Source organism: Pholis gunnellus (genome assembly GCF_910591455.1).
Source record: "Pholis gunnellus genome assembly, chromosome: 12".
Lineage (NCBI taxonomy): Eukaryota > Metazoa > Chordata > Actinopteri > Perciformes > Pholidae > Pholis > Pholis gunnellus.
The window spans coordinates 922,613-994,701 of record NC_136539.1 but is presented as its reverse complement, the minus strand read 5'-3'; the positions used below and the strand labels follow the sequence as shown (position 1 = coordinate 994,701).

The following is a 72,089-nucleotide window of genomic DNA, read 5'->3' as shown; positions in this document are numbered from 1 at the left end:
TCTATCCTGTTTATTAAATGGTGACTCTATTTGGCCCTCAACGTAGTCCCAATTTTTAGTTTAGTCCCTCTCTGAGATGGAGTTTGACACCATGGCATATATGCTGTATTATGCTAAAAGATGTCATTTTGTAAGGTTTTTGGTTGTTGGTGTGCCGCGGGATCTTTTTAATGTAAAGAGTGCTGCGGCTCAGAAAAGGTTGAAAAACACTGGACTAGTGGACAGAAGTATTTCATGCTGCCAGTATACATGTTTTAGGACATTTCATGCATTTGTCTTTAGATTGCTTGCTGGTATACTTAAAGTTTTTCAGCAAATATCACATAAATATATGTGTATGTGTGGACAATAAATTCTCACCCCAATGTGTCAAATACCGCAGCTTTGTCAATGGCACTATGCTTCAAGCTATGATACACTACGCACCCTTCTAGCATCAGTTTTTGACGTGTCAGGCGTATCAGTATATGCTTGTTAAATACATAGTGTCTTTTCAAAATAGTCTTCTGTCTTCACAGGAAGCGGTGCTACATCCTCATTGGGACATGATCATAGTGGATTGTTGTCCCCTCGTTACTGGCTTTACTGTCTTTGGGTTCTGGAGAACTGTTCCCTGTAGTCTTTTCTTTGATGATCTTTACAGGAGCCCCACGTCAGAATATTAATTCCTGTGGTGACCTGACTGGAATGAAAATTAAACGGAAATGCTTAATTATTATGCTTTTACTCTTATCTGATATCCAGCCTAATCCTGGTCCCTCAATGACATATAACACACTGGCGGATTTTAAGAATATACCTGAGCAAAATATACATATAAACGCTTGCAGTCTGAATCAGAATCAGAACCATTTATTGCCAATGTATGTTTCACATACAAGGAATTTGTTATGGCGGGTGGTGCATAACATTAAACAATAACATCAAACAATCAACAACAATCAACAGTGCAAGAAATAGAAACATATTACAATTTACAATAGAATATAAAATAAAGTGCACAACAAACAGATAACAGTACTTTCACTAACAAGGACCACGGCAATAACAGTATGAGTTTCGAGAGGTTTATTTCATAGTGGAATGATTGTTAGATTTAAGAAGCGGAAGGGGTCGAGGGATGAATAGATATAGGGTAGGAGTAGAGGGTTGTAGGGTAGGGGTAGAGGGATGAAGGAGTAGGGTAGAGGGATGATGGGATGTGGGGTAGGGATGAAGAGATGTGGGGTAGGGGTCGAGGTAGAGGGATGTAGGGTAGGGGTAGAGGGATGTAGGGTAGGGGTAGAGGGATGTAGGGTAGAGGGATGAAGGGATATAGGGTAGGGATTAAGAGATGAAGAGATGTGCAGGGGAGTGACCGGTAGGAAATTGTCCTGGGTATGACAGAGTCAGTCAGTGTGGGACCCGGGCTCTGTTAATGAGCCTGACTGCAGACAGGAAGAAACTGTTCATGTGGCATGAGGTCTTGGTCCTGATGGACCTCAGCCTCCTGCCAGATGGAAGGTGCATGAACAGTTTATGTCCAGGGTGAGAGGGGTCGGCTACAATCTTTCTTGTTCTTGTTTATGTTAATTCCAGTCTTGTTGAACAAGTCGTGCTCTCCAAATCTGTTATTAAGCGGCTTGAAATCTTAACTCTTAAGTATTGATTTGTCTGGTGGTCAGTATTTAACTGTTGCTGTTTGCTATAGGCCCCCATCTGCTACCAAAGACACAATTTCTTGGCTTTCACCAGTGTTTGATTATTTTAAAAATCAATGTATTTAGCTTGACACAAGTCATTAAAAGCCCCAAACATCAACTCCAGAATTCTAGACAAATCAGCGCTTATCGATCTCTTAATTACCAATATGCCGCATAAATACTCTGCTACAGGGGTCTTTGCTAATGACCCAAGCATTCACTGTGTGGTTGGTGCCATTAGACTTCAAAATCCCCCATACTAAGCCTTGCATAGTCAAGAGATTTACTTTTTTGACCTTAGCCAGCAATGGCTTGAGGCTTGCAATGTATAGGCTTTAGCCAGCAGTGGCTAATGGTCAGTAGTGATCTGAATAGCAACAGTTTGAGTTTAGACTACGTGATTAGTCTACTGGAATAACAGGCATGACATTATATAGATTCGGCTCAGCAGTAAGTCGCCATTACCTGCACTTTAAATGAACACATTACCCATAAAACATTGAGTGGATTTAACCAAAAGAGGTCAGCAGTGACCTGAGAATTAGCAATGCGATGGATCTGACACCACTTCGATATACGATGTGTCAGATATCTTAAACGTAGGAGATTATATCAAATCTGGAGTAGAGGGAACCAGAGTTTGAGATCACTGACCGTGATATCCTTCAAAAGCTCACGGATGGACATAAGTCACAACTTCTGAGTCAAAAGAAATACACCTGTACACAATGGAAGAGAGTTGTCGTCATGCCAACTGAGCATGCTTTTTGTGGGTTATGATGAGGTCAGCAATGACCAGGGCACTTTGCTTGAATGAGGCCGGAGTGATCCTGCTTACAGACTTTATGAGCTGCGCTGATGTGGAAAACTTCTGAGCATGTCATGAATGAACGTGCCTTTTGGCATTAAGTACTCCCTTTGATTGATTGACAACTAAAACCTCACAGTGTACTCAATTTAAAAGTCCCAAACAACTGTACTTGTAGTGATGTAACATAAGTGCCTCAGGATGGAGATGGCTACGTTAAGGTACGGATGAGAACCATGCAAGTTGTTCATTTTCACAGATTTTAAAATGTAAGGGTGTTCGGCCCTGAGGCCTGCATGGATAGTTTGCTGGATTTTAGACTGCGTGTGTCACAATTAGGCTTTGCCTCTGTGTTCTGTGTTTGTCTACCCTCCTCACTCTACCTGTCAGTCACTCCCTCAGCCTATTCCCTTCACCTGCCTCTGATCACTAATCAAGCACTTCCCCCTCATCAGCACAACTCCTCTCACCTGCTCTTCCCCCTACATAAACTCCTGCCCCTCAGTCACTCCTTGCCAGATTCTTGTATTGTCTACCCGCCCGTTCGGCTTGTCCTGTTCCCGGTTTTCCCGTCTGTCGTCCCTGTCCTGCTGGAATTTCCTCCCTCGTCTCTTGTCTGTTCTGTGGATCCCCTGCCGATTCCTGTATGGACTGCTATTTGGATTGTTTGTTCATTAAATATACCCTTTACACACTACTCTGCCTGGTCTGTGCTTGAGTCCTCCACCATGCCACGTGACAGAAGAATCTGGCCAAAAGAGGACTCAGCAGACCTTTTTCATACCACTCTCTCGGAATGGTATGAACAGTTAGCAGGAACCCGCCTGACCTATGGAGGGCCCCCGAGTGTCCAGAAGGAGAAGAGTGACCTGATGGACTACCTGCTCGACTCTCGAAAGAGGCCGGAACAGTTTGAGGGTACCCGCTTGGCCTCTGGAGGGCCTCGGAGTTTCCAAAAGGCAAACTGTGACCTGATGGACTGCCCTATCAACCCTTGTAGGAGGCAGAGGAAGGGGCAGACTCCCGCTGGGCCGCAGCGATCCCCCGTTCCCGCTGAGCCGCAGCGACCCCCCCGTTTCCGCTGGGCTGCAGCGATCCCCTGCTCCCGCTAGGCCACAGCTAACTCCAGCTCCCCGTGTCCTGTCGACGGTCCGACCGACTCCAGCTGTCGCCTCGGCGGTGCAACCTCTCCCGGACCCGGCCGCCGCCACCTCGGCGCCGCAGCCTCTCCCGGACCCAGCCGCCGACGTGTCGTCGCCGCAGCCTCTCCCGGACCTGACCGCCGCCGCCTCGGCACCGCAGCCTATCCCGAGCCCGGCCACAGTCGCCTCAGCGACGCAGTCGCTCCCGCACTCGGTCACCGCCGATGAGGTGAGCCTATTCCTAGCAGGCTTTGCCATTTGGCTGAGCCTCGCCGCCTCAGAGCCGGAGCGACCTCCTGTGCCTGCCGCTGCCGCCTCCGTGCCGCAGCGACCTCCTGTGCCTGCCGTTGCTGCCTCCGTGCAGCAGCGACCTCCTGTGCCCGCCGCTTCCGCCTCCGTGCAGCAGCGACCTCCAGTGCCTGCCGCCTCCGTGCAGCAGCGACCTTCAGCTCCTGCCGCCACCGAGGAGCAGCGACCTTCAGGTCCCGCCACCGAGGAGCAGCGACCTTCAGCTCCAGCCGCCGCCGAGGAGCAGCGACCTTCAGCTCCCACCGCCGCCGAGGAGCAGCGACCTTCAGCTCCCACCGCCGCCGAGGAGCAGCGACCTTCAGCTCCCGCCGCCGAGGAGCAGCGACCTTCAGCTCCCGCCGCCGAGGAGCAGCGACCTTCAGCTCCCGCCGCCGCCGAGGAGCAGCGACCTTCAGCTCCTGCCGCCGCCGCCTCCGAGGAGCAGCGACCCTCGGCTCCTGCCTCCGTGGAGCAGCGACCTACAGTCCCTGCCGCCGCCTCCGAGCGGAAATATCTTACTGCCTATATTTTATTGATTTGTCTAAAGCATTTTATACAGTTGACCATGGTGTAGGTTGGTTCTTAAATAACCTCTTCGGAAGCAATGTGTGTCGTTCGGTAGTCTCTCCTCCAGCTTTGTTAATGTCACTAGTGATGTGCCACAAGGTTAAGTTTTAGGACCCACCCTTTTCGCTATTTATGTTAATAATATGAGTCAAAATATTAAGTACTGAATTCAATTCAACTCAACTTTATTTTGTATAACCCAAAATCACAAATTTGCCTCAGAGGGCTTTACAAGTGGATGATGACACACCACCTCAAGCTCAACCTGGACAAAACTGAGCTACTGTTCCTCCCGGGAAAGGGTTGCCCACACCGAGGCCTGTCCATCACCATGGACGATACCGTGGTGACTCCAACTCGGACTGCGAGGAACCTGGGTGTGACCCTGGATGACCAACTGTCGTTCTCAGCAAACATCTCATCGGTTACACACTCCTGTAGATTCCTGCTCTACAACATCAGGAGGATTCGCCCCTTCCTCACTGAGGAGACGGCGCAGGTGCTAATCCAGGCTCTGGTCATCTCCCGCCTGGACTACTGCAACTCTCTACTTGCCGGAGCCCCGGCGTCGGCCATCAGACCGCTGGAGCTTGTCCAGAAAGCTGCAGCTCACCTGGTGTTCGATCGCCCCAAGTTCTCCCACACAACTTCCCTTCTCCGTGCTCTACACTGGCTACCTGTAAGAGCTTGCATCCAGTTTAAGACTCTGGTGCTAGCCTACAGGGCAGTGAAAGGAACAGCTCCTTCCTATCTCCAGGCCATGGTCAAGCCCTACACCCCCGCTCGACCACTTCGCTCTGCTGCATCGGGGCGATTGGTTGCCCCGTCGCTCAGAGGTCCCTGCGGCCGATCGACCCGGTCACGGCTGTTTTCTGTCCTGGCCCCACAGTGGTGGAATGAACTTTCCACTGATGTCAGGACAGCGGAGTCACTGCCCTGAGCCTTCCACTTAGCACTTATTGTATTCATATTAGTTTGTTGCACTTATTGTATTAGTTCGTTGCACTTATTGTATTCGTGTTATCTCGTTGCACTTATTGTATTCGTGTTATCTCGTTGCACTTATTGTATATGTTTGTTTCTGCACTGTATGTTTGCTCTGGTTTATGCTCTTAGATACTTGTTTAGCAAAGGATATGCACTTATGACTTCAATCCATGGAAAGAAAGCGCAAAGACGCTGGGGAATAAGCAAAGTTAGTAATGAGCATTAATGGGACATGAATTCATACAGAAAGAGATGAAGAAGAGGAGAGAGGAGCTCAGTGTATCCTAGGAAGTCCCCCAGCAGTCTAGGCCTATAGCAGCGTGTCTAGGGGAAAGTCCAAAGCAAACATGAACCAGCCCTAGCTATAAACCTGAGCCAGCCCTATCTATAAACCTGGACCAGTAGTTCTCTTGAATACCGATGTTGAATACACTTATTGTAAGTCACTTTGGATAAAAGTGTCTGCTAAATGACTGTAATATAATGTAATGTACAATCTGTACACATGCGACATCCTCTTGTCCCGGAACCCTCACATCAGAACAGGAAAAACTCCCCCAAAAAAACTTTTAATGGGGAGAAAAGAGGGAGAGACCTTAGAGAGCACCAGAGGAGATCCCTCTATCAGGATGGACAGAAGTGTGATAGATGTCATGTGTACAGAATGAACAACATAACAGAGTTACAACACATTCAATGCATATGACATATATGATTCATATAATGTGAGTAGTAAGAATAATGATGGACAAATTATGATTACTAGTAATAACAGCAGCAGTGGATATAATAGAATAATAATGATAATAAAAGCAGCAATAGTATCGGCAATAGCAATGCGACTACTACTAATAATGATAGTAGCAGTGGGTGTCAGGCAGGACCACGGCAAGAGGCAGGGCCAGGGTCCAGATATAACCACGATCCATGGAAACCTGTGAGGCGAGAAAGCACAGAGACTCTGAGGAAGAAGCTAAATCAGTAATGTGCGTTAATGGTATTGGTAATAGAAATAGTAGTGTGACTAATAATAATAATGATGATAGTAGCAGTGGGTGTCAGCAGGGCCATGGCAGGAGGCTGGACCAGGGTCCAGATATAACCACGATCCATGGAAAGAAAGCACAAAGACGCTGGGGAATAAGCAAAGTTAGTAATGAGCATTAATGGGACATGAATTCATACAGAAAGAGTTGAAGAAGAGGAGAGAGGAGCTCAGTGTATCCTAGGAAGTCCCCCGGCAGTCTAGACCTATAGCAGCGTATCTAGGGGAAAGTCCAAAGCAAACATGAGCCAGCCCTAGCTATAAACCTGAGCCAGCCCTATCTATAACCCTGAACCAGCCCTAACTATAAACCTGAGCCAGCCCTAACTATAAACCTGAGCCAGTCCTAACTATAAACCTGAGCCAGCCCTAACTGTAAACCTGAGCCAGCCCTAACTATAAACCTGAGCCAGCCCTAACTGTAAACCTGAGCCAGCCCTAACTATAAACCTGAGCCAGCCCTAACTATTAGCACAAGTCTTAACTACTCTTAAATGTGTTGAGTATGTCTGCCCCCCGGACTGAAACTGAAAGCTGGTTCCACAGAAGAGGAGCTTCATAACTGTAGGCTCTGGCTACCATCCTACTTTTTAAGACACTAGGAACCACAAGTAAACCTGAATTTAGGAAGCGTAGCTCTCTAGTGGGGTAACATGGTACTATAAGCTCCTTAAGATATGATGGTGCTGACCAATTAGGGCTTTGTAGGTAAGGAGAAGGATTTTAAATTATATTCTAGATTTTACAGGGAGCCAGTGCAGAGAAGGTAATACAGCAGTAATATGATCTCTTTTCTTAGTTCTTGCTAGTACACAAGCTGCAGCATTCTGAATAAGCTGGAGAGATTTAAGAGACTTATTAGAGCAGCCTGATAATAAGGAATTGCAGTAATCTAGTCTAGAAGTAACAAATGCATGAACTAATTTCTCTGCATCGCTTTGAGTCAGGATTTGCCTTATTTTTTAAATGTTAGGAAGGTGAGAAAAGGCAGTCCTTGAAGTTTGTTATATCTGAGAGTTAAAAGACAAATCCTGATCAAAGATAACTCAGAGATTCTTTACGGTGCTGTTGGATGCCAGCGCAATGCCATCTAGAGAAACTATATCATCAGTTAATTGATGTCGGAGCTGTTCTGGGCCTAGTAGAAAAACTTTAGTTATTTTTATAACTTCAGTTTAACATCAGGAAGTTGCAGGTCATCCAGGTTTTTATGTCCTTAAGACATGCTTGAAGTTTAGCTGGTTTGATCTGGTTTGATTGATAGATATAATTGAGTATCATCTGCATAACAATGAAAGTTTAAGGAGTGTTTTCTGATAATATTGCCTAAAGGAAGAATATATAAGGTGAATAATATTGGTCCAAGCACAGAACCTTGTGGAACTCCATGACTAACATTGGTCTTCATCGAGGTTTCATCGTTTACAAACTGAGCTCGATCTGATAAATAGGACTTAAACCATCGTAGTGCGGTTCCTTTAATGCCAATCAAATGTTCTAGTCTCTGTAACAGGATGTAATGGTCTATGGTGTTGAACGCAGCACTAAGGTCTAACAAGACAAGAACAGAGACAAGTCCTTTGTCTGATGCAATTAGGTCATTGGTTATTTTCACCAGTGCTGTCTCTATGATGCTCTCTAAATCCTGACTGAAAATCCTCAAATAAATTGTTGTTATGTAGAAAGTCACACAACTGATTAGCGACTGCTTTCTCAAGGATCTTAGAGAGGAAGGGAAGGTTAGAGATCGGTCTATAGTTAGCAACACCTCTGGATCGAGAGTGGGCTTCTTAATTAAGAAGAGGTTTAATTACAGCTACTTTGAAGGACTGTGGTCCACGCCACACTACATTCTAGTCTGTCTACCAAACAGCATCCTCAGCCTCTGTAGAACAAATGTGCTTTGTTTTCTCCTTGGAGGCAGGTCCTATACTCACAGCTGTTGGCCCCCTGATCAAAGTAGACTAGGGCCTGAGCACTGTCAGTCCCAGTGTTCAGTGGCGCCATTCTGTTTGGGATTATCACACCTATGGTTCAGGGATTAATCCCAGCAGAGACATAAGAACCAGGGACAAGGGGGCTCTGAAGGTCCAGTGTAGATAGAGAGGAGGGGCGTAATGTGTAGTGCATCCCAGGACTTTGCCCACATGAACCCAATAGGTGCCTTTTTTTCCACATTATCTTTATTGGTTTTACAACACACACAAAAATGCAACAATTTACAAAAAAATGTAATCTTATAGATGCCAGAACAGCCCAACCTCCCTCCCACCACCACATTACACCATGCATATGTTCTGAGCCTGCTCATATCTAAATTCACATTGGATCTCTGTACTCAATGTGCTTAATGACATCACAGGAATCACCGTCCTCACAGAACCAAGGGTAATCTTACTGGGCTATACATGTGTGATAAAAGTCAGTACAGACAAACTCAAATTTACTGGAAAGTCCTTATCACAGCCGACAAATGTATAGTCATGAGAGATAAACAACCACTTACATTTGCTATATGCACAAATGAATTAACGTCAAATGAAAAATATTGTAAAACCTGAAAGGAAAGCCTGGGGAGTTTAAAATATTTGGGATGGTTTTCTAACATTTCTGTAGACAGTCAACAAAATAGTACCCCCTTTATATTCAAATAAGGACTGAATCCAAATGTCATATTTGACTAGGACATCTCTTTTTCATAGTTTACAATTTGATTGTGTTTCTTTCTTTTTATCCCGCTCTTACAACTAAATTGATAAACAAGGGCTTTTATCTATTGGTTGTCGGCAACTAGGTCTATCTTACCTTTTGTATTGTAGTTTTTTTTATATATCTTGTTTTTAATTAGGCTATTGCTTTTTCTTTGAATGGGTACATACTCTGAAGAGATAAGTGGTTTGACCTAAAGGGGTGTGTGGGTGGTTTGGATCTGTGTAGGTAGTGTACCTATACCAGTTTTACATCCAGCGCAGAACTGGGAATACTGAGCATTTATTCTGTGCAGCCTATCAAGAGTATAATATATTCTATGAATGAGATTATATGGGCCAACTAGCAGCGGTAAAGCTGTGTGTGGAGATCAGCTTGTGTTTAAGCAGTGTGTGTAGGTTGTCTACTGTTAACTAGTGTCCCTTTCTTTTTGTAAGAAAGTGGTTTTCAGTTGTTTCCTTGCAAGCTTTTAATCTTTTGTAAATGAATATCTTTTGTTAACTCATCCATTGCTCATGATACTTTCCCCGGGAATTTTATATTGTTACTCCCCTCATCCCTTAGATACTAAAAAGGGGAACGTAACACTTGTAGTAAAGGATTACATTTTCATAGTCGGGATGAAATGGACCAGGTTTTTTACCCTTCTTCTAGAAATCAAGTTTGTTTAAATGGAGGAATTACATAAAACTTTTGTGAAAGACCACGTTATATTTGTCTGTACCACAAGATCCGTAATTGTAAATTGAAAAATGACGAAAATCCTCCTTAAAAATAAAGCACTTTATTCATAGACTGACATTGAAATATATATTGGTACACAATGCAAAAATTGCCGGAGCCATAACTTGTATGTAAACTGTACAGATCATGTGCTCCATCAGCAAAGAGTTTATTGTAGACTGAATTTGTGTCAGATGCTGATGGAGCTCTCAGGTCAGAGGTCATCCTGACTCGTCTTCTCCTCTGATGGTTTCTCATAATGTGAGGAGAGTCTGCTGGGTTCAGGAGCACCTTATCAGACAGGAGCTTCAGGACTGAGCATCAGGTCACTCAGACCACCTGTAAAACATGGCAGATTCAGTTAACATTAAACTGTCATGTAAGAACATCAAGGCGTGTGACAGGAGGAAAATTATAGTTTACTACAACATCATCATCCACGTGTAGTTATGGCAACAGCTAACAGTGCAAAAATAATAAATACATTTTTTCAAGTATGGTAGAAGAAATTAATTACACATTATAATTATATATCATAATTAATTTAACTAGGATGTCAACTAGACTAGGTGAGGTGGTGAGACCGATGGCTGCTGACAGAATTTCAATATGTCTGTTACACTGGAACTGCTACAGTGTGTCTGTGAATCACAACGATCATAGTAACTTTACACTCTGCTCAGCTGGTCGCTACAGACAGTGGTATTACACTTTTAAGTATTATTTATCCTGAGACGACATAAAACTGAAACAAGTATTCACGTTGTAAAGTCTTTAAATCGTCTCTCTCCGTGGTCGGGAAGCACTAACAATACGTTTACAGACTTTATTAATAATTTCTCCTCCGCTCTGATCAACTCTCAGCTCACCCACTCACTCGTTACATTAATCATAATATAAATTAGGTTATCTTAGCTGGTGTCTCTTTCAAAGGAGCAAAGCGTTCCCTTACCACTGCCCTTAGCATGTTACTGGTTTACACAACCAAGCAAAGGAATAACTGTTTTTTTTAAAATTCCATACAGTGTGACTATTTATTTTACGCATCTGATAGATAGATGTATATTTAATTTGTTGTATGAATATCAATTCATCAAAATCTAGGCTGAACACTGTTTTATACTCATTGTTTTTTTCTTGACTAACGTTATACTGTAATGTGTTATATCTAAAATGGACAGCAGATGTCACCGTCTGACCACTAGGGGGGTTGTCTGTGCATTGTTTTCACGCTTCCTTATCAAGTTTCTCAGAAAAAGAACTACAGACCTTTACCCCTCCTCTTCTCCTCCTACCCACAAGGCAACCAGTTGGATCTTATCTTCACTAGACACTGTTCTACTGCTAACCTCTCCGTCACTTCCCTCCAGCTCTCTGACCACTATTTCATGTCCTTCCCTCTCCCCTCCCCCCCTTACTTCCTCCATCTACCCACATGGTTTCTACCCGTAGTCATCTCTGCTCCCTCTCCCCGGCTGATCTTTCCTCTTCTGTTTCCTCTGCCCTCTCTGACCCTGAATCCTTCTCTCTCTATCCCCTGATAATGCTACTGATCTTCTCATCTCCACCTTTCCTCTTCTTTGGACAACCTCTGTCCCTTCACCTCCAGGCCTGCACGGCCAACTCCACCTGCCCCATGGCTATCGGACTCTGTACATACTGATAGACGGAGCCTAAGAGAGGCTGAGTGTAAATGGAGAAAAGGCAAACTCTTGGAGGACCTTCTTAACTTCCAATCTCTTCTTTCCACTTTTTCATCGTCTCTATCTACTGCTAAAGCTGCTTTCTTTCGCTCTAAAATCCTAACCTCTGCTTCCAATCCTAAAAAACTCTTCGGAACTTTCTCTTCACTCCTCCAACCCCCACCTCCTCCTCCTACTTCCTCCCTTCTCCCTGATGATTTTGCCAACTTCTTTGACAAGAAGGTAAACGATATCAGATCCTCCTTCTCTCAGCCCGTCTACCCTGTTCAGCCCTTCCCCCACAGCTCTCCCTCCCTTCTCCATACCCCATCTAACCCTATCATGCTCCCCTCTCCCCTAACAAGGTCCTCAACCTTGTTATATCTAACTGCCACCATGTGCTCCCTTGATCCGATCCCCTCCCCTCTTCTTCAGTCTATTGCGACTGAACTCCTTCCTTTCCCCACCCACCTTATCAACACATCTCTTGTTTCAGGATGCTTTCCCACAGCTTTCAAGACTGCCAGAGTCACTCCCCTTCTCAAGAAACCGTCACATGACCCCTCTGATGTCAAAAACTTCAGACCAGTTTCTCTTCTACCCTTTCTATCCAAACCACTTGAACGTGCTGTCTTTAACCAACTGTCTTCCTATCTCCATCAGAACAGCCTCTTGGACCCCCACCAGTCCGGGTTCAAGGTGGATCACTCAACAGAGACAGCCCTCCTTGCGGTGATAGAGTCGCTTCACGCCACGAGAGCTAACTCTCTCTCCTCTGTCCTGATTCTCCTGGACCTGTCTGCGGCGTTTGACACTGTGAACCACCAGATCCTCCTCTCCACCCTCGAGGGGATGGGCGTCTCAGGCTCTGCACTCTCCCTGTTTGCATCCTACCTGACAGGTCGATCCTACCAGGTGACACGGAGGGGGGCCATGTCGGAACAACGCATGCTGACTCACCAAGACCTGTCCATCACATCTGTGCCTTTAGGGCAGTCTGTCAAGCAAATCTGCAAACTCAACAGAGCAGCAACATTCACATAAACGGGCATTAATGCTAACAAAGCCTGCATAGCTGCATTGCAGTAGTTTTACAAAAGGCAACAAGGAATGAATCCCTCCTGTCTCACACACACACACGTGCGCATCGTCTCGTTACAGGAACGTGACAATATCAAAATTAGAGCTGTGAAAAATAACGCGTTAACATGTTATGATTAAATTACAGTATTAATTCGGTATTTTTTTTTAACGCATTTAATGTATGCGCAGAATGAGCTTCCAATATACCCACAATTGACCGTTCGTCCCCTTAGTTACTGTTGCTACGTCGACAAAACTCCAAGGACTGTGAACCCTAAAGCATGGCGAGGACGGGGACCAGCGCTATATCTGTCAGTGTCAGTGATACTTTTTGGAGTAATATCTCCGATATTCTCCGGATCAAGGCAAAAGGGACTGCAATATGCAGTGGAAGGATATATCCAAAACATTAAGATCACGAAGGTGACACAACAATAATCGAAGCAAAAGCATACAGGTCTCAATCAAAACATCTCTAATGCAGTCAGACGTTAGCTGCTATCCAAACAAACACATGTAACAGACATGTTTGTCCTTTCTGGTGTTGAAGATATGTCCCATCAGCGTTGCCGTAGAGAGGGGGCAATTCCCGCCTCTAGGAAAAGGGGCGTAAACGTAAACGGGAAGACGTTATCGTTTCACCGTAGCACTACCAGCCTAAAGTACCATCTCAACGCGACGCATGCGTTGGTCGGTGAGGGGAGTTTAAGTGGAATGCGCCAAACCACCCTCACTGAACAACGTAGTTCCCTCACTAAGTCTGCCTGTGACAAGTTGACTAGCACAGTTGCCAAATGGATTGCAAAAAGCTGTAGACCGATTAATATTGTTGAGGACGAGGGGAAGTTTTGCAAGTGGCAACGGGGGACTCGAGCATCAAAGCACCGCAAAGACGTACAATAATGACAAAAATCGGTAATATGTGATTAATCATGATTAATCCACAGAAACCTGTGATTAATTTGATTAAAATTTGTAATCATTTCTCAGCCCTAATCAAAATACATATAGTTGTGTTTTAAATAAACATATAAGCACGTGAGAACAAACTGCTCTTAACTGCAACTTTTTATTAGCATAACTTCCACATGCTCGTGACTGCCACGGTACAGACTACAGGTTCCAGGCTTCACCTACATTCCCCTGGGTCCTAAGTCCCACCATGTACAGCTTCTTATCACCCTCTATGTACCAACGTACATTTATAACAAATACCACACATATTACGGTAATCAGCGTTGCATATGTGTCTGACCAAAATATTATGTTATTATTTGTATTATTTTTCTCCCAGGACTGAACACTCCCCAGTATTACTTGATACCCGTTTATAAAACAGAACACTTCATGCCATTTATGCATCTTTACCATCTATGTACTATTGATTGCACAGAACTGTCCTACAAGCTTTCTGTCAGAAAGTCAGGTGACATAGTGTAAAGAGTGAGAGGAGTTTGTGTAGAGAGGAGGTTGTGGTGGATGAAAAGGTCAACACACAGGACCTCCGTCCGTGATAGGGGTTCATGTCACATGTTAAACCATAAGTCAACAATTTCTTTTCATGAATTCATGCATACAGTTATTTACACGTTTTTTTTTATTTATTAGTCTTTTTTTACATGACGGACATATGCCAAATAGGAAAGTACTCCATTGTTTAACCAATTAATTAAACAATATAATATATATGATATCCATCCATCCATCCATTCTCCTCCGCTTATCCGGGGTCGGGTCGCGGTGGCAGCAGGCCAAGCAGGCTGACCCAGACTTCCCTCTCGCCCGCAACATTTTCCAGCTCATAGTGGGGGATCTCGAGGCGTTCCCAGGCCAGCTGGGAGATATAATCCCTCCAGCGTGTTCTGGGTCTTCCCCGGGGTCTCCTCCCAGTTGGACTTGCCCGGAAAACCTCCAATGGGAGGCGTCCAGGAGGCATCCTAATCAGATGCCCGAACCACCTCAACTGACTCCTTTCGATGCAAAGGAGTAGCGGCTCGACTCCAAGTTCCCTCCTGATGTCCGAGCTCCTTACCCTATCTCTAAGGCTGAGCCCGGCCACCCTACGGTCGAAAGCCTTCTCCAAGTCCACAAAACACATGTAGACTGGTTGGGCAAACTCCCAGAACCCCTCCACGGCCGGGACGGAATCCGCACTGCTCCTCTTGAATCCGAGGTTCGACAAATGGTTGGAGCCTCCTTTCCAGCACCCTGGCATAAGCTTTTCCCGGGAGGCTGAGTCTTGTGACACCCCGATAATTCGAGCACACTCTCCGGTCCCCCTTTTTGAAAATGGGAACCACCACCCCGGTCTGCCAGTCCATGGGCACTGATCCCGACCCCCATGCGACACTGAAGAGGCGTGTCAGCCAAGACAGCCCAACAGTGTCCAGCGCCTTCAGCATCTCAGGGCGGATCTCATCCACCCCCGGCGCCTTGCCACCAAGGAGCTTTTTGACTACCTTAGCGACCTCTGCCAGGGATATGGGTGAACTCAAAGTGCTCTTTCCACCGCCCGACGATGTTCCCCGTCCAGGTCAGCAGTTCTATAGTTATATATGATATGACCTAATAAAACTTAAGACTGTATTGGTGTTCAAATCCTATTCAACTGTGTTTTGCAGTAACGTACAAGTGCCACAAGATGGCATGAGATACCATAAAAATAATTGTGCACATTTTACTCCCTACTAATAAGGAGACAGGCAGAAAGCTTTTAGGAGGAGGATGCAGCAGCTGTACTGTTTGTAGGCAGTGTGACTGTATGATGAAGTACGACGATGAATAATATGGCCTATCTCTAAATTTAAGATTATGGGCAATTATTTTAAGAGTTAACACCCAAAGTCTGCTGCTAGAGTAGAAGCCAGAGAGAGAGAGAAACAGAGAGATTTGTGAATGAATGAGAGTGTAAAGAGTCTTCCTGACTGAACTTGTGCTAATCTTCATTTCTTTTCATTATGTGGATGACAGATCGACCTCCCCCTTGAGACTAACAACATTTGGTTTGTTCCTTTATCAAACACCCCTCAGTAGACCTGGCTTCAGTTACCATCCAGTCATAGCGCCACCTGTGCGCCCCGTTTTTATGTTTTGCACTACTGGTTAGATGCTAAACCGCTTTTAATTTTCTTAGTATTTCCACTCTTGTCAAATCTAATTTAGTACTGTGCTATATACTGTGTGAACACTGATTTAGGAGTTAATTATATTATATTAAGGATATTAAAAAGTATAAAACCTAAACATGGAGAGCACAGCTACTCTGACAATTCTAATTCTCATGTCTCACATATTTCTTCTGCCTATACACTTCAGTGTGTATAACAGACAGCACAAAAATGGAACAGAATAAACAGGACTCGAGGATATCAAAATATAACAAAATGCAATAATACAAGGGGGAAGATAAGAAGGCATGGATGACTTTCACCAGATCAGAAGCACAGATAATTGATCTGAAGTAGGCAGGTCTGCGCGTGCATGTGAAAATGCGCGTGCATGTGAAAACGCGCGTGCATGTGTGTGTGTGGATGGTAGCTCGACAAAGTAAGTATGTCACTCATTTAGGTCCCATTCAACTATGCACCTGTAAAGCTTTTGTGACTGCATCTCACACGGTTGCAACGCTATCACGGTGACAAAATCTGTCCACAGAAATATAAAACTAACATTTTCTACACATTTTGTACATTCCGCCGCAGGCTGTCTAAGTGGTGTCCAGCAAAAGATGTGGGCTTCGTAGATAATTGGAAGACTTTTTGGGGAGACAGCACTCATCCTCTGGTTGGAGCGAATCTCATATCTAGAAACCTGACCCAGTATAGTAGTGCACTATACTCACATTCACATGTTATTACGAATTATACTCACATTCCTCGAGGCAGAGGAGGTCAAGTAGTAGCCTGACTCAAGCCTATTAATCCCCCCTAAAGCTAAACTATACTATAACTCATTTGAAAGCCTGGTTCTTAGTCTTTCACACCCAACCTGGAAAACAATACATCCAGTTCTATGTGTTATAGTGTACATATTGTGAATTGTGAATAACATTGCGTACGCTTGACAAACTGTAAATTTGAATGTATTTTCAACAACAAGACTAGCTAGCTATCCAGTCATGTCATTGTCCCCAAATCAATATCAATATTTTCACAAACAAACCAGATTTAGAGTATACTGTCAGCCGCAGTCTGAGATAGCGAGTTGAATATTGAATGGGATGCTCAAGACGATCACTTATGTGTCAGTAAGTTCAGAGGGCCAGTGTAACTTTCCTCTTGCTTGTGTGTTACAGTCACCATCCTGTGGTGTTAAAACGTTAAGGCACTGAAGTATGTAATGGAAAATGTCTACTTAGTATATATTTCTACTTAGTATAAATTTCTACTTCGTATACATTTCTACTTAGTATATATTTCTACTTAGTATATTGTGTAAATGCTCAAGTACTTGTACTTTTGCTCTGAACTCAGTAGATCTTCATCCTTTGTGTTAACATATGTGCTCAAATGTATCTTGCTGTTGGGTAATGGAAATATTGTATTCTTATCATAGTTATATATTCTTATGTGTATTTTATATTCTTATAAAATACAACTGTTTTATATCTTGTTGTGTAACAGACTATCATAAGCTTGCATCATGTAACTTGTAATCCATGCAGCAGCTGACTGCCTGCACACGTATCTGCTTCTTCTTTGTGTTGGATAACGAGTACCTATTGTATATTCACATGTTTTGTGCCTTAAGGATAAACGTATGCATCTGTGTGTCTGTTGTTACACGGATAAAGCACCTCTTATACTTCTTTAACAGCACGGCCTGCATGGCCTGCACAGGATAAAACAGGATGTTCCAGTACACAGGCCCCCACCCTTGATCACTCTCTTTATAACTCTGTACGAATTTTAATCTGGAGTGCACACTTCTACGAAGTGTAACTGTGCCTCTTCTCTGGCCAGAGAATAAATACTTTTAAAAGACAAGTTCTGTTTGGCGGGTAAAATCATTTTTCCACCACAAGTACTACACTCATTGTTTTTTTCATTTATTGTAGCCAGTGCATTCACTTCGAACAGTGAACAGACAGTTCAGACAAACAACTGGAACTACTTAGTAGGTGTCAGGTATCAGGGGTTAATCAGGACCGAGTGCTCACCCAGACCATGGTATAAGGGGCAGATTTAAGTATCTAGGCAAACTCAAGCTTACAGGGGTCCTGTTTGTTTTCGCCCTTCCTTTGATTGAGAATGTTGTTATTGGCAGTGGCAAAGGAAGAACGTTGATCCTTGACTTCGTAAAAGTATTAATTCCACAGTGTGAAACTCTCTAAAAAGTAAAATTCCTGTAAAAGTATTATCAACTAAATGTACTTACATTAACTGAAGGTTTTTTCAAGGTGGAGATTATTTCAGCTACTCTATATACTGTGGAATAGAAAAAATATATATATCACATTTTACTTGTTGATCATATATTTCTTGCGTAACCTGTAAGTAACATTTCACAAGCTGTGTGATAAATGTAGTAGAATAAGAAGTACAATGTTTCCTCTGACATAGAAAGGAGTGAATCTGCTATGTAAAATTACCAAGTAGCTAATAAACTGTAATTAAGCATAATTTTCTGATTGCCACCACTAGTTACTGTAGTACAAGTGAGTTACTTGTACTGAAGTTGTATTTATACAGTATATTGTATGCTACTTTATATTTCTAATCCACTACATTTCCAAGATTTTATGCACATTCACAAAGATGACAGGAGCCCTTTGAGGGCATTTTGTTGGTTGTCCCAGGATATTTATGAGTGAGAAAAGTAACATAATTGTATATGTTTTATATTCAAACACTATAACAAAACTATGGCCTACTTTGCCGAATGGCAAAGTCCGACCCCTGTGTCTATACATTTTCTTTTGGGCACATTATTAGTCTGTATGTTTGTCTGTCTATATTAAATCTCTTTACTTGTTTTTATAACCTTGTTTTCCCTTTAGGTTATTATACTGTTTTAGTAACCTGGTTATTGATGAGGTCTTGGGACAACGACAATGTTGGTAATGGTTCGAAAAAACAAAAGTGATTAGACAATCAGACAGGTTATCAAACTTTATTGGAAGAGAAACAAAAGTAAACAATAAAACTCCTGCCCAAACTGCCTGTTGTCTGCAGATGACTTCCTGGTTCAACCACACACAGACAGTTTTTCTCACTCATCTATACATTTTCCGTTTCATTTAGAGTTTGTGGTTGACAAAATAAATTCTCAGAAGTAGGAGAAGCACAACACTATTTCCAAGAATTACAGAAAAATTTGTACTAGCACTTCCAAATAACTTTGTCTGACTGGAGCCACAGTGTTGGTGAGTGTGTGTGTGTGTGTGTGTGTGTGTGTGTGTGTGTGTGTGTGTGTGTGTGTGTGTGTGTGTGTGTGTGTGTGTGTGTGTGTGTGTGTGTGTGTGTGTGTGTGTGTGTGCGTGAGTGACAACCTTCAGTGCTAACATATGTTGTCTGTGACGGAAACAGAAACCCCCCAATCGTCTTAACATGACTACTGCTGATGATTTTTTTTAAATCCCATCAACTAAAATGAAGCTTTGGATCCTGCCAGCAGATTGATTGTAAATTGTGCACAGGTTATGGTGATGTTTTTTTACCCCAGGGAAGGTAATATTCAACTTTTATTTCAGACTCATGAGTCCATATAGCAAAAAAACACAAATACAACAACAATATATAAAATACTATACAATACGAGGACACCAAGATACAGGTGTAGTCATTGCAGGTAAAAAAGTCACATTTGTTCCAATGTTTCCAGAAACAAGAAGAACACCGTGTGTCACTTTATGTTGGATCAGTTAAGGCTTTTATAATTACATTTTCTGAGTCATTTAATCAACATTTAAATTTGTAGATAAAACTAGAAAATTTCGCAAGAAATTTTGACAGTGTGGCTTCTACTGCCCGTAGACGTCGCAATATACACACACGCCGATGTTACCGGTAGTGTCGTTCAGGTTCAATTGAGATAGTGCTACTCTCTTTTCTGCATTTTAGATTCATACTCTTGGATTGACAGTCCACAAATGGCTCCCGTCATTTCTGTACTGGACATAGCTAGTGGCTCCCATCATTTCTGTATTTGAGATAAATACATTTGTTTGAGAAGCCTTTGGAAATGATGGGCGCTAACGCGCCCATCATTTCTGTACGAACCTCATTCTGAGCTTCATGTTAAGATACAGTTAATCTATGGGGCTTTTATTTTGAAAGGGTGGGACTGGGTGGGTGAGAGAGGGGGAGAGGAGACATATTCATAATGTTTGACACAAACACAGAGATTATTAAATGGCAGGCTTCTTCACAAGTATTCCAGTTAGGATTCACTCTGTGGGGCTTTTATTTTGAAATGGGAGGGGGGGGCAGAAATATAGAGAGAGACAGAGTGAGTGAGTGAGACACTGTGTAGAGACAGACAGAGAGAGCCTGCGTGCGTGTGTGTGTAACTGGTTGCCATGGTGAGGACGCACCTGGTGTTAGAGGCAGACTGATTGAGAAACGTTTCAGTAAACAGTGATTTTGAACAAAACTCCTGCCTCCTTTTAACAAAAAGCAGGAGTCTGAGTGCCAAAATATGGATACAGTGAGAAAGATAAGACTCTGGCGAACGCGCTGATGTGTTTTTTATGTTTGTGGTGTTAAAAATGTGAGCTGCAGAGCAATATACAAAAGTGGTACCGTCTGCTTTCTTTGAGAAATGAGTGAGATTTAACATGGAGTCTAATGGATCAAAATGTCCATTTGGCTCAATAACGTCCAGCGTTTTGTCTACGTTTTAAACTTTAAATCATTTTTCTACGTTAAAGTATGGCTTGTCAATATGGGTCCAAAGTTCAGTGTTTTTTTTGCTCTCTTCACGCCGAAACCCCATTCAAGTCAATGGGGCGATTTTGCTCCGTTTTTCGAGATTTTCGGGAAAACCGCTGGGCGAATCTCTTATAAAAGTCATAGCACACTATTCCCAATCGGGCCACACGTTTGGATATACTTTTCGCGTCGCTGTTGGCAACGCTATGTGAGGAGAAGCGTGCCAAAATAAAGATTATTATTATTATTATTATTATTATTAAGCCCAGAGGATTACAGTCAGTGTGCTTTGGCACAGGCAGTTTTACTGCCTTTGTGCCACAAAGCCACACTGAATTCCTCAACACAGCATGGAAGGTGGGAACATTACGACTCACAAACATATGACTTGGACTTGTCCATCTTGGAAGCTTGAGCAAGATTCTGAAAGCATCATTAAATGCCACCTGTATCTTTTTCATTTTGGCTTTACTATAGCTGCACCACAGGTGGGCTGTATACAGTGGAGTACAGTAGGCTCTGAAGAGAGCTGTTTTAACGTCATCTGTACACATGTGAAATTTACGTGCCAGCATATTAGCTCGTGCATTGTAGCATGAACGGATCCCGCCCCGTTGAAAAGCGGGACAGGCGTGCGCACCTAACACGGTGGTTACTCCTTCGGCTGTTCCACCTGTGAGGATATATGTTCCCCTTAGAGGTCTCAGAACAATACCGTAGGCCTTTTATCTCACCCCGTAGCTGAATCGTTAGGATTTTCGGAATTAATTGTCTTCCTGAGAGTCTTGTATGGCTACGCCCTAGGCGCTCTCAGTAGGCTGTAACACCCAGTATGAATAGTTATGTAGAACGTCTGTACTGTACTATTGTGAACATTCTCACCATTTATGACTAACACTGCCAAGTCTTCACCCAGGGAACTTACCTTAAGTTCCTCTGGTAGAGTTGGTCTTCACCTCTGTATCACACGGATGAGGGACAGGGAAGAGGGTCAAACTGTTCTAAAAAACCAGAGTCTCTAGTTTGGGTCCAGTCACTTACAAATGGTAAGGCTGTGGTTTTATTAAAGTTTTTCCAAAGCAATCACATAGATCAATTTAAACTCACTGAAACACTCAGTTCTGTTAAAACTAATGCTGGCAATCCCTGCTTGTTTTCAGGGTCTCTCACTCAGCTCTTGCTGTGTGGTTTTTTCTTTTTTATGCTGTCTTCTCTCCTATCTCTGAATGGGACAGCAAAAGGCTGTTCTACTCCCGCTCGGGAGGCAAGACGCCGAAGGGTCTATTAAGGAAATCTCTCCCTTTAAACCGGGGTTTCTAACTTCTTATGAAGAAATCTGTCCCGTCTCTAGAGATGGGGGAAAAGCAACAAAGGAAGGGAGCACGTATCTTACAGTTTTTCTGTTTCTTTTATACTATTATGATTCTAGTACCTCCCCTAATCACATGCGTCACACATACAGGAGGCATCTGGTACCAGAGTTAACAACAGAATGTAACTGGTTGTAACTGGATTGGTCCGGATAGAACCGAAGCACTATTCAAGGCTAAAGTGACTGTTACATAAAGTGTCGAAGCAGTTTATGTTTCTATCACTTCTATCATGAAATAAAACAGTTTATATTCTAAATAACTTATCATGAGATAAAACAGTTTATATTACATCAGTTATAACTAGAAAATGCATTTCCTGCTGAAAATGCGTTGGAATGCTGAAAGCTGAAATTAATTGCGAAAACATTGCTGAAAATAGATATCCAATGAAAAAAAAATTGCAAAAAGCTTAATAATTCAAAAGATTTAAAGATTACAAATGTGAAAAGTTCTATCAGCCCACTCCTGAAAGAGTTGAACATTTTGATAGTCGAACGGTTTCTGTAGCTTAAAAAAGGGAAAAGTCCTCTCAAAATCTCTAAGACCTGAATGACTGTATGAGAGAGAGACACAGAAAACAGAGAGAGAGAGAGATAGACTGAGTGAATGAGTGTGAGAGAGTGAGAAAAAGACAGGCAGACAGACAGTTAGATGGACTGAGTGAGTGTGAGAGAGAGACAGGCAGACAGGCAGACAGACAGTTAGATGGACTGAGTGAGTGTGAGAGAGAGACAGGCAGGCAGACAGACAGATGGACTGAGTGAGTGCGAGAGAGAGACAGACAGGCAGACAGACAGTTAGATGGACTGAGTGAGTGGGAGAGAGAGACAGACAGACAGAAAGGAGGTCTAACAATCCCTCCAAGTCGTGTGCATAGAGAGACAGACAGAGAGAGAGTGAGACACAGACAGACAGAGGGAGAGAGTGACAGACTGGGAGAGATAACCAGACAGAGAGAGACAGACAGACACTCTGATTTCTCTGGCAATCATTCTCATTTGGAGATTGTCCTATGTTTTAACATTTACAGCTAAAGTAACTATTGTCCTGCTCTGCCAGGTCTTTCCTCGTCTCGCCCACTTGTGTCATGGTGTGTGTACATCTCACTGGAATCAGGAAACTTGTCAGAATACCCATATTTGATTGGCTGAGCAGCATCACGCATATCTCCAAGCTGTGTGTGCGTGTGTGTCTGTGCCTCTGTATGTTTATAAACATCACTAATGAGCTCATAGAAACACCTGTGTGCTTGGGTGCACTGGTTGGTGATTGCAGCACCTGTGTGAGAGATTAGAGTGAACAGCGATTTTCAACAAAACTACCTGTCGAACATATGCCCCTTATACCAAAACCATGAGACTAATCAATAAAATTTGGATACCGTGAGAAAGATAAGACTCTGCCGAACGCAATGATGTGTTTTTTATGTTTGTGGTGTTACAAATGTGAGCTCCAGCGCAATATACAAAACTGGTACCGTCTGCTTTCTTTGAGAAATGAGTGGTCAGATTTAACATTGAGCTCTATGGAGCAGAAAGTTGGTTTTTCCTCTCAATTAAGTGATTTTCTGCAAATGTGTAAATCTGTGGAATCCACAGTCACTTGTGTACGACAACGACATGATTAGCTACTTCAAGATCATTAAAATATATATGAAGAGTGAAAATTGTGGAGGCAAAGGCAAAAGACAAATATTTTTTTCATAAGAATCTGAAGCTGCTCTTCACTCTAGCGGTGACATCACGCACTCTAAGCTGCGCAATACACACCCATTATAAAGGCAGAAAAGGACTGAAAAAATCATAAAAGTTAAAATGGGACAGTTCAAAAAGTATAAAAGATATCAAAAAGATTATAACATACAATAATAGCTTAAGATGTTCTCAGTATTTTAAAGTTGAAATGGTGTCTGTAGCTGAAAGTATGAGGAAGTAGAAGGATTTGAAAGTTGAAGAATTATTTGAAATATTTGAAAATATTCTCCATAGAAACCCATTCAAAAAAAAGTTGCAAAAAGCTTAATAATTCAAAAAGTTTAAAGATTAGAAATATAAAAGGCATAGCGGAAATAAGCTGAAAAAGCTGAACATTTTGATATTTGAAAAGTTTCTGTAGCTTAAAAAATGTTGGAGATAAGTGCCAAAAAAGGGGGACGGAAGAAATAGTGGAATAAAGAGAAACAGGATAATGTAAACACATTAAGAATAAGCTTAAACAAATAGGCTACATATTTGTAAACACTGCTATATAGTTGTAAACACTGCTATATATTTGTAAACACTGCTATGTATTCGTAAACACATTTAGTGAAGCTTAAACCATATGCTATGTGCAGTAATCATAATATGTCTTTAAGTGTAAGTCACAGAGTGAGGCTGCAGTGATTCTCACCCACGCAGAGGCCCATCGTTAACTGACCAATAGCAGAAACCAGGTACTCCCGGTCTTGCCACTGCTTGGTACAAAATAACAGTTTCAACAAAGAAGCAGTTAAGCGACCTTGGCCTCAGAACGCACTCTCAAACACACACACACACACACACACACACACACACACTGATCTGACTCATCGCTGGAGCGGCTATCCGGGTGCCGGTAGGGACGGACGTCCTGTGCACCAATGAGGCTCTCAGAAAGTTTAAACCAAGAGCCGCCTCCAACAATAGTCAACCAATCACAAAAACGCCCTTATGGACTATATAGTTTTGAGCCCCCCCTTGGGGAGCACCTTTTTCTTTGCTGTCACAGATAGTTTTGATTTAGGTCCGAGCTCGTATCGATCTGCTGCGTCAGAATACTCCTGTTATGAATAAACACTTTGTTTGATTTTAGGTATTTTGAGTTCAGTCTTGTCTGTGTCCTCTTTCACTAACAATAACAATCGTTGAAATACTTAACAGCATTCCAACAATAAAGAGAAACAGGATAACAATACTTGGAATGCTTAAAAGCATTCCAACAATTAAGCCCGCAGGATTACAGTCAGTGTGCTTTGGCACAAAGCCAGTTTTACTGCCTTTGTGCCACAAAGCCACAGTGAATTAATTGTTTGGAGCTGGTTGACATGAATTTGTGATAAGAATTATTTGATAAAAGACATATAATAATATGATAAAACATTATAGTAAGTCAGGCAGTGATTTTAATGTATTTATAATGACTAGATGAACTGAGTCAGTACAGTACTGTAGTCTACCTGATCCATTAGCCAGTGTATATCATTGCAGTAAAAAACAGCATCTTCTACAATGTTTATAATGATGATATGAATCATATTTATGATGATATGAATTAGTTTTATTAGTTTTTTGTTTCAGTGAGGGAGTGTTCAAGGCAGAACCGATAGAAGTTTAGCTAGCTTAAAAGAACTTATTTTAAGCTAGCTAAACGTTATCTTAGCTAGCTCAAAACATTAGCTTTAGCTAAACGTCTCGACGCTAAAACACATAAAAACCACTCAAAGTGTTTAAATCTCACGTTTCCCACAGTGTCAGTTGTGTTTCTTCCTTCAGTCTCTGTGAGTCTGTAGTTGTTGATGTACCAAATCGTCTGTAGATGCGAAACTGCAACAAATCGTCAGGAGAAAGTTGAGAAAACACTGTTCTTGACCATCTGAGGCGTTGTTTACGTTTAAATTATCATCGTATATTAATGATGCACTCAGATGTAACCTAGCAATGATGGAATCTTTCACGTCCATTTTGTTTTCAGTCACATCTATATATAATTAATTGTTTGGAGCTGGTTGACATGAATTTGTGATAAGAATTATTTGATAAAAGACATATAATAATATGATAAAACATTATAGTAAGTCAGGCAGTGATTTTAATGTATTTATAATGACTAGATGAACTGAGTCAGTACAGTACTGTAGTCTACCTGATCCATTAGCCAGTGTGTATCATTACAGTAAAAAACAGCATCTTCTACAATGTTTATAATGATGATATTGTAAACACTGCTATATATTTGTAAACACTGCTATGTATTCGTAAACACATTTAGTGAAGCTTAAACCATATGCTATGTGCAGTAATCATAATATGTCTCTAAGTGTAAGTCACAGAGTGAGGCTGCAGTGATTCTCACCCACGCAGAGGCCCATCGTTAACTGACCAATAACAGAAACCAGGTACTCCCGGTCTTGCCACTGCTTGGTACAAAATAACAGTTTCAACTAAGAAGCAGTTAAGCGACCTTGGCCTCAGAACGCACTCTCAAACACACACACACACACACACACACACACTGATCTGACTCATCGCTGGAGCGGCTATCCGGGTGCCGGTAGGGACGGACGTCCTGTGCACCAATGAGGCTCTCAGAAAGTTTAAACCAAGAGCCGCCTCCAACAATAGTCAACCAATCACAAAAATGCCCTTAAGGACTATATAGTTTTGTGCCCCCCGTTGGGGAGTGCCTTTTTCTTTGCTGTCACAGATAGTTTTGATTTAGGTCCGAGCTTGTATCGATCTGCTGCGTCAGAATACTCCTGTTAAGAATAAATACTTTGTTTGATTTTAAGTCTATTGAGTTCAGTCTAGTCTGTGTCCTCTTTCACTAACACATTTGGTAGCAGAGGTCGATGGTTTTGTAAATTTCGTGAGTAGATTAGTGAAACGACAACAGACTCCGGACTTCAGCCGAATCTCCAGACCGGAGGAGGCGCTGCCCTGCCCGCCGTCGAGCCATTCTTCTCACCTTACGGACCTGATCAAACAGCGCTGTACTCAATAAAAGGTAAGCAGGTGAGGAGAAGCGCAACAAACTTTTGAAGGATTTGAAAGTTGAAGAATTATTTGAAGTATTTGAAAATATTCTCCATAGAAACCCATTAAAAAAAAAAGTTGCAAAAAGCTTAATAATTCAAAAAGTTTAAAGATTAGAAATATGAAAAGTCATATCACTCCTCTCCTGAAAGAGCTGAACATTTTAACCTTTTGGACCCTAAGCCTTTTTTTAGGCCTTTTCTCGAAAATTGTAACCCATACAAAAGAGACTACAATTCTGTAACTAGAAGGTCTATTTTAAAAATGTTTAAATATTGTGTATATGTTACTGGTTAATAGTAGCTGAACACAGCAAACAGGGAAAATTCCCAAGTTCGTCTGAAGAAAAAGCACTACTAAATTAATTGCAAAAACATTGCTGAAAATAGATATCCAATTCAAAAAAAATTGCAAAAAGCTTAATAATTCAAAAAGTTTAAAGATTACAAATTGCTGAAAATACAGAAATGGGAGACTACCTGTCTGAAAAATGTTGTAGCCTGAAAGCATTTAAACTGCACTGCTGAAAACCCTTCTAGTTGAAATGTTTAACTATGGTGTCTGTAGCTGAAAGTATGAGAAAGAAGAAGGCTTTGAAAGTTGAAGAAGTTTAAGAGGATTTGAAGATTTTCTCCATAGATATCCAATTAAAAAAAGGTTGCAAAAAGCTGAATAATTCAAAGTTTAAAGCTTACAAATATGAAAAGTCATATCACTCCTCTCCTGAAAGAGCTGAACATTTTAATATTTGAATGGTTTCTGTGGCTTAAACAATGTCAGCAGTAGCGATATTTGTTGTAGTAGTAGTAGAAGTTGTAGTTGTAGTAGAAGTATTATAAGTCGTATAAGTATTAGTAGCATTAGAATAAGTGTGTGTGGGGGGGGTCCTCTAAAAGTATCCAAGACCTGAATGACTGAATGAGAGACACAGAGAGACAGAGAAAGAGAGAAGTGTATGTGCGCGTGTGTCTGTGAGTCTGTGTTTATCAACATTGCTGATTACCTTAATCACGAACACCTGTGTGCCAGCAGCCTGTTCATGGAGAACAGACAGGCAGACAGACAGTTAGATGGACTGAGTGAGTGTGAGAGAGAGACAGGCAGGCAGACAGACAGTTAGATGGACTGAGTGAGTGTGAGAGAGAGACAGGCAGGCAGACAGACAGTAATATGGACTGAATGAGTGTGAGAGAGACAGACAGGCAGATGGACTGAGTGAGTGGGAGAAGGAGACAGACAGGCAGGCAGACAGATAGTTAAATGGACTGAGTGAGTGGGAGAGAGACACAAACAGGCAGACAGATAGGAGGTCTAACAATCCCTCCATGTCAGACAGACAGAGAGACAGTGAGACACAGACAGACGGAGGGAGAGAGTGACAGACAGAGATAACCAGACAGAGAGAGACAGACAGACACTCTGATCTCTCTGGCAATCATTCTCATTTGGAGATTGTCCTATGTTTTAACATTTACAGCTAAAGTAACTATTGTCCTGCTCTGCCAGGTCTTTCCTCGTCTCGCCCACTTGTGTCATGGTGTGTGTACATCTCACTGGAATCAGGAAACTTGTCAGAATACCCATATTTGATTGGCTGAGCAGCATCACGCATATCTCCAAGTCATGTGTGCGTGTGTGTCTCAGTGCCTCTGTATGTTTATAAACATCACTAACGAGCTCATAGAAACACCTGTGTGCTTGGGTGCACTGGTTGGTGATTGCAGCACCTGTGTGAGAGATTAGAGTGAACAGCGATTTTCAACAAAACTACCTGTCGAACATATGCCCCTTATACCAAAACCATGAGACTAATCAATAAAATATGGATACCGTGAGAAAGATAAGACTCTGCCGAACGCAATGATGTGTTTTTTATGTTTGTGGTGTTAAAAATGTGAGCTCCAGCGCAATATACAAAACTGGTACCGTCTGCTTTCTTTGAGAAATGAGTGGTCAGATTTAACATTGAGCTCTATGGAGCAGAACGTTGGTTTTTCCTCTCAATTAAGTGATTTTCTGCAAATGTGTAAATCTGTGGGATTCCACAGTCACTTGTGTACGACAACGACACGATTAGCTACTTCAAGATCATTAAAATATATATGAAGAGTGAAAATTGTGGAGGCAGAGGCAAAAGACAAATATTTTTTTCACAAGAATCTGAAGCTGCTCTTCACTCTAGCGGTGACATCATGCACTCTAAGCTGCGCAATACACACCCATTATAAAGGCAGAAAAGGACTGAAAAAATCATAAAAGTTCAAATGGGACAGTTCAAAAAGTATAAAAGATATAAAAAAGATTATAACATACAATAATAGCTAAATATTTTCTCAGTATTTTAAAGTTGAAATGGTGTCTGTAGCTGAAAGTATGAGGAAGAAGAAGGATTTGAAAGTTGAAGAATTATTTGAAATATTTGAAAATATTCTCCATAAAAACCCATTCAAAAAAAAGTTGCAAAAAGCTTAATAATTCAAAAAGTTTAAAGATTAGAAATATGAAAAGTCATAGCACCCCTCTGCTGAAAGAGCTGAACATTTTGGTAGTTGAACAGTTTCTGTAGCTTAGAAAATGAAGGAGCAGAAGCGTTTCAAAAAAAGGGGGACGGAAGAAATAGTGGAATAAAGAAACAGGATAACAATTGTTATAACAGTAGTTGTTGGAATGCTTGACAGCATTCCAACAATAAGTATAAACAAGTTATATATTGTGCTGATTATAAAAAGTTAACAAACTATATGTTTGTGACAGTTATAAAAAGTGAACAAATTATAACATACTTTTTTACGATCTCTCAACAGCATACAATTTGCAACACTGCCGCTGCACATCGTCATCATCACTTTGGTCATTCCTGATGATGTGACCCAAATATTTCATTTTGTGCACCACATTTAGCTCTTGGCCTCCCATAAAAAACGAGGGAAAATGTAGCTTCTGATCCTCCTTGGTTCTAGCAATCACGATAACACTCTTTTTAGAGTTGAATTTGATGTCATACTGCACGCCATACCGCGAGCAGACTCTGAGCAATTGCTGTAAACCAGCGCTATAAGGAGACAGGACCACTAAGTCATCAGCGTACATCAGATGGTTAATAAGACTTTCCCCCACCATACATCCTGTGTTACAGTCTTTTAACTTTTTAGAAAGATCATCTATATACAGATTAAAAAGAGCAGGTGACAGTATTCCACCTTGTCGGACGCCATTGGTCAGTAGGAAGGGTGCAGATACACTCTTACCCCATCTAGCTCGCATGGTTTGATGTGAATACCAAAAGTGCAGAATCCTAATCAAGTATGGAGGGAGCCCTCGCTCTTGTAGTTTGATAAAAAATGTACCATGTTTAATGCGGTCAAAAGCTTTAGATGCATCCAGGAAACCCATAAATACTGTAGTGTTATGTCTCCTGTACTTACTAACAACTTCCTTCAGTGCATATATACATAAGTCTGTGCTATGTTTACTTTTAAAACCAAATTGATTATCAGTGGTTATTATGTATTCTTGAAGCCTATCTAAGAGAATTTGTTCTAATACTTTAAAATGTTCACTAGCCAGAGCAATTGGTCGGTAATTTTCAATGCCGGATATTTTACCGGTAAGAAAGGTTGCTCCCTGTTTTCACATTACAGGGGTTAATGCTCAATTGGCTCTTTGCTAAGTCCCGCACCTCTTGGTTACTGTTGCTGTCTGGCTACTGTCAGGCTTTTGCACATGGCCTGTCAAAAATGTCATTTTCTAGAATATTGGTGAGAGATAAACCAAAAGAAATGATTGCAAATTTCTGGAATAGTTGTTTTAAAATATCTGAAACAATAATACATATAGAGGAACAAATGTGTTTTTGCACAGATATTGCGTCAATATATTGTTATATTTTATGCTAATGTTTAGTTATGACTAGCTATAGTTTTCATTATCCAGCGTCAAGGTTTCAGCATTGCTAGCAAAACTAAATAATCCCACTTTTCCATTTGATTAAAGTGCTACAGGATATTGCTTGCACAATGTGGGCTTGATCCTGCACCAATGGCACAAACCAAAGGATGGTCAAATAAAATAAAGGCTGTGCCCATATCAGTGGTGGTGGTTGAGAAGACAAGACATGATCGCAAGCATTTGAAGATTACAAAGAACAATGTACTTGGAATGTTGATTCTCAGAACATTGTTTTTCTTACGTTTTCATAACTTCCCTAATGTTCTTCTAATGTTCTGGGAACATCGTATCCAGAACGTTAGGAATACAACGTTCTGGGAACGTTGTTTTCCTAACTTTCTCCTTACATTTTTGGAATGTTGTTTTTGTTACGTTCTTGAGACGTTTTTGCAGAACGTTGTATTCCTAACATTCTCGAAAAAGTAATTTCTTCTTTCTGTGGTTATCTTTGCTTGACGTTTTTGAAACTTGTTTTTTTGAAGTTTCTGGGAAAGTTGTTTTACTTATGTACTTGGAACCTAGTTTTCAGAACGTTCTCTGAACATTGTTTTCCTAACATCTCAGAATGATGTTTTTCTAATGTACCAACCCTAATGTAAAGTGTGTTTTGCTTTAATCACAAAGTTGGCGATTCAATCCGCGGCTCCTGCTTTCCGCATGTCGAAGTGTCCTTGAGCAAGACACTGAACCCCAAGTTGACCCCCGGGTGTTTTACAGCAGCCCATTGCTCCTACAAATGCTTAGGATGGGTTAAATGCAGAGGTCAAATTGTACCTGTATGTATTGTAAAAAAGTTTAAGTTTTTGTCAAAAAATAAATAACTAAATGTCTGACTATTGGTGTTTTGGAATAATGAGCTGTCGGAAGAATGGGCAGTCCATACTCCCATTTTTATTCACGTGTTGTTATCATTTGCTAAGGGCTGATGAGTGTCCAGTCAACAGACTACCTGGTAGGATAATAGTAATATATTATTAAAGCATAATACTAAAAACAAAAAAATAGACTTAGACAATTAAACAGTTTTATGTGGTGACTGATTGTTGGGACCTGACAATTAGTTTGAAAAGCGGAACCTCGGTAGAATATACAGTATATTTATGTAAATGAAGACTGGAAACAGAGATAGAAGGAAACACACTCCTCCAAACGAAATGTGGTTATGGAAACATACTATTAACATCCTCTATTGGTCTCGTAACATCTGCATTACATATCAAATTACTTACTTACTACAAAATGCAGAAACGGGGCCCCATTACTGAGATGCACAAAACAACATTGTAAATATGTTAGAATTACGTTCTAAAAAAGTTACATTTGACAACATAATATAATTACCCAACATTGTGATTACGTCAGCAGACGGTCATTAAACAACGTTGTATGTCCGTCCATCGTAACGTTATAGATTTACGTTGCTGACGAATTGTTTTCAAGTCTTTATCACATTATTGACCTTTCCACAACGTTGCTGATTGGTTTCATGTTTACCAAACCCGAACAACAATCAGCTCCTTGGCTTTACTGACATTGAGCAGTAGGCTGTTCTCTGAGCTCCACTCTGCAGGTTTCTCTCTTCATAAAATCTCATCATTGCTTTTAAATTCAGCTAATGACGGTAGTGTCATCTGCAAACTTGTTGGGTTTTCCTCACATCTTCTGTGGATCCTGACATTGGCCGCTGACTCTAGGTTGAGGAGATCAAAGCGATCATAAAAGATGATAAGGGCCCGCTTGCTGTTGTAGCCTCAGACATTCTGGATCACCTGCCTCATATCTTTAGTGCAACGTTGGCACATTACGTAATACGTTTGTAGGAACCGGCGTCATATTATTACCTTGTTCTTCCCAGAAAAAAACTATAGTCTGACTTATATTATGTTAATATGTCGGAAAGTAACCAGCTGCCCGCCTCCACCCAGCATCATGGTTCTGGGAGTACTAGGTGTTCTGGTGTCTTGTCTGTCCTCGCCAACACAGGAACCCAACAGGAAGTGACCTCACTGCCTTAGAGAAACAAGAGCCAGTTTTTCATCTGCTCTGCTCACCCTCTCTTTGGGATCTGGTGGTTACATTTTTCTGTTCAGTTTCAGTTCCTATCAGCAACAGCTGTTGCGGTGCAAATCTGAACAGGCTATGCAATATGACCATAGCGCACAACTCCAAATGTCCGAAACAGACAATATCCTGCTCTGTCAAGTATGGAACACACATATACATTCAAAGCTGTACACTTTATTGGATGTGTTATCTTTTCTCCTGCATAATAACTAAAATGAATATACACATGAAATGTGTTATGCTGATAACCTAGCTTTAGTATCAACACTTGTCATACACATTAACTAATAACCTGTCTTCTCTTTATGTTTCTTGAAATGTAACATGGTCTGCATTACGTTTCCCTCAAAAAAATATTTTCTGCTGTAAATTAGTTGTATATAATCATAGTTTCTGGGAGACAAGGTTGTGTAGGCACATTCACGTGTGCACACAAGTCTTAAACTTGTGTGCATTCTTTGACTAATTTAATGCATTTTCATCGATGGTTCATTCAGAACAAAATTCCACTCAGAGACAGTTTACAGTAAATGTTGCAGCGAAACAGCGTTCTACCAACATCCCTCAACTCTGATCATCTGACGGGCCAAATCTTTAAGTCATAAGGCCTTAACCCTCCTGTTATGTTGCGGGTCAAATTGACCCGTTTCAAAGTTTGAAAATCTAGAAAAAATATTTACAATTTTTTTTTCTGTATGAAACTTCTTCTGCTTGCCTTAATTAGGGTAATCTACGTGAAAAAAAAAAAATAAAAAATATCATGTATTTGCAACCCCCCCCTGCAGGTTTATATAACAGAGATGATGTTCGGGGTCAATTTGACCCGGCAGTGAAGTGGAGGCTATAAGGGATCAGAGGGGTCAAGTTTAGACCATTTCTTTCTTTGAAAATGTGAGACAAAGTATCTCTTACTCCTCCCAACATGTTTCACCCGATTTCACACACACACACACACACACACACACACACACACACACACACACACCGCACCTGTGCGAGAAAGGAAAGGGAAACCTTTTTTTTTCTCGCGGGAAAACTCCACCCACACTTAGCAGGAGAGGGGAGAAACATACGAAAGGGTTGCTTGGGAGTCCTACCCAATCATGTATTTGCAACCCCCCCCTGCATGTTTATATAACAGAGATGATGTTCGGGGTCAATTTGACCCGGCAGTGAAGTGGAGGCTATAAGGGATCAAAGGGGTCAAGTTTAGACCATTTCTTTCTTTGAAAATGTGAGACAAAGTATCTCTTACTCCTCCCAACATGTTTCACCCCATTTCACACACACACACACACACACACACACACACACACACACACACACACACACACACACACACACACACACACACACACCTCGTTCATTGTGTTGATATCTTGTTCATTTTTGTAAATGTGTGTTTCTTAACACTATAAATAAACATAAATACAGTTTACTTTCAATACAAATCCTTATGACTCATTTGGCTTGATTTTGAGTGAGCGGGTCAATATGACCCTGAACAGCAGAGGTGTCTCTTCTCCATTTATCTACATCACCCCATGAAAAAAAGAAAGTTTCAAAATGTAAAAAAAATTTAGAAGAAAATACATGTTATGGTAGACTAATGCAATTTACATCTAGGTTTTTCCAATGTACCTAAAAAATTGTTTTAACATGTATTTTTCATTAAAACGAGTGAGTTACCCTCATTGAACTATGATCTATGGAGGGGGGAATAACTCCATTCCACTAAAAACTGATTGAATTGTTAGTAAGGGTGTTGGTGATGAGGTACAAACTATATTTATTAGGATTTTTTGGTTTCTGACAACTTTTGGATGATTAAACCTGCACCGGGTCATATTGACCCGCGAACATCATGGCTGTACCTAAAAAACGAACATAACAGGAGGGTTAAAGTCAAAGATATAACCATGTCCACATGTTAATCATTTTCATTTATTTTACACAAAGCCAGTATTTCCGTCATGTCAGTAAGCAAGAATAACTGTTCACCTTGGTCAACCTTTGTCCTTTAAATCCGCCAAAAGACCACAAGATTTTGAGAAGAATAGATGTCCGTCACAAACCTTGCTCTGACCATGCCCATCTTTGAATTACACCTTCATTTTGATTTCAACTACACACCTGCAAAATTTCATGACTGCATCTTACAAATTGCAGTGACAAAATCTGTCCACAGACAAAAATGTAAACACCTGGCAAAGTACCCAAAACCTCTGCTGTGGTAATTCCCCAGGACCACATTGTGCCATGATGACGCACACACATACTCAGAAGGCTTTCGTGGCTGGTAGTAAATCACACCCAAACTCACTGTCACTGTGACAACTGGTATTCAGGCTGCAAATACACACAAGCAACTCCCAACAATAATAGCTACTGAAAATTGAAATCTGGTTCATGTTGCTGTGATAACAGCAATCACTGGTGATAATAATTTAGGCCACAAGATGGCAGGAGACACAGCCATTCTACGGGGAAAAAATTGCTGCCCTGGAAAATGAGAGGCGGGTCCTAAAATAGGAAGAGAGTGGGATTGAGGAGTAAGAGAATGAGAAGAAAGATGACAAGAAAGCAGAGAAAATTGAGTGTTTGAGTCTGTCATTCTGTCACATCTGAAGCAAAATGTATCTATCAAGTCATTAAGAAAGTAGAAGTTATCTCTGTTTTTCTCTCCCTCCCCTCTTCTCTCTCTCTCCCTCCATCCTGATATCCTCCCTCTCTCTTCTGTTGTTAGACAGATAGGTTTTCCGGTCAACCTGCAGACAGATGTGGAAGCTGCAGCTGCTCTAAACGAAGCTGGATAGGTCAGCCTGGAGCCAGACGGCAACAGCATGCCACCTTAACCAGCTGTCCACGTAAGTACGCTACACTCACATGTCATTTTTACACAGACCATATGTGCTGCTGATGGCTCACCGTCACACGTTGTAAAAGATGTTTGTGCTTTGAAGTTCAATCTAAATTTAGTGACCCCAAACTAACTTTCAATGGCAGCTATACATTTGGTGTGGAAAATGAATGTAACCTGACCTCACACAAATTGCAACAAGCTATTTTTACTTGTTTCGTAACCCTAAAGGTATCCTCTTTGACATTCAAAAAGGGAATAATCTGAAGGGAAAATCCTGATAACCAGGATATATGGCCACCATCTGCCCAAGTGACAATAATTACTTCATATTTGAAAGGGTTACAATCAAAGATGGGCAGTATTTATGTTGCTTGCATTTGAAGTACAATTTCTAGTTTTTTGTAATTGGTATTTGACAGGGTCAGACCATGGCCAAAAAGGCATTTGTGGTAGGATTATATGTTGGAGATTTTTTTAAATGTGACAAATGTCATGAACTTTTTTTTCATTCAGGACAGATTTTGAAAACAAAATCCATTCAATTTGTTTTTTTGTTGCAGTTTTTGTGAGGTTGACCCACATTTTATGTAAAATGCTTGGCCTAAACTAGAAACATATGGCCACTGAAATCACAGAGAAATCTACAGACAGCTAAATTGTGATGTAATCTATCCAAACTACACATTCTGCTTCCACTGCCTGATCGGAAAATGAGCAGTGCTGTGAATCCATTGTCTGCTTTACTTTGGATTTTTTTTAAAGTAGATATTTATTTTTCGGTCACTTCACCCAATTTACCAAAAAACATATTTTACCATTTACCCCTTTCCGGTTTGTGCTGTTTTTTGGAAAAATGGAAATATGTTACTGCATACGAAAATATAAAGTAATGGAAGATATTAATATACCAATGACTCTGAACAAAAAAGGAAATAGTGTGACCTGTTATAACAAAGCGTGCATTCGTAAATGGTGACTCCGAGAGTTGGAGCGCACTCTGGCACAAACTGGGCTGTTCATGAATTCAGAGTGCTGCTGGAATATACCGTTCGGTTATTATTAAGAGCACCACTAGGACTGTCTGAGGAGACAGCAGCAGAGCAAGCAAGGACAGTCAATGTGTGACAGTTACTTGTTTGCCATACTGTTGAGGGTGTGTTCATATATCCAATCTGACGATCTATATAAACAAACTAAAATGAAAGCGCTGTTGTTCAAAGAAATAGAGCATTTATTTCTCTATGAATTAACAAACGGGTGAGATAGAATGGATGTAAGAAAAACAGTCCCATCGATATATAGATCATAAAATAACATCTCTTTGGCAAGAGCTTGTTGCCAGTGAGGATGACGTTGATTATGATGAGACATGAGACTGTTACAATATGCTTAGGAGTTAATGAAAATGTTGCCTAGTTAGCTTAGCTAAAAATGTTCATGAATAGTATGGCAGAAATTTGTAATACGTTTTCAGGCAAGAAAGTAACCATTTAGACATGTGGGCAGTTTTCCCAAATAATGCTTGACTGGAAATTTTTCAGAGCGGACCCACTGGCAGGAGGCTTTCAGACAGCTGTCGCTTGAGCATACTTCAGTGCATACAGTCTGCTGGTAAAATCCTACTTTATTGTAGAAGGCAGGAGGCAGTACATACTGAATAAGTAAGTAGTATGAAGTATGTAGTATGTAGTATAAAGTACGTAGTATGCAGTATGTAGTATGAAGTATGTAGTACAAAGTATGTAGTATTAAAACCTCTTGGACCCCATTTGGGGTTCAGAGCGAGACATTTAATCGAAAAAAGTCTCAGCAACTTAATCATGTAAACCATTTTACACACTGCAAACACCATTATAAACTATTATACTAACTAACTAAGAAGATCCGCCACAATATCATGTATTTTACGCAGCCACCGGCAATCTAAGTAATCAGAAAATGCTTCCAAAATGGTGCCATTGCGTCCCCCTGGGCAAATCACACATCAGGAAGCACGAGCATTCCACAAAGATTCCAGCGATAACATCCAAATTTCTCTCTGTGAAAGCATTCAAAAGTTACATCCAAGAAGCCACACAAAGTACAACGCCACACTGCCAAACATTAGAACCGCATCATACCTTGAGATGGTTTTTAGGGCGAAAACAGAGAAAACCGAAATTAATCCAAATTAGAAATGTGTTCGCTAGCTCACTGTGAGTGTCTGAAACTTAAAATGGCGATTTTCCATTCATCTGAGACAAAATGGTGGAGATTATGCTGGACGACGAATCACATAGGGGCTTGTGATATAGTGAAATATATAGTTATATAGTACATAAAAGTACAATGGAACAGCTGCAACTCCTGCTTCCAAAATGAGAATTTGGCGTGTTTTTTCGTACATAAACTTCTATAACTGGGGTTTGCTTCACTTTATTTACACCAACTCTTTTTGTGAGGCACCTGCATCGTTTTTGCTATGAATTGGGAATGTTTTTAGGCTAGCCAGGGCTTCATTAAAAAAATTAAAGTGCTTTTTCTTCAGGTAAACCTGGGAATTTTCCCTGTTTGCGGTGTTCTGTCTTCAGCTACTATTAACCAGTAACATATACACAATATTTACTCATCTCAGCAAATCTCGCAATTCGTAGTGTTATTGAACCATCGACATTATTAAAATATACCTTGTAGTTACAGAATTAGTCTCTTTAGTATGGGTTACAATTTTCGATCAGAGGCCTTAAAATAGGCCTAGAGTTCAAGAGGTTATTAAGTACAGTATGTAGTATGTAGTATGTAGGATGAATTATGTAGTACAAAGTATGTAGTATAAAGTATGTAGTATGAAGTGTGTAGTACAAATTATGTAGTATTCAGTATGCAGTATGCAGTATGCAGCAGTACGGTAGTATGCAGTACGGTAGTATGCAGTATGCAGTATGTAGTATGTAGTATGCAGTACGGTAGTATGCAGTATGCACAGAGATGGGCAGTATTTCTATTACTTGTATTTGAAATACGTATTTCAATTACTTTTGAGTATTTTGTAATTTGTATTTGATAGGGCCGATTAAAAATCTAACGTAATTTGTAACAAAATACTTTAGAGTGGAGTAATTTTGTATTTAAAATACTCAAAATACTTTCTCCACGAATCAAAAAACAGTTCAGAGTTCAGTCTTCAGATCTTCAAGTTCAACGGATTATCTGTCAAGTTAAATATTTTATCTGAGTGTGACAGATGTCAACTAGCTTGATGTATAACTTATGCTGGGTCTGGCTACATAGCCTATTGTTTATACATGGTGATGGTTATAATATCAAGCTAGCGATCGATGCTAACATGCTAATGACGCTAGCATGCTATCTAGGCTAGTGCATACATAGCCAGTGTTTAGCAAGTTAACTTATCAGTCGAGTAGCTAGCTATAGGAAGAGGGAGATTGGGAGCTTGTATGTCATATGTGATGAATATTTTCTTGTTGATACAAAGCCAAAGTTTATGGGCTGTTAAGTCCCATTAATACAAATATATATATACATAATCGATCAAGTTGTTGTCTTTTAATAGCTTTGCTTAGTTACACTAACATTCTGTGACTGTTCTTCAGTTTTGTGGGGTTCACCAGAGCTTTGTGTACATTATAGCCCAAACCTGAATGCTCTGCTATACCAACTTGTGAGAAAACAGAAAATCCAGAAAAAGGTATTTCCTATATTTTAAATACAAAATACATGTATTTTGTTACATTTTCTGGCACCAGTATTTTGTATTTTGTATTTTGTTGTAATGCATTTATTTGGGGGTATTTTGTATCAAAATACATTTTGATGTATTTTTGCCCATCTCTGAGTATGCAGTATGTAGTATGCAGTACGGTAGTATGCGATTTCGAACACAGCAAGACTGCTCAGAGTATTGTCTGCCGCTCTGAGAGTCTGGTGCTCTGAATAACCAAGCGGTACATTTTAACAGTGCTCAATATTTACAAACAGGCCACTTACTACCAGAACGCGCTCCCATGCTCGGAGTAACTATTTATGAACTCATCATGAACAAAACCTTTAGATAAGCTAACTAGGTTCAATTTTCACTTACTCCTAACTTTAGCTGGTAGACTATTATTTTATAACTTATTTTCATGGGCATATTTGTACAGACTATATCATGTCTCATCATCATCATCTCTTGAACATTTTCAATTTTAACCCATTCACTAATTTACTGTATTCGCTCTGTTTCTTCCATCAATAGGACCCTCATTTTAGTGGAGAGCATCAGTTTGGATTGATTCATTATTTACTTCTACAACATTAAATTCTCAAACAACTTAACTTAATCCTCAACTATGTTTTGAGGGAAAAGCTTTTTCCTTCCGGTCGCAGTCTAAATTGAAACAAAACAAAAACACAACAAAGTTACTTGGTTATGTTTAGGCAGCAAAACTACTTGATCAGGTTTAGTAAAAACATGGTGTGGCTTAAAATAAGTACGTTTGTTATGTTATTTAAGCTACGGACGTAAAGTAAAATAAGCCATCGTTGAGTTAGAGTTTCACACGGGACAAGTACAGCAGTGTCCTGGGTGAAAATCCTCTCTTTTAACATATTCCGATATGTCAAAACAAATTCCTGCAGAGCAATCAAAAGCGTGATTTGAGTTTAAGATAACACCAAGCACCAGGAGATGCTAAGTCGCACCTAAGTGTGACTTTTCATCTAAACTCAACACTGGGGTCTCATTGGACGAGAGCCACAGACGCCCCAGGGCTGCAGCCCTGCTGTCCCTGAAACTATAAAACTCTGCGTCACCTCCAACTTTCTGCCATCCCACGCGATTCGATTTGCTTACAAGAAGGTGAAACAACGCTTCTTTTAAGAAAACCCTAGGACATAGTCTTAACTTCACTGGATGAACAATAGACTGTCTTGTTTTTTTGGGATCCTGAAGGAGAGAATGGATAACTTCTATTAACATTGTCATTTTGCTGGTCATAAGGAAGAAGAATTCTCTTAATTTCTGAGGAAAACTTTCTGCCACACAGAGAGGTTATCACCGTGCAGCTTGAAGCTCCGGATCCCGAGTTTAACCAAGAAACTCAGAAGAACCACATTGACCATGACAAAGTCATCTCACAGTAAGAGGCTTAGTGTCTGGGCATAGTTAGGTCATAGTGTGTTTATTACCTTGTTTGTTTTGTTCTAAGTTACTGTATTGTTGTAACGTGTTATTGTGTATGTTCACGGACCGCCGAGTTTCATTAGTGCTGTGAAGAAACTACTGTTGTGTTCCATACTGCTGCAATAGTGTTGTGTTAGATCATCACTGCGAGTGATGCTGGGAACTGTACCTATGGGTTTAAAAGACCAGAACCGCGGCTGGCCGCATCAGGGTTCGCCAGTCGGGTTTCTGTGTGATAGAGAAGAAGTTCCTGTATTTTAGGGCGGCGGTGAGGATCTGCCATGTTTTGAGTGCCCCCCCCCCCCCCCCCCCACACACACACACACACACACACACTTAGCCATCCACACATACCGGTTTAGCTAACTATCTTAGACACGTGTATGTAAACGCGGCCTCTATTGTAGTCTTTCGCCATTTTGAAGTCTTGCGTGGCGTGGTCACGTACGAGACTACCCCCTCCATTTTGATTGTCCTATCTACCCCCGCTATATTGTTTGTAGTCCCACAGGGCGTGGCCACGTTTTAGATTACATCCACCATTGTCTGGATAGTTTTTTCGCTTCTTCCTCACACACACACAGACACACAACAACATGCATGCACATAAACACACACACTCTCACCACAGATTGTTTGTTGATTTTAGATAGTAGGCTCATAATTGTATAATAGTTGTTGTTAGTTTTCGATATTATTTGACTTGATCAATGTTATTAGAACTTAATAAACTCTGTTATACTTTAAAGAGCAGCTGTCTGTGATTACTTTGTGCATGTGCATTGTGATAATAACTGGATATGTGGCCTGCGCTCAAACTCAAACCTTCACTGTTCACTCTGAATGTGTAATAGTACTTTGACTATTGACATTGAGAGTGAATACTAATTATGAGACTTAGTTTATAGTTTGGTTAATGGTCACTGTTCTCAGGGTGGTGCCCCATTAGTATTAATAATTGTTAATAATCTTATTGACACTAATAATTCTATTGATGTAAATAATTGAGTTCTTCATATTTGCTGATAACCAAACACGCTCCTGATAGATCCCAACATGAGTAAGTATTGTGGGTGTATCCAAAGCCTGATCTTATTTCTCTGTGCCATAGAGCTTCATATACTGCCAAGGACTGTAAATACTCAGCAGAGCACCAAATGTGTATTGATCTGCCGATGAAAATACTCCCCAACAAATGCACCATAACTCCTATTTGAGTTACTTCTGCTAAAAACTATGTGATCAGCTGTTTCAAGATATTACATAAAAGGCTTTTTAAAAATGTATTTTATCATATATTTTTGAGGAGTTTTGAAGCAATTATTTAATATTTAAAGCAGCAATAATCAGTATTTTCATAATAAGTGTATGAAATTACAATGTGAAAACAGTGACAATGTGAGAGGGGTTGCTCGTATGAACCTAGGAGAGAATTATCACCTGACCTGTATCTCCCCTCGACTGAAAGCCGGATAAACAGCAGCCTGTTTATCTCCGAGGTTAGAAACATTAGCATCCTCTAAAGGACACATTGAAATGACGTGTTGTACCCGCTACACATACAATTACAATTTGTGATTTTCGGGGCAGTCCCATAGCCGTGGGAAAATGTTGTCAGTTAAGGATGAGAGAGTGCTGCGTTCCCCATCCAACCTGTTACATATTACAGAAAGCCCAGGAATTCTGTGGAGCATCTCAGGCTTTGAGCTATTTTACAGTGATGACAAGACTCCAGGAAGTCACTGCTCAACAAGGAATAGTTCCAGCAAGTAACGCAGTCTAAAACCACATTGTTGTCTTCACATTTCTGTTAAACAAATGAGTTACAACATTAACAACTAACTAACTAACTAACTAACTAACATTTATTTCAATTTGGTTTGTATTTCAAATCAATTAAATTTAAAATGTAAATGCGTCATTCACAGTGTTCTGAAGACAATATAATCACTCCATGGTCGTGTGTGGAGATACAGCTGCTGAGGGAGAGGTGGTGGAGTTGGATGGCTGACATAGAGGAAGAGAGGGACTGTAAGTGAGAGGTGTAGAGAGAGGAAGGGAGGATTAGGGTGGGTGCCTGCGGTGGAGCATGATGTCAGAGGAATGCGTTGAGCCTCTCCTTCAACAAGCTGGAGCCATGTGGAGCGCCGGCCACCTCCCGCTCTTTCTCACACACAGAGTCATTTTACCCCGCTTTAACTCTCTTTCTGTCTGCGGCATGCATACACACTCCTGCTTTCACAAACACACAGGATCAGAATCAGAAAGGTTTGACAGCATGACTCTAACTATTTGATTCAACTTCCAGCAAGTTTATGTGGAACATTTCTATGATATATACTAACGGATTTAGATTGACATTAAAATGTGAAATCAAAATGTAATATCAGATTCACATTGTCATTTAAGTGGAATGTGTTTTCACTGGTCGATTTTCCTCTTTGTTCAGCCCTCCCTCCCAGCATCCGTTCCTGCAGCTGGAGCTTGTTGCAGGGATTACAGAGATGGAGATGGAGGAAAGGAAAGCAAAAGAGAAAAAAAGAGGAGAGAGGAGAGACTGGATGAGAGAGCAAGGACAGACAAATGGAAAAAGAGAGAAAGTGACTTATATAATGTGTTGGTAAGCCAGACGCTAGGAACAGCTGGAAAGATGATGACAGATATTAGCCGTGAGGTAAGACAGTGGAGGAGGGAGAGGACAGGCTGTGTGTATGGAGGGCAGCTGCTTCTATAAACCAACCACAGTGAAGTAAAGTGTATTTATAGCAGCACTGTCATGATACCAGAAATGAGAGTAACTTTGTTCCGCAGCTCCTCCCCCCCTTAAGTACCTTTATGAGTCAAATCTAACTATAACTGTATCTGCATGCCTAAATAAAAACAAATTAAAGGGAGGTAGCCATAAATGATGCCTCAATAGCAATTAAATCACCATGTTTTAAGCACATTAAGCACGACTTAGTGAATAAATCATGTCTATTCCTCGTTGATACGGTTGACGAGATGGATTAAACACAGAGACATGATGTTAGCTGCTGCCTTAATAGGCAAGCTGGTAGTGACCGTTGGGTAGGCCTTCTGTTTTTGGAGGGTCTGGCAGCAGAGGGGTCTGAGATGGGATAATAATAATAATAATACTTTAATTTTATGTCACAGCAGTTGGCAAACAGCGGTGGGGTGTGGCCTGATAGCGTTGACCGTCATGCAGGTGCTGGGGGTCATGGCGGCTGCCCATCCGGTGGTGCTGCTGGGGCTTCTGCAGAAGAGATACGGGGAAAGCATGTGAAGATGAAGACCGACAACTGCATCATGGTGGCCTTTAACAACAGGCAAGGCGGAGGTCGGTCTGAGGCCCTGTTTAGGAGAGAGTTAGGCAGAAGCAGTTATATGGCATCCTAGTAGCCCCAGGTTGCTGTTCGGCGCCCTGCAGAAATGCCTCAGGTAATTGCAACCCATCTCTGGACCATGCCCCTCTGTCTCAGGAGGCTGATAGCCGCGTTGTCCACTCTGGGCCGTCCTCTCCAGGCCTGGCTCCAGATATGGACAGGCTGAGGAGGACTGGACTGTTTGTACAGGTTGTGCAGATCATCCAGGGGCCAGGATCCATCATGCCTATTAAAGGGCAAAGTGGTCAGGGTTACAACTCTGGTGCAAGGAAAGGAGACTAGGTCCCTTGTTCTGTGCAGTCGGATCTAGTCTCTTCTTTTGCAGTGTTTGATGGATAGAGGGGTGTTTAATGCCACTGTTAAAGTGTATGCAGAAATCATTTCTTCCTGTCAAGCGGTTCTTGCTCAGGAGACAATGCCTGGTGGTGCGTGCCTCCTTCCCGCAGTAGGAGTGGTGCCATCGGTCTGGAGCGTTGCTCTCTGAAGGTTTTTTTCAAGACTTTAAGCTTTCACTGAACTCCGCTAAGAGAGTGTTTGAATTAACCACCCTCTCAGTGCTTCCCAGTTGCTTTCTGTTTCGGGTTGACTGCAGTGAGTCTACCCTCAGACCAAATTTCTTCTTTACTCCCAAGAACTTGAGAGTTCATCAGACTACTTGACCATCACTTGGACATGGCAGTGTATGTAATGAAAAAAAAGCAGGTAGTACAACAAATTCTCTCTCCAACTAACCTTGGTTAATATCACCTATTATATAATAATCAGTGAGCTGTTATAGGCTTTACACCTTATTGTACATGCAGTTGATTCAGATCAAGATGTGTGTGTATAAATTAATATTGATGTTAATGCCTGCCACCTGTCCTGTAAAATGCATTCATCAGCAGATTTTGATTGATATTAGATTTGTCCCGTAGGCTAGGCCTGTATTTATTGATTTATTGATATATGATTTCACTTTAAACTGTAATGTTCATTTAACATTATATTTCTTAGTGAAAAGAGAAAATACCCCGCATTTAATTCACACAGAGCAGTGAGTATACAAAAATAGATTTTATAAATTTTATAAATATATAGTCTATATGAAATAATCAAAAAGTAAAGCTACTTTTTGATTATTTCATATAGACTATATATTTATAAAATTACCGGAAAATGTGGAATATAACGTCATATATAGTTATTGAGACATGACCTATATCGAGATAGAAGATTTTGATCATATCACTCAGCCCTTAGAGTCACTTACTGTTTATTTCAATGCTCCCAACGCTTAATATTTGCTTAACAGTAATGGACAGCAACGAGCATTCATTTACATTTTCTTTCGTTGATTTTCTGGAAATTTACGCTTCATTTGGAAAGAAAATTCAATATTGTTGTACTGTATGTATTTCCTTTCTACGTATGTGTTACTTCGCACCAGACCAAGGGGCAATCTGGACCAGCAGCAAGCGATACACAGGTCATGGATATGATGATATGATGTACCTCATATTTGTACAGAGACTGGACGAAACTCTATATCTATAAATGTATATAATGTCAATGGTATAAACAACAAAATTGCTGCTGTATTTATGTAAAGAAGACGTTATTTTGAGTATTGGAGCAGTTACAATGTTAGCATAGCCTAGCATCAATTGATCCGAACTCCATCAATAATCAATCATTTTAAAAGTTGTTTGCTTGTCATCTTGGACAGACCTGACAAAGCATGAATTCTGATTACTATTTATTTCTGCATCGTGTTTATCAGTCAATTTAATATCGCCGTAGTAAAGCCCAAATGTGGCTTGCTAGATACAGTGAAATTTACTGCGTGCCCGTGGATGATGTTATGACAACAGACATAATGATGTTTGGTTTTCCAATGTATCTGGACTTCCACAACATGTAAAAAGTAGCAATAGTGGTTGATGAAACATGGTTGGTATCTACATGAAGGTACCCCCCCCCCCCCCCATCTCCAGTGCGTCTAGCTAGCAGGTGTGACGAGAATACACAGGAACTTGTGCAAGTTATGTGTTCGAGACATCTCTTCGTCTTTCACAGCATAAGATGTTGCAACAACACCAACATTCATAAGTTACATTTCCCACTAATACACAAAGTAAACCCGGACAATGCAGATTTCCCTTTTACTCCAACAGTTACTTTATTAACATATTCTTATTTCACGCATTTGTCTTCAGCTTACCACACTAATACCACCTTCCTAAAAAGAACTCAAACAATGGCAGCAGATATCCAAGTGTGTTCCTTAACACAAAAACAGTCCAGCGACTGTTACCTAGGTTATTCACGGGTACTAATGTTTATACCTCCTGCAGCAATGAAAATTGCAATGGAACGGCGCAGGGTGAAGGTATGTGCTGATGTATATAACCTTGGTGACGACATAGCCGTGTCACAGGGACACCCTGGGGTTCCCGTGGGTTTCGTCCAGTGAGGCACCAGTGTTGTGGTTTGAACCAAACACTCGGGTGAGATTTCTAACGCCTGATAGGAGGTTGGCGGGGCAGTTCCACAGTTTAGGCTTTACATGTAAAGTGCAAGCAGCCAGTGCCAATATAATGACTTCAATGTGAAAAATTGTGTCTTTGGTACCAAACGCATCACATTGATTTTGGATGAACGGGGCTCAAACCTGTTTTTCAACAATCAAGTAGACTTTGTCAAACCTTAACACTGGAAATTCTTCTCCTCTTTCATAGAAAGAGAAGAGTGGGGAAAAGTGTACTCTGGAAGTCAAGACTGATAATTCAGTCCACTTTTCCTAAATGGGGAAATAAAGAGGCCAGTGTTTCATTATTCCTAAACATTTAATATGACTGGCCGCTGCCTATTTTACCACAGCACAGCATGACGCAGGGACTTTTATAAGCAGCTGTACGCCATTCAGAGTTGCCTGGGGCCTGGAAGGAGATCAAGAAATAAGTGTCTCAATTATGTGCGTGCGTGCGTGCGTGCGTGCGTGCGTGCGTGCGTGAGGGAGAGAGAGAGAGAGAGACGGGCTGAACTGGAAATAAAGGGCTGAATTCAGTTCAGTCTCAAGCTGGCCTCCACATGTTGTAAAAATACGGGGCAGAAGCAGGTTACTATAGAGCACAGACAGAGAAAGAGTTTATTTGTGAGTCATTTGCTTTTAGTGAAGTTAGGTACTGGAATGAGTCAGAGTGCTGAATTCGAAGTACTGAGAAGTAATGTATTGCTGTCTCTACTTGTATACATGCTAACTTTACTTTTTCTATCTGTTTACAGCTTTGCCCATCTTTCTACAATCAGCTCTCTCCACTTGGTGAAGATGTAGTCCGTTTGATCTCTATGGAGATGTCTCCAAACACCGTCTCCTCTATCTTGTTGCCATGGTCACTGTGGTTGCTTTTCTTCCTGACCCAAGTCACCCAGACAACAAACTCTGCCCCCCTATCTGAAACTTCTCTGTCGGTCAATACCACGCTGTTGTTCAACAGTGACGCCCCGGGCTACAACCTGCGGAACTGCAGCTGCTCCACACCCATCCTGGAATGCGATGAGGCTCTGGCCAACTCGTTATGCAGATGCCACACCGTTTTGCGCTCTGCTCTGCCCCCTGCTGGGCTCAGAGAACCTGGACGACTCACTGTGTGGGTGAAGGAGCTCTGGGCTCTGGAGGAGTTGCTGAACCGAAGTATGGTTGGCCATTTGCTGTTGTCTTTTTGTGGAATAAAACCAATGGACAGTCAGTACCTGGCTCTGTTAGGTCTACGGACCCTCAGGATCTATAGTGCAGCCCCAGAAGCTCCCTACCCCGACCAGGAAATTACAATCTCCCCAGCAGCAGGGGTGGCCGCGGAGCTAGAGGCCCTCTACTTTGACTTCTCCTCTTCCTACCATGTGACCTTTCTGGATGTAGCAGTTCTCAACGGGCTCTCTGTCCTAAAGGCATACAGTGTTCTGGGACCACCTGCTCAAAGACTCTCTCAACAGTTCCCACACCTGGCCCTGCCCCTTTCTCTGCCATACTCTACTACTCCTGATGACCCTACGGACCCCAATGAGCAGGCTGCAGAGCCTCTGCAGAACCTGCTTATTACGTTTGTCTACTAACTAACTACAACAAGTTGTCATTCACAGGCATGGTTAGGTTTGGAGTACAAGTGACTAATGATGCGCAGGAATTATGTGTTGTACAGAAATTCTGCGCATCATTTGTCACTCGCTAGATGGGTTTTGTTCTCTTTTTGCACAGGAAAAGTTGCATATGTGTAATATAATAATTTTTAGTATGACTGTCAGTCAGGCCCAAAGGTGGCTTTGAACAGTGTCTCAAGAGAGGCTGATATATTTTTCACCCTGATGCATTTCATTGACTTCAGCACTGTCACATGTGTGCTTGTGCTGCTGTTTTTCTCTCCCTGAAAGGCATTGCCTCAAAATGTCTGCACTCAACAAGCTGGGAACGTTAACACCAGCTACATTTTTAGGTCTTACTACAGCATATTTTGGGTATCATCCCATAACATAAGTAGTGTTGATTTGCTAACCAGGAGGCTGTAATGACCCTGATTCTTATATCACATATGATCTGCTCCAGTCAGAGATGATGCTTTGCTTGTGCTAATCTTCTGGATCTGGAACACATACTTCAACACCACGGGTACACTGTGTATTTACATGCATAACTATTATCTCATAGCCTTGTAATGGCTTTATTCAGCAGTCTATTATATACTTTACACATCCTGATTGGTACCACTTAAGGTACCCAACAATTTAATTCAATAAAGCACTCTTTATAAGGGGATTGAAAGCTGTACCCAATGGCTATTTAAATAGTTCACAAATCATTTGCTCATGCTTTATAGATCACAGGGCTGTAAACTGTGGCACTGTTGTGCTTTTAGGCTATGCATTTATTTCCTAACCATGTTCCAACAACAGTTTGAATCTCAAATAGAAATTGACAACCCTAGAGCAGGTAGAAGTCTTAAATAAGAGCAAATTGGGTTGCCAGATCGGTGCTTATCTTTTGTGTTTGTTAATAATGCAGTTGTAAATGTTGATAAACCATTAATAAATACTCATTGATATCTTACTTTCTAATAAGCCATATAAAGCATTGGTAAATGCTTTATTAACAATTAATAAGTTACATTTCATAAACTCTTTACAAGGGAAGTTTTATCAAGTAGCAAAGAATAAATGCCGGCATTCTCCTACCTATTATATATAATTACTTTTAAGTGATCTATAAAGCATTGGTAAATGATTTATGAACCATTAACAAAGTAATTAATTACTAAGTTTCAACTATTTAAAAAAATGCCTTATATCAATGTGATACCCAAATATCTTTGTAAGTATGAATGACTCAATAGAAAAGGAGCTTATACAGGTAAAGTAAAAGCAAGCTGTTAACGCGGCTCAGTATCAAGCTAATGTTGGAACATTCCAGCTATCGCATCAAACTTTCTAATAGTCTGGATGAGAGCTAATACCTACACAACTTATACCTAACTCTTACATGGAGAACTCAGAGGCTGTGGTTACACCTGACATTTCAACATAGGTTATGGACATCACACCATGAGTCCACATCTGGCCCTGTAAAATGTTGTTTTTGCATAACATCTTTCGATCTGCCACCTTTCACGTTTGATCCAGCAGATCTGACAGCAGTGTGAGCACTAGCTGGTTCTTGCATACCCAACCTGTCACCCAAAACGCCCTACCATGATCAGATGACACACAGCGACTGATCGTGTGAAGAGTAACTGTAGCCACAACCTGCTAGAACAATATCCGAGTCAAACCACATGCCTGCTCCAAGAGAGGGATGAGATGTTCCAGATTCCTGCCAAGTGGGTGTTAGCTCTTTATCATCCACTCCGATCTAGGTGTTGTCAGACATCCGAGAAGCAGGATAGCATGGTCAGAAGGGAGAAAGCTTCTTTTGCACGCTGAACAGTTGCAGGTTATACCCAGAACCATTTGCTTCTGAAGAACCCTTTTTTGAGGAAAGGGTTTTTCAAAGGTTCTTTGTAACAATTTTCATCGAAGAACCCTTTTGGGAAGAAGTTCTTCAATAATTGTTGCAAGTGTGGGTGTTAAAAGATCCTCGTTGCACATACCCCCAAAAACTGTTATTGTTAACCATGACTTTTGTGGGTTGTGAGGAACTAGGTTCTAGATGAAACCCTTGGAATGTAAAATGAATTCTATGTAGAACCCACTGGGTGGGTTCTTGTTAGCACCTTTCGATGGTGGAAAGGTTCTGGATATAACCTCCAGGGAGGCTTCTTGCTTAAACAATTACACCAGAGAAGGATTCTAGGTGGAACCTTCAGAAAGGGTACCAGGTGGAACCTTTAAAAAGGTTCTACTAATAACCAAAAGGGTTCTTCTATGTGGACAAGCCAAAAAAACCTTCATTGAAAGAATAAAAACTAGAATAAACGACTGGAGAACCAGCGGCATCCCATCCCTGGATTAATGGGTGAAATGATGTCTACCTTCTTAAAAACAGGACACATTTGGCAAAATCTAAAAGATTTTTAGATATGTGGGTTACGCAATCTGCATTTCTATGGGTGGATTGCAACACGTGGCAGTTCCCTTACATGTTGAAATACTGCATGGTGCGTTACAATGAATGAAGTACTTTAGGGGTAAAAGCTAAATGACAAATTCCTGCTTCAGGGATCAATAGAGCATCATAAAAAACAAGATGTGCTGTGGCAGCTGACTGCAGTGAACACTGGCTGGAACCAATCCAAAAAAATTCAGTCAGAGTCTGCACCAGAGCTGGATGATAATATTATGCCTGGGTGGGATCTTTGACTGTTATACTACTTTAAAAAAAGTGAATTATGGTTAAAGTTTTCCGTTTTCAATATAAGGACAGCTACCCCTGGCAAAAACCTACAAGAATGTATGGGGAAACAAAAAATGGAAGACAAGGACCATGTTAGTCTGCTGTGGTATGAGCTGACAGAGAGGCACAGTAGGCTCAGTATTATGAAGGCTGCAGTATGCTGCTGCGTTTTTCCAGCTGCTCTTATTGAGTACAGATGGCCTAATAAAACAAAGTGTTTTAAAACAGGTTAAAATGGACGCCCGATGAACAAAAGTTCCAGGGTTAGAATCCTCTCACCAGCCAACAAATCTCACTGTGGATCAGAACAATGACTTTGTCTCTCGGTTGAGTTAGATGAGTTGTGCAGTCTTTAACACCCACTTATAGTCAAGTTGGCAGGGCTCTGTGAAGGAACAGGAAGTGAAAGAGAAATTTGCTCAGGACCTGATTCAGTTCCTCTACGGCTGTTTCTCAGAAGTCCATGTTAATTCTTCTGAATTTGTTAACCAATAGAGAGAGGCGTTAGAGGACAGTGAAAAAAACTGAAAAAAGAAGTCAGTGTTGAATATCTAACAACTCTTTCTCTCTGGTTACATCCTGTTTTTCTCTTTTTCATGCTTCATGCTGATCATGGAAGAGACTTTGTTAAAGCTGCTCTCACGAACCAAATCCAGGGCCAACACTTCTGTTCCACAGATCATTCAATGATGGGTGTGTCTTTGTGGCTGTATCTGTGCATGTGTTTTGATTTATCTCACTTTAGCCAACATCAAAGTAAATTAGTCACTCTTAGTTCATTTATCACAGTTGCACCAGTTGTATTGAAACAAAGTTGCAAAGGAATACTAATCTAGAACTCTATATTTTTCCTCTACTATGCATTTTTGAATTCATCTATATCTTGTTTTTAAAACTGTTTTATGAATCCCAAAAGGTTGGAAAGGTACCTCTACTTTTTAAAGAGAAAGAGAGCAGAAGTCATACTTGCAGGACTCTGTAACATGCTCAGTTACTTCCAACCAAAAGAAACAAGTTTATGTATTGTTAAGTAAAATTCATTATCAAAATGTGGTTTGCGTAATTAATCAGACAAATGCCACTTTATTGTTGAAAAACATATTTAGCATATTTGAAATCACCCATAAGTATCTGAAGGATGATTGTGAAGTCCCTATTCGTCTCCTCCGGGCCAGCCACTGCTCTGCTTGCTCCTATGACTCAATGGATTCTCTCATTCTCTCGTGTCTTTCATTGCCATCTACTGCAGCACTTGATATTAAAATTTGTTTTTTTATCAAAGTTGAACCTGCGATTCTAGTTTTATATATTCTCTGTCAACATGGCAAATGTAAGTCCTATATTCAGATCTGGTTTGGCCTCAACCAACTCTTAAAGAGAAATATGTCTTTAGCTGCTAAATGCTCCACTATGTTCACCAGCTAGCCTTTAACTGTCAGCTGTTTGCTGCTGGGCGGGTACTGGGTTGGGTTAAACAGAGTCTTTCTACTGAACAGCTGCTAGCTGTTGACAAAAACTACATTATGAAAGCAGTAAGAGAGTCAAAACAGTCTCCTGGTCTGAAAGTTGTGTGTTTGAGACATCCACCACCCCACCACCACCCACACTTTCTCGCTTGTTATACTCTTTATTATGCCACTTAACTTTTAATAACGTCATTATACCATGAAACTTTCAGTAACGGTTGCTCAATATACAACGTTACGTGCTCTGTTTTACATCACTTGCTCTGACCAACTGGTGTGCTGCATCCTGGCACTGAATGTACTTTCCTACTGTGTTTTCAACACATGGATATGGAAACAGGATGATGACTATAGTGCCTGGGCGTGGGAGTTTTTAAGAACACCCATACCCCTTTCTGAATCAATACTTAACGGTGGCTCTTTCTTTGTTGAATTGTGCAACAGGGTGTATTGTTATTAACTGTAAAGATCATGCTGAGTTAGTTTGCTCTGTATATATAAAAGTGTTTGTACTGAATCGCCTTCCGCACACCTTTTGGTTGCCTTTAAGCCAACATCCACACTCAGAATTCAGCACAGGAATAGACTGGGTTCACCCAACCAGAACATCGGTGCTCTCACCGAGCGTTTTGTGCAAACAGAAATTCACCTTTTCGTCACTCCCATCTGGTACACACCTCCACCCAAGCGATAGTTCGGGTGTTATGAAATGGTGTTGTATGAGGTAGTTAGCCATAGTCAGTGTAATACCTACTGTAGATGGCAGTCGGCACGCCCCCAGTTTGGAGAAAAAGGTAGGAGTACAGACACTAGAGCTTAGCAATACACTGCTGTGGACAGGGAGAGCAGCAAAACGTAAAGAAAGTCAAGAAAGAAATATCCGTTTACGCTATCTATATTTTTACTGCTTTATCTTGCTGTCAAACCATCCTTTCTGAAGGGGAACTGAACTGATGCCGGAAAATATTTTGTATATAATATACACTTAAACTGATATTGATTTTTTTAGCTGGGTCTTACTTTTAGGTGGTTAAAATAAATGTTGCTGCTGCCCCCTTCCACAGCAGACGTTACATTGCTCCCATAGTGGTTGCATGCCGACCTCAGTCTACTGTAGGTAGTACACAGACTATGTCTTTTAATGCTTTTCAGACAGGATGGCAACAGCAGGCTATGAGACTTTGTGCTAATCACACAGGCTTAAAACGCCTGGAACATTCTGCAAAAGAATGGGTTGAAATGAGGTCACTGGGTTTTGTGGGTTTGACATCATTCTCTTGTGTTAGAACTTCAACTTCCCTTTCCTTCTTTTGTTCTCCCTGGATCTTCATAACAGCACCTTAAGTACTTGCATTAGGGAATGCACTTAATCAAATGTAAATGTGACTTTAGATGATCTGTACACATTGCAGCAGATCTGCATTTTTACAGCCTTTGACATTTTTGGTAGTTCATTGTTGAATCATGTAGTGTTCAAGAAAAAGTATTTGGAAATTGCTGCAAAGGTTTGATTTGTATATAATTTGGATTATTATGAAAAGATGATGTGGAGTGTTTCTTTTGTCCACTAACTTTGACCTTGTGTATAGTCTGAGATAATAAAAATGTTTTTATAAACTGGTTTTGTGGTTGTATTGTGTTGAAATCGTATTTCTCAAAATCTTTCCATTATGGTAGAGGTGAGATTCTCCTTTCTTTTTTTGGCTTGTCGCCATCTTCGTTGCCAAAGCTCATGTTGCTAAGAATCCCACAGTGCTGCAAAGTAATTCTTCAACACATTTTCATTCCAAACTCTTCAAATACGCTTGGTCAGTGGCTCTTGGCATCGGAGATCAACAGTAGGTACCTCTCTAGTTTTCAAGGTGTGGTCGGTGTGTGAATATGCGCTCGTTTCATGCGTAGTGTCCTTTCAAAATAAATTCCCATATTCACAGGAAGTTAGACTTAGACAACAAAACCACTAAGTTAGGTCTAGGAAAAGATTGATTTAAAGATTGCGTATACCTTTACACTAACTGACTCACATCACATCACTAGTGTCTGTCAAACGAGTCACGTGACTACCAACTCAAGTGAGTCACATGAATATTAACACTAATGACTCGTGACTCGTGACTGTTGTGACAAAATGTTAACATATGCTTAGTTAATTAGTTAGTTAGTTAGTTGGTTTTGCATGGGAAACCAAGCCCACACAGGGGGGAAGGGAGAGGCGGTGGATGGGTCCAACAAACATCGACCTTTCAGCCAGGACAGTGCTGTTAAACGAGAAGTCAACATTGATTTAATTGTCACGTAACCTCCGTTTGTCAGAAACAGCAATTCCATTGTTATTTTAACCCAAAGGACGACCTATTCCAAAACTTAACCAAGTAGTTTGGTTGCCTAAACCTAACTTAGTTGTTTTGTGTAAAGTCAGAAGTTTATTTTGTAAAAGACTGTATGAATATAACGCGTGGAAATTAACAAGTGTTGCTAGCTACGTAAACACACAACAATGAGGAGTAACTTTTCGTAAGATATCATACATATCTTTGTGAAGGATAAATCCAGTTTATTGCAACTTATGCCTTTATTTTGGGCCATCATTTCTATCAGCTATGATGACACCGTACTCACCAAAGTACTTGTATATGTCACAACATCAGACTGACAAAGTAAATGGTAAATGGACTGTACTTGTATAGTTCTTTTCTAGTCTTTTGACCACTCAAAGCTCTTTAACACTACATGTCATCATTCACCCATTCACACCCATTCATACACTGATGACGGAGCTATCATGCAAGGTGCTACCTGCCCATCAGGACTATTTAACATTCATGCCACATTCACACACAGTAGGCACAGCTACAGGAGCAATTTGGGGTTAAGTGTCTTGCCCTAACCCTGCTCTACCACAGTCTACTAGCAGTGAGACTATTAAACAGGTTCTAGTCTTTTTGCCCGAGACTGTCCAGACTAGAGAAACAACAGTGTTAGCGGTTAAGAATGCACCAACAGAGGGTATGTCTTTGACACAGGAGACTTCTGATTACAACTGGTGAACCAACCCTAACCCTAGTTTACTTGCCATGACCACAATCTTTTTCCCTAACCATAACAATGTCGTAGCTGCTGTGTACAGACATGGTAGGAGGCAAGAGCTTAAAAAAATTTGGAAGTAACACAAAATAATTTCAGTCAATGCATTCCCGGGTTGCATGTTGTGATTTTCATCAACCGGATCCCCAGGCTATGTGTTTCTGTTAGCTTCATCAGACAGGGACCTCCTGCAGTTTGCTCCACTAGTCACATGTCCATGTGTCCTTGGGCAAGACACTTAACTCCAAATTGCTCCCGTAGCTATGCCTACGGTGTGTGAATGTTAGTCCTGAAGTACAGTCTATTTTACCATTTACTGGCAAGTGTGAACGGTCGGGATGAGAGTAAGTATCCAAATCTGATGCCATGGTTCTCTGCCTGGAAAATGGTGGATTGCTACCTCCGGGTTGGAAGTGAGTCATAGCCCCAAACGAGGGAGTTCAACTATTTTGGGGTCATCTTACATCACGTTGTTACTGTGAAATGGCAGCAATTAAGGTTTAGGCAACAAAACCACTGAGTTGGTCTCAAGATAAGTACGTAAATTAAGTCAAACTTAAACAGCGTAACATGAGTACGGAAAACACATGACACACATCACTAATGTAATTCTAAAATAACTCAACGACACTTTAGATAACAATGTTCTCGAAAACCGGTCTGCTGGTTAAAAGCCCTATGTTGTTTGACCCATCCTCCTACTTGCCCATCCACCATTAGTAGTCTCTCTCTTTTTATAGTACGTCACTTGCTCTGAGCATAGCATATTCACACATTCACATTACAGTCAGTAAAGATGGCATAAAATGATATATGAAAAGCAAGACTGGCGTTGTTAATAAATGCTAAATTACTTGCACATTTTTGGGCTGTAAGATGCTATTAAGTCTTCGTGGATTTTTGTTATCCCAGAAGAAAGAGGATGTCAATGTATCCATTGATTTCTCATAGACTTTGTACGTGAATAGCTCATGTAATGGCTTTGCAGAAAGCCACGGAGAATTGTTATGAGTTTTTACCTTTACTTTGAACGCCCTCTAGTGGCCTCTGAACCAATTAAAGATTAAAATGCACACTGGCTCAGCCTGGAAAACACCGAGTGACATTTGGTAAGTGCACTCATGCAGTAGAACCACGTTTGCGAAATGTATTGCCATCGAATAAAATCATTTTCGATTTTGTTAAATGACAACTATACTGACCTGCTGAGGGATAATATAAGATAACTAGAAAAGCATTTCTGAAGATTTATAGGAAGAAGAAACACAAAGAGGAACATATCTATGAAATAGGGGAATGGAAAGATTGAAACGTATATTTGTCACACCTCATGCACAACAAATAGAACATTTGGCAGCATTTGATAATAATAGAAATACAGTAGGCAGATTGTAATGAAAGGTTTTCAGTCATGACCATGCAGATACCCACTATAGGGGAAACCCTGTGTGGGTTTCCCCTATAGTGGGTATCTCATATTTAATTTCCAATGACAACTACCCTTATTATTGCTTTTGACCTTCATGAATTAAAATGTAAGCATTCATTGAAACATGACAGAGTTTGTATCATGGAAAACATTCATGGTTAAGTTAGCCTTTGTGATTTTAGGATGGGGGAAAAGACCGTCTTAAACTTAAGAGTTTGAGAAGATAATATGGGTGCGTTTAAAATCTCATTCATAATAATTTGTAATTTTTTGGATCTAGTTACAATTTGATTCATGTGTAGCAAACCTTCTCTTCTTTATTCCCACTTTAAATATCTTCAATAATAAATCACGTACAATCAGCACCTGATAATAATAACAAGCTACGGAAAAAGTGACTGTGTGGACATAAAGTGGAAAAAAGGGGTTCTGAAACATCCAACTCAGTAGGATGCGGTAGCTGTGTCATTGTCATCAGGGTATGTGCTTTGTGAAAAATATGTGCAAATATCCCCACTGTGGGACTAATACAGTTGTTCTAAAAGCTCTCGGCTCTCTTCTGTAAATTAGATAATTCATATTTAAATAATAGGCCTTTTAATTTGAATCTGAATTTAGAGGGAAGAAATGTGGTTTTCCTATGGAAGGCAGCAGCACATGTCAGCTTCGTGTTAAACTTCCTATCTTCACAGGAAACCACTTCTTTAGGTTTAGGCAAAAGATATGAACTCGGTTAAGTTTAGGACAAAATCTTTGTTTGGGTTTAAATAACTACGGAAGTGCTGTTACTGAAGTACACAAGTTACGTTACAAATAACTCAACATTGACTTCTCCAGTCTCCTGTTGGACATATGAAATGATTTTTATAGCTACAAATGCAGGATGAGAACAGCCTGGTCACTGACACTCTGAAGTGGTCTGCCACAAGTGAAATTAGTTTGTGACAATAGGCTGTTTCTTTTTCATTCTAATCAGAATCTAGAGCTGAAGGGCTTCAACATTGAAATCCCACATTGGAATGTTCTGTTGCGGTTACTTTCTCTCAGGTTCAGCTAAGACTCAGGCGCAGATGCAGACACAGGAGACAAGGTGAAGTGGAGAACTAGGTAGCTTTACTGGGCTCCAAGTCATCAAACATGGCAACAGAAAACAACTCCAACAGGGAGAGGGCAAAAATCCAAACTGAGTAAAAAAAGGCAAAGTCACAAAAAGGCAAAGTCACGAACGAGGACCAAACGCTGGAGCACGGAGCATAGACACGGAAGACACAATGCTGGGACATGTAGGAGACGAACAAAGACGATCTGACAACCAGAACAGGGAAAGCAGGGGAGTATGAGTGGGGTGATGAGAAGATTGAAGGCAGCTGAGTGGACTGGGCAGGTGAGTTGGATGAGTGCAATCAGGGGAAACACAGACAGACACACAGAAACACAGGAACACAGGAACAAAGGGGGCAAAGCCTAAACCGTGACAGTTGCTGTCTGAGGAGTGACAATCTTTACTTTCAATCCCAAGTGAAATGAATCAATGGAAACATGTTTCTGTTTCTGAATCTCAGGAGGTCATTTTGATTCCAGTTTGGTCTTTGGAAATGTATTCTTTCTTATTGAGTCTTACTAATTCTATGTCTAGGTTATACATGTGCCGCAAACAACATGGGGGCTGGCCTGACCATGTCTTTCGATGTGGAGGCTGACTCGAAAGTATCCAGTTTTACAGTCTTAACTTTTTAGAAAGATCATTATTCAGCAGTAAGACTTTTACTTTGAAGGTGACACATGAAATAGCAGAGTCTTTATCTTTTTTGATGTCAGTATGGGCAGTCAGACTACAGTCAGAAGGTCTTTCTCATGTCCTTATGTGCCTCCTCGAGTCCTCACTCTTCAAGGAGGCTTGATGGAGGCACATTAAGAAAGGAAACACCAGTGTATCCTTTGCGGAAATGTGTTTGGCCCTCTTAAGCAAATGGAAGAGGCGTTACACATAGTTGGAATGATCTCAAACCAAATATAATAATCTCAAATCACTCTACAAGTGGAACTGTTCCTTTCGTATTCCTTGATGACATTTCACCTTGACAATACTTTTGTTTTTATATTGGTTAGGTTACAATCAATTCTACTGCTACAATCGTTACATGGTGTCTATTAGTGCAAAGAGCAGCTGACTTCAAATTATTATATCAATAACAACATTCTCTTGCTTTCAGCACTGATTTGCTGTATTTCATGATGTCATAGCCAGGATTGTGTTTGTGTGTATATAATATCACTCAATCATATGTCACAATTGGTATGGTACATTTCATTCAAACATGTATTTGTGTTTCACACCAAAAAATATATTAAGGCTGTAATACAAAGACCTATACTTCTATATGTCCATACATTCTTTTCACATTTCGCCACGTTGTGAATTGAATTAATGGTACATATATAAACTGCCATGGATACTGTTATGCTCATCTGACAGAGACAATCAAATACAGCAGTACAACAAAACAATGGACAGCTGATGCAGAGTGCCATACGTCATATTTAATTGATGTCGCTTTAAAATGACGGCTCCGGAGCGAGGAGATCTGTTAACTGCCTGTTGCCTCGAGGAGGTACAACATCGGGAAATGAGAAAGACACAGAGACAGTTCAATGTAGAGACGCCCCACTGAGAGTCAGTGGCCTGTATCTGTGTCACGTGAGGAGACTGTTGGCAGGTACGGAGTCTATAACTCACATGGGAGTTTGAAGTGAACGTGAACACAGTTTATGACCGATTCTTGCGTTCCATAGTCATCAAAGTAAACACCAGACCCACCTTTCACAAGCCACGTATCTTCCAAACATTCTGACAATCAAATGGTATTTTTCAGACCGACTAATCTGGAGGAAAATAACCTTCGGGACCTTTCGCTGTCTCATTAACAAACTCGCGAGAACTGGCAGCTTAACATGTCTACTAGTAGCTAAAGTAAATATAAATACACTCTGGAAATATAACCCAGTCTTTATTTATTCATCCACATTATGTTCGCAACACTCTCAAACGAGATGCGGCCTCATGGCCACGCCCCCTCAGGAGACAGCCCGTAGCCCTTTGGCGGAGCTGCTGAAGCGTTATCTCCGCTCTGGAGTGTCCCTGGTGCAGCTTGTCGAAGCAGACGGAAACAAGCCGCTACTGTACGGGCTGCTCACCGAGTCTATCGCTTTTGCTAATCGGACATTGAAACGACTCTCACAAGCGGTGTGTGTTGGTAAGTCACTGAACAGTCAATATCATGACATGTTTGTTATGCTAGTTAATTAACTTACACTTAGTTAACTAACACTACTGTAACTTTACAAGTTAAACATTCAGATCCGCTCGAGGCTATATCCTTACTGTAACGTTAAATGTAGCTGTAACATCATTATTAATAGTAGAAAATCAGCTGTTGAGCAACAAGCAATGAACTCTGTCAGAATAGTGCTCATCTGTGTTCGGTATTTTGTATCACTTTAATACTTCTTAGTTGTGAAATATTGGTTTATCAGTTATGGCAGGTCTCCATTAGAAAAATGACGGTAAATAAGTAGCTACATTAGCTCTGAATTGGAACAGTTCGCGTACTATTATTCATATGAACCTTTGTAATGACTCCAATGCGCGCGCTTTAACAGAACGTTCATAAAGTCTGTTGTATAATAAGTAAAATATCAGACAGTGAAGAGAGAGAAATGTAGGTATTATTTCAATAAAGAACGTCCAGCAGTATGTGTGAGTGCTTCATAGCGAACTTAAGGAACATGTTGTCTGGATTGAAACAGTACCGATCACCATGCGCGGAGGACACACCGCAGTCTGCTGCTGTATGAGCCAGGATGGACGGGTTGCCTCTCGTGCTTTATCTCACATTACTTCTTGATGCCGGTGAGTAAACCAAGTTCACTCAGATAAGTGAATTACATTTTACAGCAATGTGATTGAATACCTGAGATACCATTCTCCCTCTCGGGCGTGTCTTTGCACCTTGTGCTGTCATCAGCTGTGTGTGAGTCACACTGCATCACGTGTTCACCTGTTCACACAGTGCTCAGCTCCATTCCTGCTCCGGTCAATCTCAATGTCAGCTCTGTCAACTTCCGGCATGTCCTGCACTGGGATCCTGGCCCTGGCACCCCAGCAGGAACACAGTACCGGATCAGCTGGAGGTAATGTTCACCATCCTGCTGCCTGCTCTCATTTCCTACCAAATGCCCCGATGCCATTTTCTCTTTGGGTAGGAGGAAACATCTCCTATCAGACTGTATTCTATACTTATCTTATACTCACTTGTTTGATTGGGGTGGTTATCGAACCTCAACACTTTTCTTTGGTGATATTGGCATGGACGGTCTGTTCAAATTCAAATTTTACTCACAAACAAGACTACGCTGCAAATGTAGTCTGCTTGTTCTTTTATTCAGGCAAAGTCTTTGTACAGTTGCTTGTGTGTAAAGTTTGGCTTCTTTTTTTTATTGAAACATATTTTTATTGTCAACAATGAAATAAATAATAGATGCTAATTAACTAACACAAAATAATAATATCAATAATACAATAAATAAACATAACATACAGCTGTAAAGATGGAGAATATGAAGGTGCAGCGCAGCTTAAAATACACAAATGTATCACCCAGGTCCTTCTAGATCAGGGGTGTCAAACTCATTGTTGCTCTGGGGCCGCATCGGCATCATGGTTGCCCCCAAAGGGCCGGTTGTCGGCGGGGGGGGTGTGCTGCTGCTGCTGCTCCGTCGTCGTCGTCGGCGGGGGGGGGGGGGGGGGGGGGGGGTGCTGCTGCTCCGTCGTCGTCGTCGGGGGGGGGGGGGCTGCTGCTGCCACATGCGCTGGTGGAGGTGTGTGCGCGCGGATCGGGGAGGAGCTCCGCCGTGCGCGATTTCCATTTTTTTTTTTTTTGCTGGTAGATTCGCGGGCCACATAAAATGACGTGGCGGGCCGGATCCGGCCCGCGGGCCGTATGTTTGACACCCCTGTTCTAGATTGTCAGATAATCTGTGTACGTTCAGTACATCATAGTTCTCCAGAAAATGGTCAAACGTGTGCCTTTCAGCCACTGGGAAATTCCACTGCATTCTTCTTTAACCCATTAACAGGCTGTACATAGTTTTGCTTTTAAGAGGTAAAAGTTAATTGATTGGATAATTTACTCCCTTGGGTCATCTTGGGGCGACTTTGGCTAAGTGGACAGCAGAGCCGTCCTTCAATCAGATGAATCAGCGGTTCGAACCCCGGCTCCGCTAGTCACATGTCGATGTGTCCTTGAGCGACACTTAACCCCAAAATGTCTCCCGTAGCTGTGCCTACGGTGTGATAGAATCTGAATTGTAAGTCGCTTTGGATAAAAGCGTCAGCTAAATGACTGTAATGTAATATCATACGGAAATTCATTTTGTTCAGTGAAAAACATGTTTTATGGAATTAAAGCAAAAGCCTTGTTGTGGTATCAGTTTAGAAAGTGTGTTGACACTATTGTTGAATAATTACAAAGAAACCTAGACCTAGCAGTTTTTTGATTTTCCAAAAAGCTGCTATTATTTTCCTACTTTACGATCGGTTCACAGTATATTCTCCAACTACTTATCTGTTTCATCAAAGCTGTATTGTGGTCCAACTGAGAAAGGGAGATACAGTTTTATTGTGTGTGCATCATAACTTCAGATCTTTACAAGTTTTTTGCATATTTTCAGACTAAATCTAAGACATTACATGATGTTTGGGATTACTTCCACCAAGGAGGTTTTGGTGCGTGCTCTGTGCATTTGCTTGTTAGTTATCAGGGTATCTCTTAGAAGGGTTTGAAAGGGTTGTGTAGGAAAAATTGATGGAAAGTTAAGCTATGGGCCAAGCAAGAACATTTTAGTTTTTAGTGTGGTTAATGCCACTATGTGGCCAACTTGATTGTTTTGGCTCATTACTTTAGAACTATTGAGAGGGGTCTGCCTGCAGGTTTCCTTGTTGGAGCTATGAGCTGTTAAAAAAAAAAGGAATGTGGTGATATCAATAAAACTGTAAGTGGACAGTAAAATGATTACCTAAACCTAAATTACCAAGTAAATTAGCGTTCCCTCTGCTATGAGAGATTATTACATTACATCACAGTCATTTAGCAGACGCTTTTATCCAAAGCGACTTACAATAAGTGTATTCAACATCGGTATTCAAGAGAACTACTAGTCACCAGAAGTCATAAGTGCATCTCCTTTGTTAAACAAGCATCTAAGAGCATAAACCAGAGCAACAGTGCAGTGCAGAAACAAACTAATACAATAAGTGCAACAAACTAATATGAATACGATTATTAGCAACATTTCAGGTGCACTCACCTTCAGTGTTGCCTCTTAATAAAGTAGAAGCTAGTCTCTGGCTAAACTCCAGGCTTGTTTACAAGTTATCTGATTGTCTGACTGTCCTTGTTTCTTGCTCCGTTGGATTTCTTTTGGCAATGTTTTGGTGCTCTCAGACCTCAGTGGACTTCTCTCAATCTGTTCAAAAGGGTCCTTGGGCAAGCTACTGAACTCCAAATTGCTCCTATTGGTGTATGAATTAGTTTAGGGTCCCGATGGGCAGGTGGTGTGCTAAAGGGTGAATGATATGACATGTAATGGTCGGAGTGATCAGAGGACTAGAGAGGTGCTATACAAATGCAAGTCCATTTACCATCCAAAGTCACACACGGTATTCCTCAAGATTACATACTCAGCCCACTCCCCTTCATCATCTACATCCCCCCTCTCAGTCAGATTATCTGCTATTTCAATCTAAATGACACCCAGATATACCTCAGCACAACCCCCCCCCCCCCCCTATACCTTACAGACCTGCTCATTCCCTACTAACCCTCTCTGCCCCTCAGATCCACCTCAGCCTGTCTTCTCTCCACCCCCAAGTCAATCATTCACATCTTCAGGTCCATAGCGTTCTACAGGGTCTATATATAGACAGTAGAGAGACAACAGGAAATGAAAGCTAAGAGAGATGGAGCCAACATGCATCAAATGTTCTTAGTAAACTTGAGGACGTTGTGGCTAATGGTTAGAACTTTAAACCACTAGGGCTAGGCCATGGGTCTCAAACTGCCGGCTCCCTCCCCTCCTTTTTCTAGTTGTTTCATATTAATTTAATCTACCTCTTAACATACAATTTAAATAAAAACGAAATTCTATTAAAAGATCAAAGGTGTCCGCACATGACCGGTCAGTTTTGGATAAGAAGAGATCAGGTTACGCGGGGCTTTATTAGTTGTTTGGCTGCAAACAACTAATATGTCTCTTTCCAAACCGAAAAGGACAGTGGATGATGAACACATTTTCAAGATAAATGGACATTGCAGTATTTGTTTGTGGAGTTTAATGGCAAGAGGTTTCACTGCATACTCTGTGGTGCTTGACGAAAGCACAGACAAAAGCGACACTGCTCAGCTAGCCATTTTCATCAGGGGTGTTTATGACCAATTCAAGTGACGAAAGAGTTGTTTGTCTCAAATGCACGGTCGCACCACAGCCAAGGATATTTTCCAGAAGCTGTGCGATGTGATTGAGCGCGCGGGTTTACCGTGGAACAGACTGGTGGGCATTACCACTGGCGGAGGCGCTGTGTCACAGTGGGGTTTGTTTCCAAGGCCTCTCGTGTGGGTGCAGTGGAGCTGTGACCACAGAGAGGCCGGCTGATGGTTTTTAAGGAACTGATAATTCAAGCACTCTTATAAAAAGATATTGTGACGGGATGTGAGTGTTTCTTTGTTTGTGTATTTCAGTTTCAGATGATCTGATCTTTGCTTCTGACAGTCACTGTGAAGTTTGACATTTCAATTGATTGTATTTGCCTGCAGTGACAGAACTGAATTACAAGTTAAAGGAGCAGTGTGATTTAGTGGCATCTATAGTGAGCTTTCAGATTGCATCACACTAAATAACCCCGTGCTCAGCCTTGTGTTGACGCATTTTTGGGAGGATTATCACAGTCTGGAATATCATGAGCAGTAACATTGATTTTGATGCATTGTTACTTTTTTGGGCAGTGTAAGATTCAACTACTAAAACTGCTATAAAAGAAAAAACAATTGAAGGTTGAGAAAAAAAAATAAAAAGATTTGTGAACATGCAAAAAGCAAATAACTTGAGGTCAGTTTGGTACCATTACCACAGCAATGGAGCGCACATACCAGTGGGTGAGATTCATATTATTTTGAGATTGTTCTCAATTAAAAATACATATAAATACTGTATTTCAATTAAACACTGTAGTTGAAGCGGAAAAGTCAGTGGGCCCAAATCAGTCTGTGTCAATCTATAAATGACTGTGGGTGATTCTTAGTATCCGTTTCCACAGCTGCTTCTTAAAGCGTACATATTTTAATAAATCTGTGAGAGGTGACGCATGTTTAATTTCATTAAATTGCCTGAAAACGACAAGAGGCTGTTTCAGTATAGGCTCTTAAAATCTGCAACGAGACGTCCAGTGACCAGGGTGCGTCAGAGCCTCTGGCCTACTCTCTGTTTTTAGCAAAAGTAGAGTCTCATGTTTTATCCTTGAAACAAATTGCAGTGCAAACAATGTTGTCTAAAATCAGTTACTAAGCTATGTGACAATGTACTAGCTAAGATATATTAGCAATGCCTTACAAAGAGACAGCTGTACCAATGTCACCACAGCTGGACTGGTAGCGTGTGGTACTAAACCGTATGTTGGTTAAAACCACTATGATCTCATTGTCAGAAATGAATGTATACATAAGATTTCTTAACACAGTTTGGAAAGTATTGACTGAAAACGATCTCCGTCCACACGTGTTAGCATCATTTTCTAAATGATCTCCATACTATATCACGTGACTCTTCATGTACACTGGGCATGCGTGTGGTTGCTGATGTAAACAGGAAGTAGATTGGTTGCTTAGTTAAAAAAAATACGACAGAGTAATAAAGTAGTCTTTAATATTGAAAGGTTGTGTTTGATACTTAAGATCTTCTCTAAAATCTTCCTCTATGAACTCAAACAGACAGTTCGTGGAAAGTTTTAGAAGTTTTATTTTTCAGACTTAATGTTAGTTACAGCGCTGCAGGTCTTGCTCTATATTCTCTCTCTCACATCAAATTTACTTTAAAATCAACCCTTACACATAAAGGTTTACTAGATTATGGTCCATAAATGTGGTCAACACACGTCTCTCACTCGTTCCCTCTGGTTTCGTTGTCTGTTCTCACTCGTAGCTCTGCTGGTGTCTGAAGTCTCTGTCCTACTGGAGAGCATTTACTGCTTTAGCTCCTTTGTAAACATTATTTATCACCAAACTATTTTAGTTTTAACCTATATCATAGGTAAATAAAGACTGAATCATCATCCAGTAGGCAATATTATGCTGAATAAACAGTTGCCCCATTTATTATACAGAGGAGTAGACTAAATATTAGACAGTCATCTCAGTAATTCTTTCAATGCAATACGATTCAACAGCAGCACAAACTACAGCCTCTCTAAACCAACATCTGAACATCACAACCTTGGGGAAGGTAGGATTTATTGCAGGACTGCTGTATTAGACGTCATTAGTTCCAGCTACAGTTGGTGTACCTACAGTAATCAGTTGTAACTGAGTGTATATACACCTGATACATTTAAACTGACCATCTCAGACTCATGAGAGTTTTAACAGTTTTTGTGATCTTCAAATATGTGGATTAACAGTGTTTGTGTTCAGCCTGAGTGTACTCATGCTGATATTCAACACAGAGTGTGTGCAATGTGGGTGCTATTAAAACTAGACCCAACCTATGCTGGGTTTTAGAGGCCTATGCTCATATTGTGAGTTAAAAAGTCTCAGAATGATATTTCTGCTGAACTTTTTTCTTTTTTTACATGAACGCATTGCATCAACATTTTTGTGAAGGATCTCTTAAATTGTGTTATTAAAGAATTGTAAACAAGACAAGTACTGAACAGGACATTTGACAGTTGAATCATAAACGTGTCAGTGCTCTCTGGTGTACAAACTATTTAAATGTTACTTTCAACACTGGCATGTCTAAACTGCAGTTTCTTGTTAATTACTGATACTGATATATCTGTGTTGAGCCATATCGACCGATAATCAAACTTTACTATTGAGTATGTGATAGTGTGATAGTTTATTCCCCCTAGTCAACTGAACAAAAGAAATAATCCTTCCATAATAAGAGCACCGAAAGCATGAAATCAAATGTTTGAGCTCTTTGTTTTTCTTTGCAGGGTGAGGGGGAGAGTAAGGAAGCATCTATCAAACTTAACGACGACACCATTTAAGCTGAGGCTTTTACCCATGAAGGAGTATGCCCTGACTGTCCAGGCGTCCTACAACCAGACCCTGTCTGAAGAATCCAACAAAGTCACCTTCACCCCTTTCACACAGAGTACGTCAACATGACCGTCTTTTGAGTTGCATGTTTGTTGCCTTGGATTGATGAATGACATATTATGTTATTATTTGTCGCTAAGAGATAAGACTCAGTCTTATTGAGGTAGATTAGAGGAATTTTGCCATTTTCCTCATTTTACCTTTAGTAGCAGCTTGAGCTAAGGCTGAAATGATCAGTCAATAAATGTGTTTCCATCCATGTTAAAAAACGTTCAGAAAATTTGTAAAAAGGCTTTTAGTCTTGACTGAGGTTGAAAAGATTATCAAAATACAAGCATAACATGCATGGACTAAATAACAGCACCACATGAGCAGCTGACTCAAATGTATTACAAATGTATTCACATTTTCTAGAGCATTGGCCAAAATATTGTCTGAAAGTGAAAACAATGAAAATGCAAATGCACCAAAAACATGCCATACACTTGAGATGTACAAGTTCAGATTTAATTTCACTTCACACCCTCTCTGCCACCCTTTTTGACTTTAATTTAAAAAGAATGTGCTTTCTTTTTTCTAACAAGCCATAATAGGTCCTCCAAAAGTCTCTCTGGCTGGATGTGGCCACTGCATCCATCTCAACATGTCACTCCCTGAAGCTGACCGAAGTTCAGGAATCAAAGATATGAAGACATTCTACTCCGGTGTTCAGTTCGAAGTCCTTTGGAGGAAACATAAAGGAGCAGAGGTAAGACATGCATTTTGCACCTTTGTCAAACAAATTTCTTCTCATGAACTCTACTGTGTATGATGACTATGTTGTCATGAAGTCTTACATTTACTTTAATTCCTCTAATATAGACACAACCAGTTAACCAAATAGTTTCCTGAGGCAGAGCTTCTACAGAAGGACAGATAGGCTCATTGGTTGAGTTAAACCTTAGTAGACGGTGGCAAGGAATTACAGCAAATTGGATATTATACATTATTGGACTACCTTCTAAATTTGATTCATCTCATGATCACATCATGTTTTGTTAATTGTTTTTTATTGTATTTTTTTCTCAGTGTGTTTGCTGCCCTGAATACTGCACATACTATCTGACCTTTTCACAGCTCAACGTTCGACTTGTCAAAGCAGGAAAAGCACAGGTGTAATTAAAAACCCTATTCCATTTAGTGTCCCACTGAACCACATCAGAGCATGGACAATGCCAGAGTCCTGGTACAGGCTCACCTAAATGGAATGCAGCCATTCCTGCTTTGACAAATCTGTCTGCCCTGAAAAGGAACAGTTGTATTACCTAATGTAGATCCAAGTCACTTATTCCTCTGGCCTTGTGGGTTTAGCTGTGATCATACCTCTGCCTCAGACAAAAACAACTAGAACTAGAAAACTCCAATCTCCTCTTTGGAAATGGAAATGGTGCCATATGCGACCTCGGCACTCTGTGCGTTACTCAGTGATTCAGTCACGTAGAATTCCCCGTGCAAACGTTAAGGGAAAAGTAAAAACTTTACATTTACTAGCGGCTCATATCATCAAAGGTATTTTCATGATCCCATAGATGTCTGACTGCTAGGAAAGATAAAATAAGTGCCACGGATGATACCAAGCTTTAAACCCAATACTGTCACCGAATCCCGTGGTAGGTTAATGTACAGAGTGCTGGGGTCACGGATGAGGCTCAAATGGAAATCATTTAACTTTTTTCTTCATATTTTACCTGCAGCAGTCCGCCATCACAGCAAACAACAGTTATACTGTGAACAACCTACAGATTGGCACGGAGTACTGTGTACAGGTGCACATAAGGATTAATACCAACACAAACACTGTGCCATCCGCTTTGAATTGCACCTTCACTAGCATTGTGGAACCAAGCCGAGGTGAGCTGAACTTTCAAATAGAAGTGCAGGTAAATGTCCCAAGCCAGTGCTGTTTCGGTCATTTTATGGCCAGGGGTTCCTGATGCACCTGTAACTCACCTGTAATACACTTATGACACACTTGTAACGCACCTGGATAAATGGTGAGATCAGAAATAATTTATTATCATATATGACAGGTGGACATGTTTGGGGCTGTTGTTTTTTGACCCCTTTTCCTGCCATGACAGCCTGGGAATCCTGCGGCGTGTTTTCCTCAAAGGAAAAGCTATTATTGTCTAGGATGTGTATATTATAGAAAACCGACAGTCCCAGTGTTTCCATGCCTAATAAAGTGTGGTATCATTTGGCAGCACAATGAATCAGAATCCAGCTTATTGCCAAGTAGATTTCACATAAAAGGAATTTGCCTTGGAATTTTGATATGTAGACAAGAAACATGAATATAAAATATAGAAAAGTACAATACATTATATATAATGTCAGCTGGGACCCTGAGATGGATAAGCAGTTATGGATAATAGATGGAATGGATGGATCTTTAAAAAACTTACAATGTAAGTCTGCAAAACCATCTGGAGTTAAATACTACCGTAATGCCATAAGTCAAAAATGACTTTGGTCACACTTTTTGGTACACGGTCGAGCAAAGAGCGAGGCAATAAAACTTCTGTGTGTGTGTGCGCGTGTGTGTGTGTGTGTGTGTGTGTGTGCACGTGTGGGTGTGGGTGTGTGTGTGGTGTGTGTGTGTGTGTGTGTGTGTGTGTGTGTGTGTGTGTGTGTGTGTGTGTGTGTGTGTGTGTGTCTGCAGACCCTGTTTTTTTAGGTGCAGTTGCTGCTCTTCTGACTGTTATCGGTGCCCTAATGAGCTTCATGTTTTGCCTCTACTACACTGGATTCCTTTGTAAAATGAAGGCAACTCTGCCCAGAGTACTCGTTGTAAGAAACTTGAGTTTGTCTGTCTGTCTTGATTTTTGACATTTTGTTTTTTGTACGCATTTAGAATTCAGAATGTAAAACTATTCCTTTAAACATTTTAAGATCTGAGATTCGATGCCTCTCAATGGCTATCAACATAACATTTAACTGTACTTTGAAGTCAGTGTGCTTCAAACAACGTGATTGTTGGATTGTCAAACAGCATCTGACAGGCTGTGTGCAACAATTTCTGTAATTTTCTGAAACTAACAATCCTTCATGCATTGACACTTAATACCAATGAGTAAGTCCAGCTTCCTGTTCACTGCTGTTTAGGAGATATTGTAGCTTCAATTTAGCCTTCTAATTTCACACTGAACATTTGCTGCCTCCAGTTCCATAAGTTGATTTTGTAGATTAGATGATACCCTACTGTATTTAGCAGGGATGGTGCATCTTAGAGTTCAATTGATCTATTACACTGTCATATTCCCCAACTTCTTCTCCCTCCTCTGTCTCTATTTCTTTGTTCCCTCTTTGCTACTCTAGGAGGCACTGAGCCAAGGCTACACCCTCACACCAGAAAGGACGGTCCCTGACAACATCTCCATTGGCGCAGAGACGGAGAAACAGAGGAAGCCCAATAATCCCCCAGCTACACAAGCTGCCACCAGGGGCACTGACTCAGATGAGGAGGATGAAGAGGAGGAAGGGGGAAACGTCTACATGGACAGAGACGCAGAGCTTTCCTCAGGTGAAAGTTCCTGCCAGGACTCTGTTGATGTGTTCGGGAACAGCAAGGTGGCTGTGTCAGGGGGCTCCGGGAGTTCGACAGTGAAGGCGGAAGTACAGGACACAGAGTTTGAGGTTGAGATTAGGCATGGGGGGCTTGATCAGAACGAGGCCAAAGCTGAAGGAACAGAGGTTTCTTTCATGCCTGAAGGACCAGTCACAGGTCAAGTGAAGGAGGAGAAGGAGGACAAGGAAGAGGTGTGTGAGAGCTTAGGCAATATCGATCTGTTCTCAGTCACCCTCGCTGCACTGGAAGGGGACGAGGGAGAAGAGCAGAATACAAGAGAATCTCTCACAGACTGTCTGTCTGATCTGGAGCCTCTACTGCCCACAAACTCAAAACGGACCCTGAGCCACACAGATGATCGGACAACATTGGCATTAACCCTACCTACACAAGAAGACTTTACTGAGGGTGGGTATGAAGCCAGACGTATGAACACTTCGTCTGGCTGTCTCAGTACCTGTGATGGTGAGACGCAGCATGAAGAAACACAGGAGGAGGAGGAGGAGGAGGAGGAAGAGGAAGAGGAGGAGGAGGAGGAGGAGGAGGAGGAGGAGGAGGAATTTTCCGGATATATGGGACACACATGAAATGTTGCTCTGACGTGTTACTGTGTGTATGACTATCATTAATATGTAACATCCTTGCAAGTAATATTCCTTCTTAAAAAAAAAAAAGTCCAGACCAAAAGTCTGAAATATTTAAATGTAGTTAAGGTGGTTAACAGTGGTCTATTTTCCTATTCTTAAGGAAATACAAGGACACACATCAATACATTTCTCCTACAAATACAACGCCATAGTAGCCCCCTGTAGTTCTTAAAATGACCAGTTTCCATCTTAAAATGAGCGTCCTTGTTAGCATCCAAGTCATAACTGTGAAACCTCTCTGAGAGGATATATCCGACCTAATGATACAGAACAGCCTAAAAAGCAAAACATAAAGATCCCTTACATTAGCCAAAGTCCAATTTATTGAATATAATGTTACTGAATTATTTTTCACAGCAGACATTTTGACTTGTCATAGTAGGAAAAGTGCAGGTGTTATTAATAACATTAGTATTGGCTCTGTTCTATCCAAATCAGCCATGACAGTACCAGGACCCTGCCTC

General features: G+C 41.0%; 2 protein-coding genes across 3 annotated transcripts; both read left to right on the top strand.

The window, feature by feature from the left end:
- The first annotated feature begins 35,581 nt into the window (after nt 1-35,581).
- LOC306704306 (exosomal polycystin-1-interacting protein-like) lies at nt 35,582-52,434 on the top strand. Of its 2 annotated transcripts, XM_079170594.1 has the most exons (3): nt 35,582-35,611; nt 40,635-40,727; nt 47,425-52,434. In XM_079170594.1, the coding sequence occupies exon 3, from the start codon at nt 47,488-47,490 to the stop codon at nt 48,250-48,252; it is 765 nt and encodes a 254-aa protein (XP_079026720.1). In that variant the 5' UTR covers nt 35,582-35,611; nt 40,635-40,727; nt 47,425-47,487; the 3' UTR covers nt 48,253-52,434. The 2 variants fall into 2 exon arrangements, with proteins under 2 accessions (XP_079026720.1, XP_079026721.1); XM_079170595.1 differs by lacking the exons at nt 35,582-35,611; nt 40,635-40,727 and adding an exon at nt 47,225-47,293.
- A 7,692-nt stretch (nt 52,435-60,126) lies between these two features.
- crfb1 (cytokine receptor family member b1) lies at nt 60,127-71,565 on the top strand (the record flags this gene model as incomplete). Its single annotated transcript, XM_079170210.1, has 8 exons — nt 60,127-60,252; nt 60,806-60,908; nt 61,069-61,189; nt 67,266-67,426; nt 67,956-68,119; nt 69,105-69,261; nt 70,073-70,200; nt 70,729-71,565. Exons 2-8 carry the CDS (start codon nt 60,860-60,862, stop codon nt 71,563-71,565), a joined length of 1,617 nt encoding a protein of 538 aa, XP_079026336.1. The 5' UTR covers nt 60,127-60,252; nt 60,806-60,859.
- Nucleotides 71,566-72,089: the final 524 nt, after the last annotated feature.

Bases quoted from the DNA above. Each gene is read 5' to 3' on its own strand.
- LOC306704306 (XM_079170594.1), top strand. From the start codon at position 47,488: ATGGAGATGTCTCCAAACACCGTCTCCTCTATCTTGTTGCCATGGTCA.